The sequence below is a fragment of the Conger conger genome, chromosome 9 (genome assembly GCF_963514075.1).
Source record: "Conger conger chromosome 9, fConCon1.1, whole genome shotgun sequence".
NCBI lineage: Eukaryota > Metazoa > Chordata > Actinopteri > Anguilliformes > Congridae > Conger > Conger conger.
The window spans coordinates 37,478,370-37,550,458 of NC_083768.1; the positions used below are offsets into that span (position 1 = coordinate 37,478,370).

Genomic DNA, 72,089 nt, shown 5'->3' on the forward strand with positions numbered 1-72,089 from the left:
TCTACCCAATAAAGTGATCACTGAGTGTACATATTTTAGGGTGTAAGATTGTGCCTACTCATTTTGCAAATCCACCTTGCTCTTTTTTCTGTTGACAACCTTCATTTTTATTTTTCCTTATAATCTTTGGCAAACGAAAAAGCAACTCTCTCCCGATCAGCTCAATTTGAGCAACCATAAATTGTGCAGAAATTGACCATAATAAATCTGTGTTTTCACTGTATTCATACGCTTTGTATTTGACCAGAGATTTAGAAAACAATATTTTTGATGGAAAAGTACATTGAGTTGTATCAACAGGTTGCCCTCCAACATACCTCCTCCACACACAGTCTCTCTCTATCTATCATACTTCCTAAATATGTGTGTGTGTGTGTGTGTATGTGTGCGTGTATGCACTGTATGTGTCTGTGTGTGTGCGTCAGAGAGAGAGAGAGAGAGAGAGATGGGGAGTGGGGAGATCATCATGGATAATTAGAATGGTTAGTAGAATCCTGAAAATCTGGTATAACTGTGAGTGACTCTGGTAAGGGCCTGTGCATGAATTAAACAAATAAATAGCTAATATTATACAGCTGAATTGTGGATTTACCATTCATTTTTGTCTATCATAATGGAAGTAACTGCTGCCTTTTGCATGCATGCCATATACCCAGTAGATTTCTGGATTTAATTGTATGTAAGTGCATACAAGCTCGATTTGATCTTCACTGCTACTTCTGAAGAAATGCACATACTTGTATACTTCTCGGCATAAAAGCATACACATGATTCAGTATTTATATACACTGTATAATACAGTGGTTTAGGGCTTTATTTGTCATTTTGGTAGGCCTACCACTTTGTAGGCTACAGTATCTGTGTATCTTTCCTTTTTGTTTTGTTTAAACATCGGCCTACATTAAAACCCTTTCCCTAAATATAATTTTGTCAGACTTAGCCAATGTTATTGAGTTTGTTCGAATACAAATATCTACCTATAATTTCACCCAACAGTCTTATTTTCAACCCAGTTATACCCACCCAAAATACATACTGTATATGCCACAAGAATCAGTGCGTAATTTTACTTGACAAGGTTCCATGAAGTTTGAGTCGTTCTTCCTCATCCTATGTAAATACTAGACTGGTTAGTGAGACTTGGCTCTGGTAGTTAACTTGAGTTTTTTTCAATTCCTTTTTCCTGTACGCTACTCATTTCCTAATCTAAATCAGAAAAAATAACAGCTTGTTAAAATGATTGCAAAAAGGACATAAACAATATGGCAACCCCAGAGGATCCTTGCGTTGTTTGAGGCATCCCGCTTAGAACTACGCAAATGAAAATCCAGTCAATTTAGCCTAATTATTATTATTTTTAACACAAACAAGATACAATGTTACTTATCAACATTCATTGAACAATATGTTTGAGGAATTAAAGTTAGTGTCTGTGTTCAGGCTGCTCATATGGGTGGCTGCATTCCACTTCTGATATAGCCTACCATCATTTCACAATATCCTAGCTCATGGTAGCCAAAGTTAAGTATATCTTTTATGGTTATGTTGATGTTGTGGCATTGTCTCTAAAATGGTCTATACCACAGAACTACACTACCTCCTAATAAAATTCCCTGTGACAAATATTTGGGATTAACAGACATTCAGCTCTATAATTCAAGCTCTCCTAACGATGAAAAAGGACACTGCTGCCCCCTACTGTCAGAAACTTGCAAGTATTTCAGACAGCTATGGATTAAAGTGCTCACATTTGCCACCTGGTGGTGGTTGTGCAAACAAGTAGTTACTCGGGAAAAATGAATAAAAATGCAAATTTGCCACCACCTGGCAGATCTCTTCAGGCGGCAGTGCCAAATGAAACACAAAACCACTGTGTCTTTTTGGATATTCTTTCAGAAGATCTTGCAAGAGTGCACTGATTCAAAAGCATAAAATGTGAAAGAAATGTCTGCAATTATGACAAAAAAAGGAAAGGTCTGTATCTCAGCCTTTTTCATTTCATTGTGACATTTTTAGAGCGTTGTTGGCCCTGAAGCAACGCTCTCAAACCTTTCCTTTCGTTTAGTGTGCGAGAGCAGCGAGGAGCCAGAAGCAGCTTCTCTGCCTCTTTGAAGCGATTCCATTGAGCATGTCAAAAGTACGAGACAGAGAAGATGCTAAGATGCCATGTGAAGAAACACCCCTTTTAGGACGACCCCATGCCGCGATGGTGCACTATTATATCGTTCCCAGGGAGAGTAAAGAAATAAAACAAAAAACTACCATTTGCATCAGAAAACATGAGTAGGAACACTTGTGACACCTGACAGTCGCTGAGGCTGGCTTTAATATCCCAGGCATCAGATAGATGTGCGCAAAGTAGTTCGAGTTTGGACGTCACCAAGATGATGCTTATGACAGATTTTAATTATTCCCAACAGAGGCCTGGGTAGAGACGCGAGCCGGCGAGACAGCTGGTAAAGTGAATAAGCAAGGACAAGGACAATTTGTATTCCTTCATTCGTCGTTCTCTTTAGAACCAATTTGTATTTCAACTGATTTTTTTTTCTCCCGAGTTTGGAACGCCCGTTCATATTCGTTGGCCTCATCGCTCTTGTCGCTTCGACGTCCTCTGCCAATTTGGGAGAGCGCAGGCAATCTCCCGTGGAGTGCAGTCGGCCAGCTGCTGACGCTTTCATTCGGCGGCCCGCACGCCTGGCAAACCTTCCAGCTGCAGCGCTCCTTCTGCCAGCCCTAACATTAGGAGCTTTAATCCATATGTCCACTCTCAACGACCCAGCAGAGAGCGCACCGCCGACACCGCGCAGGACACGCCATTCTCTGGACTGAAACGCTTTATCGCGTCTCTGACAGCAGGGTTGTGGGGTTTAGCGACATTGCGGAGAATGCTTACATTAGGTGATCTTGGCAGAGAGCCTCACCTTGTGTTCTGCTCTTACTGCTCTGCGGATAACTCATTACACGTGTTAGATGATACCACAGGGCAGAAATCCCTGCTGCCATCTTGACCCACAAGAGATATCGTATCTCGATGGGACTAAATAAAGATAAATAAATAAAATAAATAAAATACAACATTTAAGGCTGCCTCATGAAGTTTTTTTTCCTTCAAGAGCAATAATAAAGAGTCAATACAAAATATATTAAAAAAACATCATGATATCAGAGTGTGTCCTTGGCACCACTTCAATTAGCTATTTAATTTTATTCATTTATTTTTGGGAGTTTTCAGGATTTTAAGTGACTAATGTTCTATCTTGGCATTTAGCAGATTGTCTTATCCAGAGTGACTTACAAATATTTTTTATTAACAATCCATTTATGCAGATGTGTATTTTTTACTAACACAGGTTAAAGTAAGGACCTTGCTCAAGGATAAAAATAATGGCAGCACTCATACTGGGAATTAAACCAACAACCTTTGATCTACATGCACATTTTAACCATTAAACAACACTGCCACCCCAGATGGATCAAAACGGAGCCCAAGAAAACAGACTGAAAATGCAAATCAGACCTCTGATTGATGTGGCAGTAGGCAGCCTCCTGGCTGTGAATTTCTCCTGCTGAAGAAATAAAATCTTTCTCCAAACCACTGATGAAGTCATATACTCATTTTGATAGGTATATGCAGTATAAACTCAATATACAGTAGGCTGTGTTCCATATACTGCATTCTAGTATTCTATTCAAATATAGCATTCTACACTGAAATCGATATTTATTTTGAATTGACTTACAATTATGGTGGCATGGTGGCACTGTGGGAAGCACTGTTGCCCCACAGCCAGAAGGTCCTGGGTCCTGTGCCACCCCTTTTTGTGCTGAGTTTGCATGTTCTCCCCACGTCTGCATGGATTTTCTCCCACAGTCCAAAGACATGTAGGTTAGGGTAATTGGAGAGTCTAAATTGCCCCTAGGTATGAGTGTGTGAGTGAGTGGTGTGTATGCCCTGCAATGAATCGATTCCCTCTCACCCAATGCATGCTGGGACAGGCTCTGAGAACCCCCCCACCCCTCTCACCCCCCTCCCCTAACAGGTTAGATGATGGATGGATGACTTACAATTACATGTCTTCCCAGACAGTTTTCTGAATGTATTAATATGTTTATTTGTCTTATGAATTACTTCGCAATAAAGATGGTCATACTGGTAGAACTGGAAATTTCAGCTGGAAACAGAAAAAGTGGTCTTGTCCATGAATGGCATAATACACGAAGAACAGGGCACAACTGCGAGACAAACGGCTGAAGTAGCCAGCAATTGTCACATTGTCAAGTCAGTCACAATTCTGCAAAATCTCTCCAATTACATCTCTGGCGTGGTTATCACAGTTGTCCCAGAGCCTTCTGAGATGTTCTATATAATTTGACCATCTGGGTTCTGAGACTAGCTTTCGCTTAGCCAGCAATAATACACATACTAATAATATACAAAGGTAGAGAGAATATTTCTTCGATCACTGTTTATTATACGCCGCCAAAGCTTCAACGTAGAGTGTCATGAAATAGAAGTAGGTGAGCAAAAAAGCTAATTTACAGAGTAGAATATATATTAAAATTATTTTGAGGGCAGCATCAATGTTATGAATAATATCTCATCCACCCCTCTCAACACAGTGGCACAAAGGTCCAGCGTTCAGTCTTCAGAGGTGGGAGAGCCTGGCGGTAAACGGTTATCAGAACTGCTCAGGAACTTTTCTCTGCCCTCGTTCCCTGCTTCTGTTCAATTTCAAAGAAAATAACATTTGTTGTTGATGTGCACTGTGTACAATTTAAAAAAGATAAGCCCCTGGAAGGAAGGAAAAACATGTTTACTCAAACGTAATTTATTCTCGCGGATAGACTGGGCTGATGGAATCTGAAATGACAGTATGCTAGGATAATGAACCGCACACTCTTATTATGAGCACAGTGTTGAGCGGATGTCAGAAGGCCACATACCTTGTGTGGGAAGTGGACATTCCACTTGTGACATCCTGTCAACGTACTATCACCAGCATTCAGTAGGGAGATATTATTTTAAGGGGCCAAGCATGGAATTTACAAAACATGCTCTTGTTGCCTTTTTTCCTTTTAATTCCATGAGTTTGGGGGGGGGGGAATCTATACAGTTTAGTCACTCTTACCAGAACACAATAGAAGCAATGCTTGTAAATGCTTTTTTTTTCTATCTGTGTGTGTGTGTGTTCACGTGTGTGTGAATGTGTGTGTTTACGCGTGTGTGAGTGTGTGTGTTTACGCATGTGTGAGTGTGTGTGTACGCGTGTATGTACGTGCATGTGTGTGTGCGTGCGTGGTGTGTGTGTACGCATGTGTGAGTGTGTGTGCGCGTGTACTTGTGTGCGTGTGTGGGTGCGTGCGGACACCTGCCAGACTGGATATTGGACATATTTCCCCAGTTGAATATCATCTCCTTTGTGAATATATAACTGTGCTCAGGCTCTGGGCCATCCCACAGAAGACAGGGTGTGCATGATGTGCGTGACTTCACGCCGCATCGGAAACGGGAAGCGTGTCTGTCGGCTGCGCAGTGCGGGGCCCAGGTGGAAGTGTTGAATATTTTTCTGTTTGAACTCCTCACTTTGATGTGTTACACCAGAAGGATCAAAGGGGAGATCAATACCATTGTCCCAGGGTTAGGAGACTGACTGGAACCAACTCACAAACACATCCAAGCACACGTGGGTATGAAGCTGAGATTCATCGTTGGCATCATTATTATCAAAATCCCAACCTCCCTACCATAATTATAATAATCATCATCATCATCATCATCATCATTATCATCACAACCTTGCAACAATTATTATTATGATTAGTATTATGATTACTATTATTATTATTATTATTATTATTATTATATTTAATGTAACAATTTATCATTTATTATTTATTGAATAATGAAGACATGACAAAATGTATTATCATGACAGGCTGTTATGATGAAATGGTGGTTTGAAATGTATCTGTTGGGTCGTGGCTGAAAATGTGACTGTTCCCATACATCTCCACTGAGAGGGCTGACCCACACAGACCAAGCAGCCTGCTTTATGATTAAACCCCAGCATGCCCTGGAACCTCAGACATACAGTACAGGCATCAGATATGCAGAGTGCAAGGTCAACCAAACCGGGTATGAAACAACAAACATCACACACACCCCCCCTTTTCAAGATCTTTATTAAAACTGATACTGGAAATACAAGCATTACACATAATAATATTCCAAATACCCGAAAACAAATTTTACACATGGGAACGTATTGGCGCTATTGCTAAAGGATAATGAAACTCATTAGTGTCTGATTTAAAGGGAGGTGTGGGGGTGGAACAAGACAGCTTGCATAAGCCGAATATAGCAGGTTACAACAGTGAAAAGGTTTGGTGTAAAGTAGGCATGGAGTACTTATGTAAATGAAGGAGTCAAGTTCTTAATATCGATGTGTTGTCATGTCACTGAGAAAGATGTCAGTAGTCATTAATCAGATTCTTAGACATAATTATTCAGCAACATATGGTATGAGCAAAAAAATATGGTATGATCTAAAAATAAAGACACAAATTGAATAATTTGATAAGACCTCCCTCCAGACAGTACAATTTCTTAAGCAAATTAAATTAAGTTGTTGGATGTAGTTTTGTGTACCTATGTATGCATATGAGTTTCTGATATCTGAATTAAAATTTGTGTTTGATCTATACTGAAGCCTGTATATCGTTTAACTCTTGCTTGTGCTGACAAAGCAAATCAGATTAGCCTTAACTGTGCAAAAGAAAATAAAAGGTCTTGACAAAGTGAAATTTGCTGTTAAGTTCATTTTATTGACAGAGGCATTAATGCATTCAATATACTTCAAATTGCTAAATGGCCAAAGCTGCTTTGCAGTTAATGTCTGCGAATTGATTAAATATCCTTAGTCATCACTTTCAAAATGCCTGTATGTCATTGTTATTGGATTTCACTGTGGCAAATCCATAAGAAGCAGCTATGATGGAGAAATGACATGAGAAGTAAACAAACTGCGTATGATCAAAATATGCACCCTCCACCCCACCATTGCTGAAACATAGTGGAGTTAGTGTATGGAGATCGTGTATTTAGCATGTATGAATTCCCCGGGAACTGGCTCCATTGATCACGTGACTGCTGTTGGTAGCAGGAGGTTAGATTATGTAGAGCACATAAACAGCATATTTTTCAAGACTAAAAAGTGAAAAGTTCTTGACTGGCCAAGTCAATCTCCTAACCTGAATTCAACTAAATATGCATTACATATGTTTAAATATTTGCAACACAATGGGCTCCAGAATAATTGGCACCCTTGATAAATATGCACAGAAATAATGCAAATGAAGAGACTTGAGTCCTCTTCTTTGCAAGTTTGCAATCATTCCATATGTTTTATAGTCCTTTGTTATTGCCCTTACAGTTAAGTGGTATGTTTAACTGTTTATGTTTTTTTTTGGTACCCATTACTAGACAGTAATTTACCATATGTCTCTGTTCAATTGACAGTTTTATGGCTTTTCCCATGCTGATGGATGATGCAGGGATTTTGCATGCTTGTTACCTCATTTTTATACTTTTATACTTTTACAGGAGGTGATGGAATGGCACAACATAGTTCCTTTACACTGAGATTAAATTTAACTGTTTGAATTTCACTTTCATTTTAAGGGATTATTTTCTGTGAACTGTACATGCAGGCATGAATGAACTAAGAGAAATGATTAATTGAGCTTGCACCAAAAAGGGAAAAAAGCTATAAAAGGCAGTACAGTAATTAAGTATTTTGAAAAGAAAGCAGTACTATATATAGTGGCTGTTGCCATCCTTGTATAAATTGCATGCAATTGCAATCAACTCTCCATCAGGTTGAATGAGACTTCAGTTTGCCTTGATGATTCAAGTGTACGTGTGTGTGTGCGTGCGTGCGTGTGTGTGTAATTCAAACCCATTCCATTACCCATTCCAGAATTTACAGTAATGATTACACTGGTCTCCATACTCATTGGCATTTCTAGTCCATAGAGCAGATTTTGTAAATTATTGAAGTGGCGATACTGACTATGAAGTTCTCAAGTCATTTTCACAGCACAGGCCTCTAATTAAAACTGTCTTTATGTCAAATATGTCTTTATTATGAATGAGTCCACAATCCATAAAGGAGTTAATCATATATTTGGGCCAAGGCCTGATAAGGATGTTGATATTTCGGGGAGGGCGGGGGGGTGAATGAGTGAATAATTCATGACTCCGGTTCTAAAGGCTGGAAATTCATTTCAGCTCATTTCAGAGATCCCTTCTTTAGTTCTTTGTGTTCATGTTTACCTGATTATTTCTGCTTCAGCATCAGCTGCTCTGTAATATGCTAAGGCTAAGTTTCACTAACAGGAACCAACTTACCCAAGCATAAATTCAAGTGGGGAAAATTATGATATTTTGTGTTACTTTAACTTTATTCAACCCCCAGTGGACATATAAACAGTGTTAAGGCAGTTCTAAAGGTCAAAGGTCGTGTTGTATTCACTTCCACCTGATAAGTCAGCGTTTTTTCCTTCTCAATCTTCTATTCCTCGGAATCTGCACCCTGCTTTCTGGGGAATTAGAATTGCATATCTTATTTTCCAATAACATGGGTGTTAAAAAAAACACCTAGATTGCGATAAGATGCATGGAAAAGCTTTCCTAAACCCATCTCTAGTGAAGAGGATGACTGAGATATGCCAGGGAGCTTCCTCTGTTCTCGCAAACACTTAACAGCAGCCACAGGAAGCTGTGTGTGTGTGTGTGTGTGTGTGAGTGTGTGCATGCGTGGGGGTAGGTGGGTGTGAGCGTGCGCAGGGGAGGGCTAGATATCTCCAGAGAAAATAATTCACAAGTCATGGTCGTGTCTCCTTGGGTTTTTATCATCGCTGTAAGAAGATTAAATTTGGCCATCAAACATCACAGGGCCCATCGCTCACCGAAGCTTTTTCCCAGTTCTGCACACGGCGCTTCCGTTGGCAGTATTGACATGGAAATCTCCCTCTCGATGCGAAAGAGGCAGCCCCCCCCACCTGCCCGATCCTTCCCTCTCAGTCAGGGACTGCTGAAGAACAGCCAATCAAGAGCACAGTACTCACCGCCTCACACTCCTCGCTTTTAGGAGAAAGGAGCGAGGTGAAGGGAGATGGTGTGTGAGTGACAGACAGACAGACAGAGAGAGAGAGAGAGATTCATCACCAGGAGAGCATCACAGAGACAGGGCGAGGGAGAGCAACGCAGAGACCAGGAGAGTTTGAGTGAGAAAGAGAGGTAGCGGTGAGTGAGTGAGAGAGAAAGAGAGAGGTAGAGAGTGGAGAGTAGAGGGAGAGAGAGAGGCGCAGCACTAGAGCGATCAGGAGAGAGGGTGCGCTCTGTAGTCAGTCTGGAAGGCGAAGTGACAGAGGCGTCAAGCGGAGCCCGGCAGTGCACAGGAAGGAGGGGGGACAACGGCCATGCCATCACAGGGACGTCCGCGAGTCTGAGGAGGTAGGAGTTTCAGCGGGAACCATCCCCGCGCGCGTTCCCATCATACCCTTATCGTCACTGCGCTCTGGCTGTCACGAAGCGTACGCGCTAACAACCGCCGGCCGAAAGTCTGCGTTTATCACCTCATTTATTGGAATTCATAACGCCTTGTGAGAGGACTCATTTGGAGCAGGTTATTATTATAATTTGGCTGTTTTATGTGTATCATTATCACTGTGTGATGGACAGGCAGGTTTTTTTAAAATTTCTGAAAAGTGCTGTTTTCTCTTCTGATGCATTCTCATGGTAGCCAAGGTCAGAATTCTGTGATATGTTTTACTGTTGATCTTGTTTTATATTGTCTTTGATTAGTGTCAACTCGATTTTGTGTTGAAAGGCTCTGTCTGAATTAACTATATAAGTTACATATTCATTCTCCCAAGCCGTTCCAAAACTTTGCATATGTTAGTCATTCAAAAATCCCTCAAACTCTTGCTGCCGTCTAGAATTGTCAAGGATTGTCTTGGAGCAATGAGGTTATCCACTCTTGCCCTCGTGACACTGAAAATCTCTATTTTTGGATAGAAGCGATTGTTTTACCACCCATAGTTCATAACATAATTTTCATATTGGCACACTGCTGTAAAGGATATACATAATTTCATTTTCTGGGTCAAGGAGCACATCGATATATGCAAAATGAGAGGTTGGACAAGTCTGTCTGTGTCTCTCCAAAGTTGAATGCACAGCACACAAGAGTCTGTGTCTCGCCTTCAAAGTTTTAGTGTGCGGCAGGCAGTGGTGAGTCAGTGATTAGGATGCTAACGTCTTGCACGAGTCACACTGAGCCTCACATCCTCTTGTGCTTGATCACCTGCCTAGCAACCCCTAGCACTGAAGTCACCAGGTAGGCTAATAGCGAGCTAAATTGTATTTTCCTTGTGCGCGGGTTCTCAAACACAAATAAAGTGCACTTTGATGTGCGCTGTGTGGGGCACGGGAGCTGAACAACCGAAGGCTTTGATTTGTCGCTCGCCTGTTTCTCTGACCGCGGCTATGGAATGCAAAGTGTTGCGTGACTTGATAACTGTTGTGGAGAGATGACCCTAGCAACAGTCCCGTGGGGGTCCCCCTTGGTCCCATAGGGGTTGAGAGTCCCAGACTAAGCATGTCCTACGCTTTATACTCGGTATTGCTAACATTTAAGCTTCAACCCAGCTGCACATAAACCGGGTTTCTCGCACATTGTCATCTTATTTGGTATCCGCTTCTAAAAATAAAAGCCTTTTTTTTTCCTTTGCACTTTTTCAGTGTTACTCATCAGCGGACCCCCGTTGCGGCTCTTTTGAATCTGTGATTTATGGGGTTCCTGCTCGGAGGAGTGATTGTGCGGTGCCATTACACTCTATGCTCTTTCTAATGAAAGCATCGCGCACCCTCGGCAACACCGTCATGTGTATAATTGCCTCTCAGTGCGGGGATAAATCACAGCCCTCCATTAGTGGCAACTGCCACATATTGACACATTACAAAGGGGATAACGAGGGAAGCAATTTGCTTTTTGTGATGAGATGGAGTCGGTGACCATGTATTTATCTGTTCTGAAAGAAGCACTGTTCACAAATGAAAAATTGAAACATGATTATTTGGTTGCCATATACACTCAGTGAGCACTTTATTAGGTATTTATTACTTATTTTTTAGACGTGTTATGTCTTCTGCTGATGTAGCCTGTAGACGTGTTGTGTGCTCAGAGATGCTCTTTTGCATACTGCAACTGTTGTAATGTGTGGGTATTTGCGTTACTGTCATCTTCCTGTCAGTTTTGATCAGTCTGGCCCTTCATTAATGACACATTTTTTCCTGCAGAACTGCTGCTCACTGGATGTTTTTTTTTTTTTTTGCACCATTCCCCTCACATTCTTGAGACTGTTGTGTGTGAAAATGCCTGGAGATCAGCAGTTTCTTAGATACTCAAACCACCCTGTCTGGCACCAACAATCATTTCCAAGTCAAAGTCACTTCTCTTCCCCATTCTGACATTTGGTCTGAACAAAAGCTTGACCATGTCTGCGTGATTTTATACATTTAGTTGCTGCATGCATGCTCAGTATAAAATTCAGTGAGAGGTCAAATTGTAATTACACTGATAATTATGAACAGCAGTCCCATGATTAATCTTGTATCTTGGCAGACTTCTTCTCCTGTGTCAGATGGAGCAGGACTCCATTCTTCATTGTTTCACCCACTCTCTACCTCCTACTCCATCTCTCTGTCTCTGGAACTCTCTCTACATCAAAGGTTCATCATCATACACTAATGATATAAAATTCTAATTAAATCAATGAGTCACTGATCACAAAACAACCCTCAAAAACAGACTGCTTGGTGCAGACATTTAGCTGTCAGCATATCTGATCTATATCAAAGTCTCGCAACAAGGAGTGATTACATGAATATTTCATAATAAAGGCCACCTGTAAATATGGCATTTGTATGTGTGTGTGTGTGCGCGCACGCATGTGTGTATGTATGTGAGTGTGCATCGTGGTAAGAATGGTGTTGAAGTTCTTGAGCTCCCCCACATGGTGACTTTTATGTTATCTGTTTTTGTCCCTTTTTTCTGCTGTATATTTCTGGCTTGTATGATACTAGAGCAGCTACATACAGCTATATGATATGTGTATGTACATATGCAGGGACAAGCATTTCTGCCAACACTTTAGTGGCTGTAAATTAGAATTATATTTTTACAATTGTCGACTAACTTGGAATTATTCAACTTCAGGCTATGGGGTGAAAATGTAAAAAATGGTTTACCGTTTTTTTGAGCATGTGTCATTTCCTCTGTAATATATGCAGAATGGCTTGTCTTGACATGCTGGGATTTGTGGATGAGGTAATTGTGAATAAGCTAAGAAATCATAATCATTTTTGCATGGACATCAATTGCCTTTACAGATACAGCACAGAGAGATAGCACCATTGTGTATTTGCATTTTTCTTTTACAAAAATACTGAGCATATTAAAAGTGATCAGAGACAAATAAACACTCCCTGTTGACCAGATTGGGGTTTTGTATTGGATATTGGATTGGTTTTTTTCATTGGATTGAACTTTCTGATTTTAACTGCGCTGTGCTTGTTGGTGTTTGAGAGCCAAAACAGCAATTCCTTCAAACAGAGCTGCGCCAAACAGCATAAATGGTGTCAAGGTCAAGGGACAGATTTTCTCAATATTTATGGACAGAATACAGGATATATCAGCCACTATAACATGTATTGCTGGACAACATGCCATCATAACTCCTTCTGTGGATTATACAAGCAAGCAGGACTTTTTTATTAATGTACAGTGCAGTATTCAGTCATGTCACATAGACACAATAGTGGCAATATCGGCACATAGAAAATGGACAGACTGATGGTATGGTCAGGGCAATGGTCTCTGGTCTTGCCACCATGCTGTGGGGTTAGTACATTTGAAAGGAGTCAAAATGACCAATTGGCCCAAAGTCATTTTATTTCCTGTTTTGACCTGGGCTTTAGAAAATACAGGAAAAAGTAAAGACTAAACAACCAAAAAGGCCAAAGTTCATACCCTGTGGTCTTCATAGCTGCTGTGAAAGTTATGGAATGAAAGAGTTCTGTCACTCACTCAAAGGTGGGATTGCCAAGAGGACTAGAAATAGCTGAGCTGATTACAAATCAAGCCCAGCCGTACTGTATGTGACTGTCGGCGAGGCCAACGAGTCTAAAATGACAAGAGATTCAACTGCCCTAGAATGGAAGTCAAGATACAAGTCTTCAGCAGTCCCCCTGATTTGTACACAGTATTTTAACAACAGTGTAGGTGGTTCTACCTCTCAGGTTCAAAGGAGGCATGGATATGTTTAGCTTTAATATAACAATGCACATAAAGGTTTATATTATGGTAAATGGCCTAATGCATGCTTGCCTGGTCAACATAAACAAACTAAAACCCAGTATCTTAGCAACTATTTTCTGTTTTTATGGAGTCTAACTGTCCTCTCAGTGTAAATAAAATGTTCTTCTATAGTTTTACTTAATATAGATATACAGCAAACACTCACAGTTCATTCTTGTCAGCAAAATTATATTTAATGTATGTTTTTGCATGTAGTGCAGATAGTGTTATTCCAATCTCTCATTAACATAGGGTCCTTCAGGATGAGGTCTCCAGGAAGATTAAAGTCTTCTTCGGCTTATGACTGGCCATTGCCTATTGGTCTTCCAGGGATTGGTTTGAAAAAAGGACGGTCTTATAGCAGTTTTCATGAACTCATCTATACAGCTACTATTAGTTATTATCATGCATTTGTTTGAACACAATGAACACTATATTCAAAGGCAAAAGTAATCAGGCCATTTTATTCATATAAATAAAAATATATTTCCTGACACAAGAGACACAAAGCAGCTCCTAAATATGAGTCATGCTGGTGAAAAGGGCATGAGATATACCATAAAGTTCATTATAAAACTGAAGGTGATATAAGCGGAATAATTGAAAACCTAAATGCATAATTATTTTATACAGCTGTGGAAGGTATAAAAAATCCACACAGACATACCAAATGAAGGTGTGATTATTTTGAACTTGGCTTTGCAAGCCTGGCAGAAAAACAAGGAGCTGCACCATAATGCTTCTGAGAGGTGAGAGGAAAAATTGTCCAGATAAAGACTACCCTTCAGCAAGACCAGGCAGCAAAATTAGATGTATTTAGGCTTCTCGACAGCTGTAGAGCTTAGGTTTGTAAGTGCACTTGGAGACTAGTGCTGCACACTAAATGAGTCTTGGAGGTGCAAGGAAACTGGAGAGAACTAAGGGACAATGTCACTGTCCCAGATGATTGGTGTCAAGTTCGCATGTATCTTTGTCTATCTATCTTGTAAATATGTTGAGTGTTTTAACAATGAGAGATACGTAATACGTAAAGTCCCACCATCATTGAATTACTGAAATACTGAATAACTGAATTAACTGAAATACTGACCATAAATTAAGCAGTTAAAACAGTACTTGTGTCTCCATCTCCTTCTTTTCAGTCTTTTTGTCAGTTACTGCAAAATAACTTCTGGGAGATATTGAAATAAAGAAAGTAATTATAGTCTTACCTGTTAGCGTAACCATTCTGTCACTCACAGGAAAGGAAAATTACACATTGTTTGCCTTTATGTGTATTGTTCTTTAAACTGCCTTATTATTTATGAATCAAGCTGTGGTTTACTAGGTATGTCGTGCACTGAATGATCTCATTTGAAAAATGAACCTTCGAAATAAGGTTCTATTATTGAGTGCAAGCTTAGTTAAATGTGTTTTGGCAGACTAAACTAGAAATGGCATGAAGAATTGTACGACATATATATAGTCATATATTCTAGACTGATCATTTTTCCTTCACCCAAGAGTGGGCCCGTGCCACTGAGTCATGCCTGGTCCCCAACAGCCCACGGCTTCCGACTTCCTGTTATTACACACGTCTTATTACAGTCACGGTATGGCAATTCCCATTGTGTTTATCAGCTAAAATATGAAAACAGGTAAAGCAATAAAGCCCAGCGCTATTTAATCTTGTTGAGTAGACTGCATACATTATGCAAAGGGCACAGTCTGTGTATGGAAGCGCTTATGTACACACGCCCGCACATACCTCCTCTCTTTGTGCTGCTTAAGGGTTCCAATCAGCCACATGCAATGCTCTGTGCTCTTCAGCTTCTCTGAAGAGGACCAGTTACCGTTTAACATGCGTTTAATCCACACTCTGTCTACCTGGGGCACGTCAGAGCCATGCAAGACAAATTCCTCTTAAAGGGGAAAACAAAAATTCAAGGGAAAATTAAAGGCCTAGACTCAAAGCCTAGAGTTAAGTTTTTGAAAAAGCATGTAGCATTTGTAGTGTAATAAATATGTTGTCTACTTAAATCTAAAGATCTAAAAATCTAAACGAAAAAATAAAATAAAGTGATTGCAACCATGGACAAACACAATTCAGCAGTAATAATAATTACTTCATAGCGATAGAATATATTTACAGTGAACATTTTTAAACAGTATGACAAAAACTATATAAAATGTTGGCAGCTTGTAAGCATTACCATAGCAGTGCTGGGGTGCTTCATTACACATGTACTGCCTCTGAACTACAGCCAAACCTAGAACCAGCGTGTGACTGCATATAGTCAGGCAATATTATTATTTTTTATCAAATGTGCGGGAAAAAAACTGTTGAAATAATTTGCGGTGGGATCGTTCCGAGTTCAGACAATCAACTGCAAAAAGTGACCCACTGATTTCAGGAAATCATAGGCCCACTTCATCTTTATCTTCAAATCACAAATGCATGTGAATGTTCATTATCTTTTATTTTTCAGTTTATTCCCAAAAAGCAGGCAAGATAATTGCAGTTCTAAAACTATCTGAACTAATGTTCTCAGTTGTCTCACATTTTATCTTAAGTCAAAGCTAAGGTCAAATGAATGTAGTACAATTCCTTGCCACAACACTACAGAGGGAGGAAGGCGTAGTGATTGGTGATTACACAGAATGACAGTTCCACCCTTTATCAGGACTTTCTGAAACCTGTTGCCCTTCAACACTGGTGGTCACATGTTTGTCTCATTAGCTCCATTGTTTGATCTGCAATTGTGCATGTGTCACTTTCATTTCTGTGAGTGGATTCACAGCAGTCCTTGGAATTGTAACAGAAATATTAATTTATTTTGCCCCTCTCATCCAAAATTTTGTACAGTTCTGTGCACATTGATTCATACTGGGCAAAAGTTGGCTCTTGGCTTTTAGACAAACTTCACAGGAGTGAAGGCTCTACAGAGGAATGAGGATTTATTAGGATTAACTCCTATAAGCCTATAAATTATGCATGCACCCTTTTTTTAATTATTAGGCCCGGTTACCATGGAGGGCAAGCTTCACTGATGCCTTGTTATACCATCCGTGCCAATCTCCATTTCTGGCAATAGGGATATTTGCACTTAACTATTTGTTATGTACAAAATTTGTTTTTTTTGGAAAAAACTAATTCAAAAAAGGAAAAACGAAATTAAACATTTTCAACTCAGGTGAAAGTCAGTAAGCCATTTGCCAAGGCTTATCAAATAGAACTGTCTGCACTATAACAAGTTCTGTATAACAATGTATGAATATTTTCTGTGATCTATGGATTCATGCGCTCATGAATTTAGCATATTTAGTCGTTACACCTTGTAAATGAATCCCACAAATAATTTTATAGTGTTAGGATGTATCAAGCACATATGGAGTAGATGTATTGCATGAAAGCTTAGGCACAACAGAAGTACAGTTAATTAATTTTAATGTATTGCTTTTGAAAGAAAATGTACTTTGGCTTATAAATCAGTGAACTCTGTTAGACAGCAGTGTGATGCCATAATGCATTCTCGTGGAAATGCTCTGTTCCCTTATTTCTGTAACATATTGAATCTTTCATCTTCATTAGATTTTGATTAGATTCTTGGCAAGGTTTTTCCAGCTACATGCTGAATGGAAACAAACTGAAACTGAACTATATTAGCCTATTAAAACTACAAGACAGGTGCTTAAATTAATGCTTTGGGAACAATGCAGTCTTGGGTACCAGGTTTTTGTAAGGTCTGAAAGTAAATAACATGCATAAATCATATTTCTTTACAAATATTAAAGCCAGTCTGATTATTTTTCTGTGTTTGTTCCAGCAAAGTCAAATGATTGATGAATCGAGCCTATATGGATCACAGATTATATCTTATAAATGATTTGGATATTGAAGCCAAATTCATTACAAACAAACTCTATATTAAATATAACTTCATGAAGCTTATACTGTATAGTATACGTATAGGACACCATAATAAACATGGCAGGACTACTTCATAAACATACAGTTTTTAATCAAGTATCATATAGGCAAACACAGCAGATGTTAAATGAAAAGCTATGAAAATAGACTTGCTCAACATCTGTCTCCTGATTTCAAGTTAACCATCATCAACACTGAGCACTGTATTTGGCAGACCTGTACCCCAGCTTGATAATGCAAATATTTCATCAGCCATTCATGTCGCAGCAACTAAATGCAATAAAGCATGCAGACATGGACAAATGTGAAAAATGTGACTTTGACCGTGGAATGATTGTTGGTGCCAGACAGAGTTGCTTGAATATCTCAGAAACTGCTGATCTCCTGGGTTTGTCATGACACAACACGTCAAACCTCTTAATTTGTAGGCCACAGCAGCAGAAAACCAATACGTCTAAAAAACGTATACCTAATAAATACCTAATAAAGTGCTGACGGAGAGTATACTTCACATTTCATGTGCAGATCTGTTGATCCTCCCTTAAAATGAGGTGTAATCTGCTTTCTTGTTGGTAATGTCCCACTTTAATCTTTTCAGAGACCAAAATCTGCAGATCACAGAAAGGACTACAATGGTGGCATCATATCAATGGGACACACTGCCAACTCACCGCTCCATCTTGCTGTAGGTCATTTATAAAGGCTAGCTTGTGGATTACTTGGGATCCTACAACAATGACAAATCGATTCCTCCTCCTCTTCCTGCTGCTCACGTTCCCCCAACTGATCTCCATGGCACTACTAGGGAGCAGGAGTAGTGGAAACCTCTTTAACAAGGAGGGGCAGCTTCTGCACAGGTCAAAGCGGGGCTGGATGTGGAACCATTTCTTTCTGCTGGAGGAGTACACTGGAACAGACAATCAGTACGTGGGCAAGGTAAGGTGGGCGGTCTGTCAACACTATCTGCTGTGCTGAGACACCCATCAGCATGGGAAACTGGATCCACCTCAGAGATAAAGAGATAAAGTTTGGCTGCCTCTCTAGCACTTTTACCCTCTGAGTTTAAGTAACTTCCTTTTTTTTCAGAGCTCATGGCTCATTGCTGTTGTTATAATATGAATAAATAAATTGAAAAATAAAAGAAGTTCATGAATTCAGCTTTTATCTGTAAGAAAGTTATGGACACATGTTTGTATTCAGCAAACTATTTATATTTTTTGGGAGAGAGGGAGAGACGGGAATGAGAGAGAGAAAGAGAGAGATGGAGAGTAATTATTCAGTGTCAGTCTAACTCGTCCTATCTTGACTCTACAGCAGTAAGCACAGCCTGCCAGAGTCCTGATGAGAATAACCCCTGCTGTTCTTTTCTCACAGTGTGCATGTGTGCGTGCGTGCGTGTGTGTGTGTGTGTGTGTGTGTGTCAATGTTTGCATGGGTGTGTGCTTGTGAAATGGGGATTTAAATCCATTAACCAGTCCTTAGTCAAAGGCTACATTTCCATTGTGTTAGACAAATGTCCCACCTGTCTATAACAAATACATTTTAATGATATTTAATCATCATAATACTTGTTTAAAAATTATCACATTTCCACACATCTGCAGAGTGGAATTGTGTGAAATGTCCATGAAAACATGACCATTAAACTGGATGAATTCCATGTATTTTAATTATTTATATGGCAAAAAAGATCCCAAAAATCATACTGTAATCATATATTTTATATAATTATATTGGTGGCCTCCACATAAAATGCATCAACCTCTCAGCAATGTCCCCCAAATAAACACTCATCTGCATTACTGGGAGAAATAACTATGATTAAATTACAGGTTACCCTCAAATATCAAAAGCATTTTCAATTCTGAACCCTGTGCATTTCCTAGAAGCATTGCTTGACATTTAGACACCCTGTTTATATATGTATACATTCAGTCCCTTCCAAAAGTAGTTTTAGCTATGCACCGAAGATAACTGAGTTTGACGTCAAATGACATGATCCGAATTTCAGCTTTTATTTTATTTCACCTGATATTTTTATCTAGATTTGTCAATCCAGCTTGTTAATGCAGATATTTAATCAGCCAATCATGTGCCAGAAACTAAATCAGCCATCACCAAATTAGGACAAATCCAAATCTGGCCCTGGTTGTCTTTTCTCATGGGTAATTAGCTGAACAATCAGTTCTACTGATTGGCCAGATTGTCTTCACACCTGACCAGCAGTACTTGTACCTTGAGGGCTGTGATTTGATGATCCCTGAACTAAATTCATAAAAGCATGCGGGGGTTAAAAGGTTGAGATAATTTTCTGAATAGGAAAGAAATGTCATCTAAGTGACTCTGGCCGTGAAATGATTGTTGGTGCCAGACAGGGTGGTGCCAGACACATTTTCATACACAACAATCTCTTGAGAATGATGCAAAAAACTAAAAAACATCCAGTGAGCAGCAGTTCTGTGGGCAAAAACGTGTTGCTGATGAGAGATGTCAGAGGAGAGGAGCCAGACTGGTCAAAGCTGACAGGAACGCAAATAATCACACATTACAACAGTGGTATGGAAATGTTAATGTGCAGTTCGACCGAGGGAGTGCAGCTTTGCTTGCAGGTCAAATATTTACTGAATTAAATTTTTAATTGCGTACAGTAACTCAAATGGGGGAAAACCCTGTGGAGGATTGGGGAACCTCTCATAAGGCAAACAACAGGATGAACTGGGGGCCTGGGAACAGGGATGAGGGTGGGGCAGGGGGCTTTGCGGGTCTGCTCTGCGGATTCCTCCTCTCTGTGTTTTCTCAGAGGGAGAGGTGATTCTCTGCTAGTTCAATTGCCGCCCCCAGGGAGGTTGGCTGGTGGTACTGGAGCCAGTCGGAGGTTCTTTTCGGGAGCCCCATCACAAACTGTTCCATTTCCTTGTGGTTACCGGCTCTCTGGCTGAAGCCAGCACCAGCAGGAGTCCAGAAGCTGCTGGGCGTAGGCGAAGGGCCGACCGACTGCCGCAAACAAAAGTTCCCTCAGTCTCTATCAGTGGCCCTCTGGCTTCAGTCCAACCCAAACCCGGATGGTTGCCCGGAGGGTGGCGTAGTCAGCCAGGGCCCTGCCCAGTGTTACAGGCCGCCAGTTGCGCCTCCCCTGACAACAACAGTAGGAGGCACAACTCCCACACCTGCCGATTGCAGATCCTGGCCGTCCACTCAAACAGTTCAAGGAATGCCTCTGGGTCATCTTCTGGCCCCATCTTGTGTAGCCTGATGTGGGCCTGGTGTGGGGCTAGGGTGGGACCCTTTGTTCTTTCCCTCAATGCCGCGCTAAAACAGGAAATGCCGCAATAGCCTGCGTAGCCTGATGTTGATGGTCCTGCAGCTGCGGAGGGCTTGAAGGTGGGACTGCGTCTGAGCCAGCTGTTTCATCATCTGCACTAGCGGAGAAGGTTCCATCCTCAGAATCTCTTCTGCCCCGGTTTCGGCATCAAATTGTCGCATGCCGTGACGCACCCCTGGGTGGACAGTAGAAATCGACAGGCAGGTGTGAACGTCGGTTTTCACCAGTGTTTTATTCAGTCTCCAGGGAAAGGGGCAAAGGAGAGAGAGAGTGCGAACACGAACTAGAGAAATAAACAAAAGGTCTTCATCCATCACCCTCCCAGGATCGGGATCAAAAAGACAAATGACAACAAATGAAACCAAACTGTAGCTTTAGCTCTGCAGCTTCTGCTCTGTGGTTTGTCAGCTCTGTGGCTTTCAGCCCCGGCTCTCTCTCTCTCATCTGTAGTTCCCCGGTCTCCGTGTGTTCCGGGAAAGAACACACATTTAACAGCCTGGACTAATTCATCATGTAGTGTGGTTCTTGTCTGCATTTTGAGGTGTAATTAGTCACAATTCTAGGAGTGCTCTCTTGCAAAGCTCCAAGGTATGATCATGTATGTACACTTATCAAGATCTGGGGATATGCATTATCATGGGCAGACAGTTTTGGCCTGATGTTCAGCTCTTTAATTGATCCGTTAACTCCATCTCTAGGTCTCTAAGTGGCATGGTTCAGCAGTTCTCCTGCCATCTGGGTGTGGGTGGCATAGCGATAATGTCAAAGATGCAAGCGGTGACTGCAAATTAGAGAGAAGGACAGAGTGGCATGGACAAAAGAAAAGAGCCTTCAATGTCTGCAAGAAGAACTCAACAGCCAATTCATGTTCTGATACATGCGGTTCTCAGTATGAGCGTGACACGGAGTCCACACATTTGATCTGAAGATCCAAAAATTTAGTTTGAATTATTAAAGTCCTCTGCATGGTGCATAATTTTGGCTAATGGCCACTGATGTGCATGGGCACCTCATTATGAGAAATGCAATTACAGGCATCTCAAAAACCCATGGGAGGGCACAGCTGGTAATAACAGGACATGTCAGGCCAGCTGTATTTCTAAGTATAGCAAGGTAATATAGGACAGATATGCAACCAGGGGCATATTTTATTGCCATGGAAGACAATGATTACTACCTCACTCAAAATACCATTCACATGTTTAGTATTTATACATTTTTAAAATGTAATATATTTTTCAGGGACAGCGCACATTAATCAACATTTTCAGTTTCCACATCAATGTAAATGTGCCAGAGTTAGCTAATGAGCTCATTTTCATCTGTAGTCCCTAACCTGCAAGTCTTTGGACTTTGGAATGACTGAATGGATATAATGGATCCAACCTTGGCTCAATTCCCAAACAGAAACTATACCCCTAATCCAAACCCCAAATATAAAATTGCATACTGTAGTTACACAAATGTGTCCTCCGCTTGTGCTTGCTGTCCAACTAGGGTAATGAACAATGCAATTTTTTTGTTTGTTCATTAATAAGTAATGTTATGGATGTATCAGTCAAATGATACACCGGTCCTAAGCCCTAGTGGGGGGGGGGGGGAGGGAAGTGTGCAGACAGCAAATGGAACCTTCAGAACCTGTTCCTGAGGTAGAGAGTTAATGTTCCAATTAGCTCCTATTGTCCATCTACAGATTTGGCGGGTTTCAGTGTAAGAGTTGGAGTTCATTTCTGATATAGTTCTACATTCTGTTAGCTTGGTAACTAGGTCACCAGGGATCATCCAGGTGCTTTTTTTTGTGAGACAAGAATTTATGTTTCTCTTTAGCAATGGTTTCAGCTTGCTAATCTGCCATTAATAATTTTTTTGTCTCTTTCTTATTATTTAGTCATGGTGTTGTCCTCTTTTTGTTTTAGCCATTGACAATTGAAAGAGTTCTTCGGTAATACAATTCAGTGGTCTTCTATAATGCTGTTTGCTATTGCTGTGTTCACCATGCATCCATGTTTATCAATGTACCAAGCAGTTGATTTTGACACACTCAATGTTTTGGCTATGTCTTTGATCTATTTATTAAGACTTTCCATCCCATGATACTGGTATTGCTACTTATTTTCATCATCATATTCAGAGACTACAGTAACAGAGCCAAATGGAAATTCCACACATATAATCACTTCTAGACCTTTTTCTAAGAAGCAAACCACCACCTGTGGTGCAGATTGCTGATTTATTTGAGATTTCTTGTGGGTATCAGGGAGCAGGTGACAGATTCCAGGAGACTCCCATGCCTTCCGAATGAGGCGGGATACCTGCTTATTACTCTTCTGTTGCTGTAGCCCATACTATTCAGGGTGTGACGTTTTGTGTGTTCAGAGGTGTTCTTCTGCATACCACTGTTGTAATGTGTGGTTATTTTAGTTACTGTCTCCTTCCTTTTACCAGACGGGTCATTCTCCTCTGACCTCTCTCATTAACAAAGCATATATTTTTACAGAACTGCCGCTCCCTGGATGTTTTTTTTTTCCTCTCTGTAAACTCTTGAGACTCTGAGCAGATTCTGAGACACTGAAACAACCCAGTCTTGCACCACATCATTCCACAGTCAAAGTCACTTACTGTAGATCACATATAAAACATACCCAAAACATCAATGACTCACCTTCATCTCTGACAGTAGGTATGAGGTCCTTGTATGCATTCCTCTTTTGCCATCAAACATGGAGATGGTGTGTATGGCCAAAAAGTTAATTTTTTGTCTCATCTGACCATAGCACAAGCTTCCAGTTATAATCTCAATGACATGTGGCATCCATCATATACTTAGTTTTGTTTCTTTTGTTTGCTCAGTAAGGGCACTTTCTCGATGCAACTTTTTTTTCAGCTTATCATTGCATGTTAAGTACAGATTGAGAGCTACAAAATGATTGAGTAAATATCATATGAGTGTCTGAACTTAATACATCCACAAATAAGGAACTGTTGTATGAAATTGTTATATTAGTGTAATCCGTAACCCAGTGATTGCTAGGAATTTTAATGTGTTTGATTTGAGTGTTTTAAACCATAATTTCATGAAAATATGAAAGAATGCATATCTCAAGGTTTAAATTAAGGTTTAAATTGTAATTTAGCTTTAAACCCTGATGACTGAGTACTGAGTTGAATCTTGAGTAAGTTCAGGGATATAAAACATAATCTAGATCAGGCTGTGGTTTTGGTATTAGGACTCCAAACACTCAAAACCTATTGCCAATATGGTTATAGTTATCATAAAAGTTTAACTATATACTTAAAGTTGTCATAAAAGTTATCATTGCTGACCAGTGAACAGAGGCATCTGCGATAGAAGGGGGGAAAAGCATGAACAACCACATCTCTTCATTCAACAAGAATGGTTTATAGCACTTAATTTTTTTTAAATTTAATAAAATAAAATAAAAATAATAATAATAATAATTAAAAAAAATAGGCCCTGGTCCTTATCTTTGTTGTACGGGTAGCAATCAAAATTGTACTTCCCTCTAGGGTCTTTCAGCGCACTTATCCCTGGTTATGAGTATGCACTTTGTTGTACGTCGCTCTGGATAAGAGCGTCTGGCAAATGCCAATAATGTAATGTAATGTAATGTAAAGCAGTATTACATTAAACTGCGACTTGTCATCACAGAGACCAATAAAGTATGATACTCATATTTCAAACCATATCAATGACAAACTTGTTTGAAGACATAGAAGTTTCTTTGGGACTCCAAAATGTATGGTGAGTCAATGTTTGCCATGTTACGCTCACAGCCAGAAACCCAAACGCAGACCACAGTATTTGTTGTTGCATTCCTTGTTTATTTCAGTCCACGGGTCAAAGCCAATAAACACAGTGCCAAATTGAGATGCAAAAGGGGAGTAACCAAAAACTGTCCAAAGGTCAAAATCCAAGAGAACAGAAGGGCAAAGGTACAAAAGGGCAAAGCAAGAGAGTTGTCGAAAAAACAAGTCGAAGATCAAAAACCAAAAATCGACAGCAAACAAAGCAAAGGCAAACTCAAAATCAGCCAAAGGGGTGTCTCAGGAATCGCTAATAAACAGGCTTACACACAATCAGCACTGAAATGATGATCAACATTCTGACAATGGAAACTACTGAGACTGGGGTTTAAATACACTGAGGGATGAGACAAACTAAGTGGGGCATGGGAGTGAGGATGATCTAACAAAAAGGCATCAGGTGAGATAGATGGAAGGGCAATTATACAATAACAAGGGATGCACGAAGACACTAAATGGATTCACAAAGACATACATGTAATAAAAACGGCTGCGGATTAGAGAGTAGACAATTGCACAGAGTTAAGGAACGTAGAGATATTGGAGAGCAGGTGAGAACACTGAATTAAGGCAGGCAAACAGATCAGGGAGGCGGAGTTATGGAGCAGTATAGAAATAGAGATAAAGTTAGTTTGCTAGTGTACGTGATTAAATTATAATTACCCAAAACAAGTGTTAGTTAGTTAGACAGACAATTAGTGTGTTAATATAATTAGTACTGTACAAAATCGATGGTAGTTGTTATTACTAGATTAGTGATATCTACAAACGTGAATGGAGAAAAAACAGGAAGTAAGAAAAACCAAGACTGAGAAGGAATCGTGGAAAACCATAAAATTCCAAAAACACCCAAATACTGAATCACGCAGACAGGGAAGTGACTCTGGCTCAGAACTGCATAAAGACATAGACATCACAGGGGAAGACGAGTGCAATGAAATATGAATGTAAACAGAAAACCAGACAAGAATATGAAAAATAATAAATTCACAAGAATACAAGATAAACTAACAGACAAAACTCAGGAACATTACGGCTTATTTATCAGAGCTTTATCAGATCAAGTAGTATTTCACGGAATTTTACGTATTTGCACAACAATATGAATTTTGAAATTCAGGTGATTGGTAGATCTGATATTCAAGAATCCTGGTATTAACTCCATTTTGACCGGATAGAGATTTTGTAACGTTTTCCATCCCCTGTGAAATGGTGAGAAGCTTGTGCCGGGTCACATTTGTTTGTAGCCATTACCAGACCTGTGAAGGTCACGCACCATCTGTCTCTTTTGAATTTACATTTCTTGGCTTTTCCCATGGTGATGGATGCTAAAAGGATTTTGCATGCGTGTTGCCTCATTTGTACACCCCATAGAAATAGACATTAATGGAATGACACAAAACAGTTCCTTAAACTTAATTAAGTGAAAAGAAAGAAAAAAATCAATGGTGCCAATAATTCTGGACATGACTGTGTGTATATAGAGACTGCAACATCTTATCCAGAGATGAACATTATCATGGAAAAAATATCCATGAATTCCTAATTCCATTCCACTGCACCGCATGCCTCTCTCTTATTTAATTCATCTCTATCCATTATTGGCATCGTTTCCTTGAGAGCCTGTATCCACGGTGACAGTTAATTAATTTTGCACATGGTACAGCCCTTCAGCATACTTATGAACATTGTAGAACATATACTGGGCTGTATTGCTGGTCTGGTGTGCTATTTGTTTCTTGTCTAATTTTAAATATATCAAAAGGTAAAAGAGACAGATGATTCATGCCATGGCATCCTCTCCTATTGTCTGTGATTAAGGAACGCAATGCAGGGATGAATCAGGGGAAGAGGAGTAAAACCTTAAGATAATTACAGGCCTAATTACAAACCCGAGAATTTGCATAGCCAAATATAATGGATAAAGGGCATGCACTTATTGTGGTTCAACCTGACATTTGTTTGTCAAAATTTGCTATTAACATAATTGGGCTTGTTGGATACATTTACCAAAAAGTTGTACCTTCATAAAAGCATGAAGCCCTGTACAAGGAAAGGACAGGTCACCAGTCCATCGCAGGGCACACACACCATTCACTCACACACTCATACCTACGGGCAATTTAGACTCTCCAATCAGCCTAACCTGCATGTCTTTGGACTGTGGGAGGAAACCGGTATACCCGGAGGAAACACACGCAGACACGGGGAGAACATGCAAACTCCGCACAGAGAGGCCCCGGCCAACGGGGATTCGAACCCAGGACCTCCTTGCTGTGAGGTGGCAGTGCTACCCACTGCACCATCCATGCCGCCAGGTTTTATCAATCAATGCAAAATAATTTAGTAGTTTGCTTTCATGAGATTCAGTTCACATTTGTCCTTAACTCCTGATTATTAAATGCAAGGAGGTGAGCTTTTGTGTCGTTTTGAGCATTCAACTAAATGAATGGTATCTAACCTTGTGTTTGCAAAAATAATTAAAGGATATCTTGTACGCTCTTTTCTGTCCTCCACAGCTCCACTCCGACATGGACAAAGGAGACGGGAGTGTGAAGTACGTCCTCACCGGAGAGGGAGCGGGGACCCTGTTTGTGATCGATGAAAAGTCGGGCGACCTTCACGCCACCAAGGGGCTGGACAGGGAGGAGAAGGCCAACTACACCCTCCGAGCCCAAGCGGTCAACAGGTACACGGGACGTCCGCTGGAGCCGGAGACCGAATTTGTCGTCAAAATCCACGACATCAACGACAACGAGCCAAAGTTCACTAAGGAAGTTTACACAGCCAGCGTCCCCGAAATGTCTGACGTTGGTATGCTTTCCCAAAACCATTATTTTTTGCTATCTCAGTGGCATGTCTTATTTTTCATGCAAATGCATCCTAAGCTAACTAATTAGCAACCCAGAATGTACCTTTAATTGATATTGAATATTAAAAAATAATTAAAAAATGGTGATAAAAATGTTCAGTGACTGTGATGAAAATGACACTTATGAATACACTATATAGGACGTATATACATGTATATATGTATATACATTCACAAAGCACTTTATTAGGATCATTTTTACTTTATTACACCTACTTATTCATACAATTATCTCATCAGCCAATTGTGTGACAGCAGTGCAATGCATACAATCATGTAGATATGGGTCAGGAGCTTCAGTTAACCATTAGAATGGGGAAAAAATGTGATCTAAGTGATTTTGAGCATGGAATGATTGTTGGTGGCAGACAGGGTGGTTTGAGTATCTCAGAAACTGCTGATCTCCTGGGATTTTCACACAAACTAGTCACTAGAGTTTGCAAAGAATGATGCAAAAAAAACCCCCAAAAAATCCAGTGAGCAGCAGTTCTGCAGACAGAAATGCCTTGTTAATGAAAGGTCAGAGGAGAATGGCCAGACTGGTCAAAACTGACCGGAAGGTGACAGTAACGCAAATAAACACACATTACAAAAGATGTTATGCAGAAGAGCATTTCTGAACACACAACACATCATAACTCTTAGTGGATAGGCTACAGCAGGAGAAGTCTTAAAAAATAAGTCAAATAAATACCTAGTAAAGTGCTCACTGAGTGTATATACACACACACCTGTGGGAAGCCGTGCTGTTCCTTGTAACTGCTGTCCAAGCATCGCCCATCATTTTAGCAGGATGGAAATGTCAGCTGCTTGGCTAACATCATTTATCTAAGTATTTTTCCACCAGATTTTATTTTTAGGTTTGTGTGTGTGTGTGTGTGTGTGTGTGTGTGTGTTCGTGCGTTTGTGTATGATTAATGCATTTTGGAATATAAGGCAGCTGACCATAAAGCCCTGACGTGCCAATGTCAAAAGCAGTCTGTTCCTGTCAACTTTGTTTCTAAGTGAAATGTATTATAGTCTCTGCAAAGGGGCCTGTGGTGAAGGAGGCAGTATGTGAAAATCATCAACGAGAATAACCTTGAACCTGAAAACAGTTCTTGTGCCACATCAAAACTAAGACTTAATCTAACCTGTTTTTAGACTGGTGATCATTGCAGACCTGGGTCAAATACAAATACGTATTTGTAATTGAAAATGTATTTAAATACATATTTGTGTAAGTATAAGTAATAAGTATTTCCAAATACATTTACACATTAAATCCTTTGTTTAATATTGTTTTAATTGTTTAATTTCAAATCTATTGAGCTGGTGTAAGGCACCAAAAGAACAGAAATTGTACTCCTGTCTAAATATTTACAGACTACACTGCATCTACAGTTCCATCTTTTAGATGTTTTAAGATGAGACACTTATACAATATAATTCAGCTGTGAATTTTCACTGCCATAAACAACTGGAAATCACAACAATTGGACTGGGGCTGTCTGTTCTCATCAAAATAGAGTCGTCTAATTAGACAAAATGTTCAACTTTCAGAGCTGATAAGTTCTCACATATCCAGTGCTTTTCAAGTCTTTCCACAAGCTGGTGCAATTGTTGCACCATGGGCATTATATTGTATAAGTATTTTCAAATAATTCCATGAAATCAAATTTGTATTTGAAAATTCAGTAATTTCATTTTCTATTTTCAATACTCAGTATTTGGAAATGCTGTTTTTCAAAGAATTTCTGAACAAGTATTGAAAAGTAATTAAAATACTTAAAATATCTATTTGACCAGGTCTGGGCCATTGGCAGGTAGTTGAGATATGAATAATTTCTGAAATCATTGCATGTATGGTGAAGCAGTGCTGGTGTGTGCCATAAGACCCAGAGATGAAATGGCAGATTGATGACCCGATGCAGAGACCACCCATAACGGAACGAAGAACCTGCTCCAAGTGGAGCTTGAGTGATTCTGTACCCAAGTCATGAAAATAGACTATCGACCACAGACTCTAGTACTATTTCATTTTGAGCATGCCTTGAGGAAGCCAATCAATCAGAACCTATTAAAGGCCCGGAGGACCTCACAGTAAAAATAACAAAATAAATGATGAAAACAGAGGATCCATGGTATGTGATTATTATTCAGCAGATGAGGCTGCGTGGTGCACAAATCCCAGAGAAGAGCCAGGATTTGTTCTACAGTGTGCAGATCAAAGCATTAATACAAACAGAAAGACTGAAAGAAAGCAAGAAAGAGAGAGAGACAGAAAGAAATGGACAGTAGATGAAGGTCAAAAGAGAATATTCTGGAGACTTCCAAAATATAAGTCAGGGCTGATTGCATCATCAAAGCCACAGCCAGACAGCCACACAGTAAGACACACAGCATGCCGCAGATCAAAGTGGTGATCTCAGTGAGTATTACATCTAATCGCACAGCACATGCAGACACCTGAAGCTCTACATGAGTCTCTGTAATGGGTCATCAATAGAGGGTGTCACATAGAGGGAGAAAGACTGAGGAACAGGGACTGGATTCAATCTGACACATTTAGACAATTGGAGGGAATTTACAATTCAGTCAAACCCTCCGGATACATTTGGTGTTTTGGCCTGTATTCAATAAAAATGTATCCATTGACGGAGAATTTACTTTGACTTTGAAGTAAGCATAGGCATTACACTTTCTCTTTTTCATTTCTATCCTGAAAACAGATTATTATTTAATGAGATGCCAATACAATTGTGTTTTCATACACAACATTATGAACTGCATGCACACAGTGTACAGTACATGCATTCCCATGCAATCATACCACCTGTGTAACTGGGCTCCATACTTACTGAAGTTAAGACAGTGACTTGTATTTTCAGTCAGAGTTTCAATTGCAGCCAAACCTCAAATGCTTAATTCTGACTTCTTGAATTATGAATCAGAGAAGCCTCAATATATCCAAGGTGGTATACTGCAAGCTTTTAAATAATGAGTAGTGAATAAGGTCTTATGAATATTAAAAGCAGAGTGCTAAGAGTCTAGGATATGTTAACGATTCCCTGTCAGTGGTCGATTTAATGAGTATGTGTTAGAATCCAGTAGACTTGATACTGGAGTATGTTCTAAGCAGACACCTAATTAAACCAAGTAAGAATTCTGCTAATTAAAATGATACAATTCATGAAAGCACAGTTCAGATTCCCTTCTTTGTAAAGATGATGTCGCCTGGCACCATAAGGAATGGCTAATCTGTGTGGGCAGTCTCTGTGGATTATCAAACAGTGTGGTCCAGCAGGTTTGTAGGACTGGGCTGGCCCAACTGTTTCATCACAGTCAGGTCTGGTTCCTTTTTGTACCCTGGGGCTTCAATATGTAAATTAGAAACAAAATTGCAATTTCAAAGACAGCCTTAACACCTTCCTGTCAGCTCTGACCAGCCTGGCCCTTCTCTGACCTCTCTCATTAACAACGCATTTCTGTCTGCAGAACTGCTGCTCACTAGATGCTTTTTTTTTTTTTTTTTTTTCACATCCATATAATGCCCCTTTTGTGCAAGGAACCAACAACATTGTCAGGTACAATTATCTGGGTTAGATAGTGCTTTTCTCTGTTTACACATTTGTCTCTTATATGGAAAAATATCCGAGTCAAATCTGCTCGCACCTGACATGACCATTGTGGCTATATTAGGCAGGATGTTATGTTTAATTTAAGGCTGCATTTCCTTGTCACAGAGCCATACATTTTTTACATAAATGCTTTATTCTTTAGTTTATTACTTCTGCCACTACAAATACATGCATGATATGATCTAGTCACGGATATATATGCAGATCTTCAGTTCATTTTACCTCTGGTTTTACATTTCCCAGACAAGGGATTCAGACTTTCCCATCCACGCATCTAATTTTTTGGTAATATGTGTTTTAGTTAAAACATCTCTGTGTGAGCAAAGTGTATAAACCTGTTGCATGCTGAACCACCAATGTTCTGCAGCCTAAGGGTAATTTCAATTGCATATGCAAATTACCAGGGAGATTACCGCCAGTGTGAAATCTATTTTAATTTGTCCCGATCTGTGCTGTGCATATCAATGTAGCAGATGAGGTTGTTATATGATACGAGAACTGATTATTCTTATTATTTTCTTATCATATAATTTTACATGGGCATGCATCCCTCTGTCTCGCTCTCCCTGAACTCATTTCTCATTTGCAGTGATGACCGGAGAAACAAAGCAGGTAGGGAATACAAGCTAGTGTGTAGTCAGTCGTCTCTAATAGGCATGCTTCATTGACCAAACTAAGACGGACAGGTGGGCACCTTTTGGAGAAACACCTCTATTTGTTTGATGAATGACACTGGCCTTTCATGACCACTGTGAGTCAGTACTTCAGTAGAAACTCGCATTCTATGATGCCATCTTGCAGTGGACCTCACAGGACCCCCATTGGAGGGATATTTTTGTTATTTCCTTTGTTTTCTTCTCGGTCCGGAGGGAAGACTGCCCCTTACTGGCCCTCCAATATCATTGCCAGGAGGAACCTTCCCATCCAAGTAATAACTAAACCCAGTCCAGCTAAACTGAGTGGCACAGCTGCTGGTGTGTAATTGTGCATTTACATACCAGACTCAATAGTGTTGAACTTTCAATGAGTGGGATCGAGAGCTCCATTTTTCAAAACAACAAAAGACAGAAAACAAATGAAAAGTCTATTGTGGGAATTTGACTGCTGTTTACTGCTTACAGAAAGAAAATGGTCAATCTCTGGCTCAGATTCAATCAACAGCTGTCCCAGTTTGTTTTCTTCCTCTTCACATGCATATATTATTTCCTTCACATGAACACACTCACAGCCACGAGTTGCGTCCATCTCACTGCTACTGTCACATATCCCGAGAAGGGTCTCAGAATGTCCAATCTCATCATCCCATGGCTGTATTAATACGTTGCACCCTGTACCAGGTTGAATACTACAGACAATGCCACACAGGTTTGGAGATGGTCAGGCAACAGGGCAGACATATCCCAGACAGGGTGGTGGAGCAGAAATACAAATCTTGTTCTGACAGTAGTGGGTTTTCCCCATTATCTGATAGGCCACATGGAACTGTATATGGCAAACCTTTCAACATTAAATCCAAAAAGCAACAAATGTAAAAAAAAAAGGTGAAGGTTAAAACATTACATTACATTATTGGCATTTGGCAGACGCTCTTATCCAGAGCGACGTACAGTTGATTAGATTAAGCAGGAGACAATCCTCCCCTGGAGCAATGCAGGGTTAAGGGCCTTGCTCAAGGGCCCAACGGCTGTGCGGATCTTATTGTGGCTACACCGGGATTAGAACCACCGACCTTGTGTGTCCCAGTCATTTACCTTAACCACTATGCTACAGGCCGCCCAGACCGCCGAAGTGCTTCATTCAACTCTATTGCATACTGTGTAGTTTAGTGACCAGACTGGCACTAGGATTTTGGCAGCCCAAAACAGGAATGAAGCAGGGGGAACCGATTGCGGAGGAAGGGGGGCAGGGGATTGGGTAAAAGCAATCAGGGGGGGGTGTGGCAATTGTGGACCGGGAAACAAGCGCAAGAACAATAGCATTGAAAAAGCTATTCACACTCTGAATACTGCACAATTAAAATGTCTTTTTTTTAAGTATTCAAAACCTGAATTATTTGGCACATGGATGGTTGTGTCCTTAAATGACTGCCTATCTCATTTATTTGTTTATTTTAGAACCCATTGCTGTGGATGGCATGTGACTGTTTTCATTGTGATTGTTTTTTTTCAGGAACTTCTGTAATGGAAGTCACTGCCATAGATGCAGATGATGCCACATACGGAAACAGTGCCAAGCTGGTGTTCAGTATATTACAGGGACAACCATACTTCTCTGTGGACCCAGAGTCAGGTAAAAACCACTGAATAGACTGAAGTCTATTGAACTGATTTAATGATAACATTTGTGATATCAGAATATCACCGACATTGATGATCAAATGAGGAGTATTTTTTTAAACAAAAAAAACAAAATACAAATGACATATCTAGTGTGTGTATGTCCCTGCATTTGTCCTGGCTACATTTGTTCTCAACTGTGATGCACAATTAAAGTAATTTTATTGTGGTGACTGCTGAATTCACTAAAATGTTTCTAATAATAATAACAAAAATAATAATAATCATAATAATAATAATGATAATCATAATAATAATAATGATAATCATAATAATAATAATATTGTATTTGTAAGTCAAAGAGTAAATGTTGCTTGAAGCCATGTCTGCATGCAGATTGAATTAAACCACCACAGGGAAGTAGAGCAAACAATATTACTGTCTCTCATGCTAAAGGCTGTGAGCAAATGTCATACGGATGCTACTTTAGCCGGGCTCATGTCGGTTTCCCTGGGCCCAGGTGAGATCAGGACGGCTCTGCCGAACATGAACAGGGAGATGCGTGAGCACTACCAGGTGGTGATCCAGGCCAAAGACATGGCGGGTCAAATGGGCGGACTCACAGGGACCACTACGGTTAACATCACCCTGACGGACGTCAACAACAGCCCACCACGCTTCCCTCACAGTCAGAATATTCTTCTTCATAATCCTGATAATCAATAATGCGTTGACAATGTGCTAAATATTTAGGCTCAGAATTCAAGGGTAAAAGTGCATTAAGGACTTTGTATCCAATCTCAAACGAGATAATGACCATGTCATCTAAGTAAACAATATTTACCTTGAACGAACTTCCACATTACTTGCACAAAACTCATACATTGTATACAATTCAAAGTATACTTGTTCATATGATTGCCTGTAATTGGCATATTGTTTCATTATACTTATACATTAAAGTATAATGACATATATCATTTATACATGCTTACACATTAAAGCAAAAAAAACAGGCAAAAAAAAATTAAGGGCAACCTAGTGAACTGTGCAGCTTTCATGCATGTCAGTGCATCGGTTCAGGAGAAGATGTTTTCTGTGTTAATTCTTAAGCATTTACATCACATAAGGCAACCACAATAATGCCCTTCTCCTGCTCGGCCCCCTTCCAAAGGCTCGTACCACCTGTCAGTCTCAGAGTCAGCAGGGATCGGATCAACGGTGGGTCGGATCAAAGCTGCCGACGGCGACATCGGAGTGAACGCAGAGACGCATTACAGCATCGTCGACGGCGACGGGCGGGACTCGTTCGGCATCGCGACTGACAGGCTGACGCAGGAGGGCGTTATTACCGTAAAAAAGGTACATATTCTATCATATCAAAACTGTTTCATTCTTTTCCCTCAGGCCCCAAGACTGAGGCTGAACGGGGAGAAAAGGAAATTAACAGAGAGGTTAATTTTTTATATCAAACACGTAGCGTCCTATTAACTTCCTAAAGGTGTCTGTTTCATTCCTCTGTCACTCCACACGCTCCCTCTTTCTCCGAGCAGAGGTTCCGCGCACCGTTTTAAAAACCTGGCTGCGCGCAAGCCTTTCACTGACAGTGCTCCCTGCTCATAATTGCACATTAAGTCAATCTTGAAAATCTTTGGAACAGAAGGGAAGAGACAGACAGAGTGCACATTACCAGGCTTGGATTAAAGATCAAGCCCAAAACGACTTCTCAGAGCAATCCTGAAGCTGTAATAGCACAGCAATTGTACACTTTGAAAGCAGCCCTGTAATAGAAAACGGAGAAGATCATCGGCCCGGAGATGTGGGAATGAATCAGAATGAGGGAAAATTGCTTGGATGCTCAAACATTCGGAGGCTGATGCACTTCTTCGATAGCGACTGTTTTGAAGAACCGTGAATTAAACAGTGCAGTTCATAAGTATTTGGACAGTAGTGCAATTTATGTTTTTTTTGGCTAGGTACTCCAGTACATTGGATTTGAAATGAAAGAGTGAAAATTAGGTTTGAGTGCAGGCTATCATCTTTAATTTGAGGGTATTCAAATCCATATCAGGTCATCAGTGTAGGAACTACATCCCTTTTTATACATAGTACCTTGATTTTTGAGGATCAAAAGTAATTAGACAGTTGGCTTCTCACTATCTATGATCAATGGCACAATGAATTCAACAAAGTACCAGGAAATCTTGGCTGAAAATCTTGTTGCCTCTGCTAGGATCAAAATCCTGAGCCAATGGCTTCCTTGACATTCATCGGCACAACATGTTGACAAATGCCCTGAAAGATATGGTCCCCTGAAATGGAGGGGGGGGGGGCTCTTTATAAAAAGTCAACAATCTGCACTTTAACCACATTTTCATTGTTTCATTTCGAATACAATAGTGCAAGCCTTCAATTTTTGCTTTCTTCTGGTTATCAGCGACTGGACTACGAAAACAAAAAGACCTACACGCTAAAAGTGGAGGCGTCAAACACGCACCTGGACCACCGGTTCGATCACCTGGGTCCGTTTAAAGACACAGCGCTGGTTAAGGTCTCAGTGCAGGATGTGGACGAGCCCCCCGTGTTCAGCAGTTCCGTGTACGTCTTTGAGGTTCAGGAGGACACCCCCATGGGCAGCCTGATTGGTGTGGTCAGCGCTTGGGACCCCGATGTCAATAGTCACCGGGTCAGGTCAGTCACAATGCCCAATCAGGCAACACCAATGTCCCTGATCAGCCAATGAGGTGTCTCAAATGTGCCAGGACAGGCAATGACACAGCCCTATTATCTATGATTAGTCAATCAAATTAGTCAGCTGGGTGCAGTGACCCTGATTAACCAATCATGGCGGCTTATGTTTCCACATGTGGCAGACAGCTAAGATGTTCTCAAACAGGATTTGACAGGAACACAATCAAAATAAATGAATGTTGTTTGAAAGCTGTGACCTGTACTCACTCAATATTTGTTCTTAACTTTGATACAAACTTTACACATTTTCTTCACAAGCAGTTTATTTATTTATTTATTTATTTATTTTAATTTAGTCAAAGTGAAGGTCAAATGTTGGTTATATCCTGCAATGTGTTTTTTGCATATTATAACCTTGCATGTAACTTGCAAAATGTCTCCTCAATAACATTAGTATTCATATGTATTTATGGTAGACTAAACAATAACTGAACTGAAGTTATAATTTTTACTACAATCAATATTTACGTGATTAATTTTTTTAGTTTTCAGGACTGTGACAATGATATAATTGTCTTGTCCTCAGGTACTCTATAGACAGGCACACAGACCTTGATAGGCTTTTCAACATCAGTTCCTTCAATGGATCAATCTCGAGTCTACAGTTTCTGGACAGGGAAACCTCAAAATGGCATAACATTTCAGTGGTTGCAACTGAAATAGGTATGTTTACCACTCTCTTTACTATTAATCATCTCACTTTGCTTGACATGTTGCTGACTGTACAACGAAGACATAGCAAAGAGCATGGTTTTCAAGAAATACAATTAAATTAAATTAAATTGAGTAAATATTGCATTTGTAATATTTTACAGGAATATTTTTGGTTCTACAAAAATATACATGTTCTTAATATATTTAATTTAATAATGAATGCGCCACACAGTATATTACTATTTTAATTTCAAATATTTGTGTGCTATTTAGTATTTGTGTGCCAGCACAATTTAGCTTTGGGTTTAAACTGGGCATACATCCATCCTTTCCTACTGACAATTAAGAAGAAGAGACAAAACTCCACCTATCTTGAGGATGGTGGTTGACTTGGACATTATTTACATTTCTGCACTCACACATACTTCCTCTCTTCAGGTAACCCTCAGCAAATCAGTCGTGTCCCAGTTTTCATCAAGCTTCTAGACATCAATGACAACGCGCCTGAATTTGCCATGTTTTACGAGACCTTTGTTTGTGAGAATGTCAAAGCTGGACAGGTAGCTATTTCTGTGACTGAATCAATCTCATCTGTATTATGAAAAAAATTTTTTTTTGTAATATATGCTTTGTTCCCTACTGTATGCATTATCCAACCAAGACTTAATTTGTCTTGTAAAAAAAGTAATTTAAAGGATCACTTTTTTGCTATACTGTGAACACATCTGTGTTTTATAATATAGATTCAGAAGCATATTTAGTAGGGTAAAAGTTTTTTAAATGATCTGATATATGGTTTTGTCCCCAGCTAATTCAGACTATAAGTGCGGTTGACACAGATGAGCCACTTATTGGACACAAATTTGTTTTCAGTTTGAGTTCCTCAAATCCAAACTTTACAGTCATCGACAATGAAGGTAACATATCTCTTTGACTATATCTGACAGCACTCTGTCATCTAGTGATATGATTTGCGTGTGTTTGTGTGTGCGTGTAAAAATAACATGCTATACTGTACATAGCAATGCTATGATAAGGGACTTTGCACATTGAATTTGTGTATTTATTCTTTTTAACCATTTAATCTATGCCTGTGAGCAACAGCAATGAGATAGTTTTCCTTGACTGTGCCTCTTTTTTGAGAATGTTTGCTGACTGTATGACTATTGGAATTACTCCTAGATAACACAGCTAGAATTCTGACCGGAAGAAGTGGATTTAGTCGGCGTGAAAGGAGTGCCTACCTCCTGCCCGTAGTTATATCTGATAATGACTATCCTATCCAGAGTAGTACAAGCACGCTGACCATCCAAGTGTGCGCCTGCGACCGTAGGGGCAACGTGAGGTCCTGTGGCCTCGAGGCTTTCCTGCTCTCCACCCGGCTCAGCACCGCCGCCCTGGTGGCCATCCTGCTGTGCGTCATAATCCTCCTCAGTGAGTACCCCTCCCAATCCTCCCAATCAAAGGGAACGGCCATTGGTTACTGGAATTCCAGTGTTCCCGTCAAGCCGAGCAACGTGACCCAAGCGCCAGCAGAAGAGGTGTGTTTAGAATCTGCCAAACGGGATGTCAATAATGCATTACGGTCCAAATCCTTTGTATCCTGAATGGTCGATTGGTTTAGTATGGCCTAATGGGACCCACCTGGCTGTTCAGCTGAGCCAGCATTCAAAAATAGCATAGACAATCCTAGCACTCTTAAACTGAATGAGGCGATGAGCAAAAGAAAACATAATACTCTATATCATTTCAAAGAAAAGTTATTCTCCTGCTGTGAGGTAAATCAGACATAGTCATCACAAATCAATATTTTGAAATCTTTACTTTCAGCGTTTATATTGGTGCAATGTCGTTGCATTTGTATTCAGTATATGTGCAATAAAGGCAATAAATGCTCATATGAGAATATGACCAGTGCAGTATAGATATAGTATCAAAGATGTTGGATTTGGTATATGTACAATGTAAGCTGATAAAATGTTGAAGGCTTTTGGTTGAGGTCCCCACTGTATTGTGTGTTCATTAGAGCGATTCGGCATGTACAGAAAGTTCCGGCCACGCTGGACTTTCTCATCATTTCACACACTGCCAACCAGAGGTCTCCTGCTGAATATAAATCCACTCTGGCGCCATGGGCCACCGGCGCCTGTGCCGTAACAAATTGAGTATCGACATCTCTGCGCTCTGCCTAAAAGCCTCCCAGCATCTCCAGTAACATTTTGCCATTTCAGTTCGTTTTTTTTCCCCAACTTCTCCAGCAGGGCTTCGTTTTTACTCCGCGTGTGTTCCGGCTGGGATTGATCGAATGCAGACCGTCGGAAATGGGTGGGAAGATATGAACCCAGCCTTAGCAGGCGAAGCAGAGCGGCTCAGTTGTCATTTAACAGTCGAGTGCCTGCACCCGCCCCCCAATGCAGTGTCAATTTCAACACATACAACAAGGCAATCTTCTGGAACAGTGATGAAGTCCTGAAGTCCACTGTAGGGGGAACCGAAAGCCATAAAGAAGCACTCTTAGCAGATCGCCCCAGCGCTCCCTGGGAGGACAGAGTGGAGGAAGGGCATTCCGCTACATTCTCGCCCCTTGTGACTGTTTGGAATGAGGCGGAGGAGAATGATTTCCATATGAAAAGGAAATAGAACAAAATTCAACGCAAAACGCTATATATTTATTCTTGGTGTTTTGAGGCCCATTTTTGTGACTAATAAATGGTGCTAAAATGCTACATTTAATGAATGTACAATGAATTATAGAATTATTTCAAATAATATGTCAGATTCAAATAAAATCTATTATACATTCAGTGACCACTTTATTAGGTAGACAAATTAAAATATTTAATCAGCCAATTATGTGGCAGCAAAAACATCCATATCGGATGATCCTTGTAGGAATTACATCACTTTTCATACATAGTCACCCAATTTTAGGGGACCAAAAGTAATAGGACAGTTGGCTTCTCGGGTGTTTCTGATTAGTCAGGTATAATATTGCCTTGCAGGCTAATGCTTGATGTGTTGAGGCTGTGTATACTACGATAACCAACATGGCACTAGGTTATGAAAGTAGTTGATCATTATAAACCATTAATCAACCTATAATCCTTGTGCATGATTTGACAGTCTATTCCCCTTTTCAGTCATTTGAGGCCTTTTTTTTATTGTACTGCCTTGTGTCTGCTGAAATTAATGTGCATATTAACATATATGCTGGATGGGGTTACATTGGCACAGAAGTATAAGTATAAAAAGTATAAAAATATGAATATGTTATGTATCAAAAACTGTTTTTTTATATATTTTATTGAAACAATAAGCCAAAGGGCATGGCTCTTACACTGAATATGAGATGGAGACAAATCTGAGGGTGCAATCCAGGCTGCTGTAGGGTGATCCAAAAATACTAGCAGAGTATAAGATGTTCCCACATTGAATTACAGATGAATATATATACATGAAATCAATGTTTTATGTTGTTTGTTGTTCAGCTTTCTCTATATACAGCAATAGCAATACTTTTATGTGTTTTGTGCAATACAATATTAATACATGTACATCACAGTTATCACAGTTTAGCTCTCTGAAGCAAATCTGATGTGCTGTGACTGTGCTGTGACTTTTCGCTCTGTGATATTGGGCCAGATTGGCTACAGACCATCATCTGCCAAACCAGAAGTTTAGTAGTAACTCATCAGTACTTTTTCCATTTTTTTAATAGTGTAATATCATGCTTAACTACTTAATTTACTAATTCAAACAGCACAAAAGCAACAATAAAATATTTTCAACAGAAGGAAACATGACACTATATATAGTAATATATAGCATATACAAGTATATACTAACCTTCTCGACAAAATGTAAGAAGATACATGCTATTGTAATACAGTTCAAATTTAATTGAATATTTGCTGAGGTCTCTTGAATGATGATACTGCTTTCAGGTAGCCAATGTCCCAATCTCACTATCCATGGCTTCAAATAAGTTCTTCCGAAAAAACTATTGATTGCTTGGGAGCCGTTAACTTAGTGTGTCAGCTTAGCTAAATGAGTGGGATTCATTGCAAACCTCAAGACAAATTAAACAGGATTCTGATTTGCTGTATGAAATGCATGCTTGCCCTCTATTGTGCATATACAGTATACAATTACATTAAATCACATTCCTTAAATAATTAAAAAATGGTAATAAAGCTGACCAGCTAGCCTGTCCAATAAGGATAGCAAATATATTAATGTCACATTTAACAGAATGAATAATAGCAATAAATCAAGCCAGTATTTTACAAACACACTATTTAAGCAAACGCATACTGAAATCATTCCTGAGCTGTTTGTTCAAGAGACATGACAAACTTATTGATGCCACATTTAACAGATGTCGAGGACCCGGCCCTAGGCCCCCCTGATGAGAGATTGACGGGGGATGGGTTTGGAAGGAATGTATTGTTAACCCCTCGCACACGCCATCGAGGTGGTAGTAAGAACGCCCGTAAGAAGAAAAATATGTGGTACAAGATAAATGTACAACCGTATATGGATACTGAGGAGTCTGAAGTCAGAGGACTTAGATTCAGGGTTTTAGAGAGCAAGGCTAAAGGCCTGACTGAGGCCATGCGTAGAATGTGTTCTAGCATGACCATGGAAGATGCTGAACAAGCTGAACGGGAAATTGGTGACCCAGGGAGTTTGGCATTCAAGGAGACGGTAGATGTGATAACATACTTGGTTGACACGTGCGGGCTTGCTCCTACAGGGGAGGAGCACAAGGCCTGGTTAAAGCAACAGGATGAGAAAAATAATGAAGATAATTGGGAGATCAAAGAATATGAGGAGATGGAAAAATGTAGGAGAGATAAGGAAAATGGAAGGGATGTCAATACCGAAAGAATATTAAGAGGCTTCAAGGGCCTTCCTGATTATAGCACAGAAGGAAAACTGTGTTTAAAAAGTATATGGTGCAATAGTAGAGTAGAGTAGAGCATAACGGTACTCTACTAAACCTATAACCTTTACTTTGCTACATTTTTGTTGATCGTTAACAGCTGGTGGAAATGTTATGAAAAATTGCATTATTTTATATTGTGCTGTACGGTGTTGGTTTGTTTTTTTTCAGTGATTAGACTCTATCGGGATCAAGCTGCAAATGCATTAGTCAGACTAGTTTAGCACAGGCTGTAAAGACATTGGGCTTAGGTGGGCCCGATCCTCATGTCTAGCCCAAACTCCTAATATCGGTATATGTGAATGTATGTATTGTAATGATCATGGTTTAGCTCACTATGCGGTAACCCTGTACTTACATGTATGTTCAGTGTAATATAAATGCATGTAAACATTTGTATTGCAGTGATCGTTGTTCTGTTCGCCGCCCTGCCGAGACAGAAGAAGAAGGGGCCTCTAATCATCTCCAAAGAGGACGTGAGGGACAACGTGGTGAGCTACAACGACGAAGGCGGCGGGGAGGAGGACACGCAGGCCTTCGACATCGGCACGCTGCGGAACCCCGAGGTCATGGACGTCAACAAGCAGCGGCGTGACATCATCCCGGACATGCTGTTTCCCTGCCGCCGGGCCTCGGCCGCTCACGTCAGCTCGGACATCAGGGACTTCATCAACTGCCGGCTGACGGAGAACGACTCGGACCCCGCGGCGCCCCCTTACGACTCGCTGGCCACCTACGCCTACGAGGGGAGCGGCTCCCTGGCAGAGTCTCTGAGCTCGCTCGGCTCGGCTGAGACGGATGGTGACCAGGAGTTCGATTACCTCGGTAGCTGGGGACCTCACTTCAAAAAGCTGGCCGACATGTATATAGCAAAGAACGTGGCCAGAGAGGCTTAAGTCCCAGCCTCTGCGTCACACGCCCGCCAACATAATGTGAAGACGTGAACAAGGGAGAGGTTTACCTTTCCTGCTGTAACTCTGGATTCCATCAAAACTTGAATATCATTCGACCACGCTAGTCATGGTTTTTAACTCTGGTTTTCTATCTTTTTCTTTTTGTTGTACCTCTTTATCTATTTTGTAAATGGTGAATATATTCAATATTTTTTTGTTAAGGTTTTTGTGTATTATGCCGTGGCCAACATTTGTAATTAGGAGAAAGGTGGTGGTATTCTTGTATACAATCAGTGTTTACAGAGGAAAATGATTATGCTACAGACTGAAGCATTAATAGGTAATTGTGTATAATGTGTTATAATGACAATATTTAATTATTAGAATTTATTGTTTTATGTTCAAGTAAAGGGTTGGTGAGATTTGCTCGTCAAACTGTGGCTTGATTTTCATTAGATGTTGACATGTAATACAGACTCTTTTAGACTCATTGAAAAACCTTGACATTGTATGAATGCTGAGTCATGTTTTATATTTATATTTTTATATATTTTAATAAAAAATGTCTAAATATCCGCATATTTTCCTAAATTCTTCCATATTAAATGATCATAACATTGATAGTTTCCACTCAACATCTATTATGAACAAAAGTCCTTGTTCCACGGATTTGCAATTCCTGCTTGAGGTCCGAGATGTGTTCTCTAGAACAATCTCTCTTCTTTTCTGTCCATGAGGAGTCCCAGAGTTCCTTCTTCAGAAGTGTATTTGTCTGAGTGTTTTTCTGGCTGGGCTGTGCATAACACAGTGGCTTCTAGCAAAGAGCATTATTAAAACGCTACTTTTATTATCTCTGTCTGCTGCTGATCTAACCGTACAACCATCTCTCAAGCCGAAGGGAAATTGCATGTATGATATATCAGCTCATCACAGCCATTTTATTGTCAGCTTAGAGGAGGCTTTCTTCAAAACGTATGATGGTTTTTATAGACGGCACCTCCTTGAACGAATAGGTATTTAGTTAAGCCATGGCATGTTGTTACTCATTAAACACACTTATCAGGATATCTCCTTGTGGCTTAGAAAGAGCTGTACAATTGTCCAAAAATATTCCTAAATCACTGTCTATGTCAGCAAGATTAGGTTGCAAAGATGTTATGTCTGTAAAAAAAAAAAAAAAAAAAAAACAAAGTCAGAAAGTATCTAAAGAATTGAATTTTATACACACAATTTGCAATGAAAAGCCACATTTTGCATTATGGATTCCTCATGGGTTATGAGGGTAGCTTAGTTCAAATAATGTTTAATGCCATGGCATAATGTTGCTGGTGAGATGAGAAACCACAACTCAATAGCACTGCATGTAAATTCACAATGACACTGCATTAGAATATACACGCAGTGAGCACTTTATTAGGCATTTATTAGACTAATTTTTTTAATGTAGTAAGTCTTCTGCTGTTGTAGCCTATCCACTGAGAGGTTTGACGTGTTGTGTGTTTAGAGATGCCCTTCTGCGTACCATTGTTTTTAAGAATGGGCATTTGCATTACTGTCAGCTTCCTATCAGCTTTGACCTCATTTACAAGGTGTTTCTACCCATTCTAGGCAAACTCTGGAGACTGTTGTGTGTGAAAATCACAGGAGATCACCAGTTTCTGAGATATTCAAATCAGCCTGTCTGCCACCAACAATGATTCCATGGTTAAACATTTAGTTGCTGCCACATGATTGATTTATTCTACCAAAAAAATATATATATTTCAGTAACAAGCCAGTGTACAGGTGTATCTAATAAAGTGCTCAGTGAGTGTATACAGACATTTTTTTAATTAGCTTTATATTTGAAGTGATTCCAGCTCATTTGAAAACACTACCTGAAATGGCTGTGTGCACACAAAGAAATATAGTAAGTGATGAATGAAACTGGCAGAAGAACACTGAAGTCATCCACCTGAAAACATCCATCTGAGAATATGGCAGGACACTTCCTACTTTTCAACCTGAAAAGTATTTCCTGATGAGGCCACAGCAGCTCACTTTGTCTGTTGGTGAAACATCCATTGCTCTTTAAAAAAAAAACCCAAAAACTTTTATCTTACAGTAACTGATAGGAAAGATAACTTGCTGGCTGCAAGAACTATTCCCTGAACCCAAAAATTCTGAAACAGCAAATGTGAGGCAGATAAGTAACCCTGTTTAAGATGTGTCGATGTACAGATGAATACAGGATACACATCAGAGCAGTGACCTTATCTGCCCTGACGTTAGTGTTACCCCAAGACAGACACTGTAGAACAAATTATAAATGGTGCCAATGGACATTTTGGGAACTTTAAAACTAGATGGGGAAGTCAGGGATTTTTGTGAAACCTTATGTTTTCAGTAATTATGGCTTAACATTTTTAATATGTTAATATAACATTTTCTATATTTTTTAATTTGATTCTGAATACGACATCCACAATCATGGAAGTGTGCGGTGTGAGTGTTTTGACCCTTAAAATCTCCATTGAACTTTTCTCAAATACAAGCTTGTCAGAACTTAAATGTTTTTTATTGATCTGAAGGCCATCTACTGTGTACTGTGTGCTTTCCCCAGCTGTGGAGGTTATGTTGTTCTGCTCGTTATGCTAAGTACTTTCCACTGAAGCTACAGGCAGAAATAATAACAACCAATACCAGGTTTATATATAATATACATGCAAAATCAACTATTTTGGGCAATTATAAACAATCATAAAGGTGGCAGGCTAAGTAGTCTGATTCCCATCTGGAAATACACAATGCTGTTTATTCCAATTTCAAAGTACCATATGTGGCTTCCGTGATGAATTATTTCTATATTGAAATACAGGCCCTGTGTCTTTGTCGTCATGAACATATGTTATTTGTAAATGGCTCAATTAAACACGGACAGCAAAAGAGCGATTGCTTCTCCATGGATGAGTGAGAAACCACACAATATAATGGACATATTTCTGAACAGCAGTAGCCATTTTCACATCTACGAAGCATCATTTAGCCCGCTGGACTCATGCAGCATGGAAGCTTTTCAAAGAGTCACGTCTGAGGTACATCCGTCTGCTGTGGTAAGCAGTCAGAACAACACACACAGCATTATGCAAGCGAGAGGGAATAAGTGGCTCTTGCCATCATCTCTTTTTCTTGAATATGCTATGAAAGAAGCATAAGCCTGGTAGTTTTGTGGATTCTAGTGGTACTGACTGGGTATATCAAACTGCTTGACATTATTCAATGTACTACTACTACTACTACTACTACTACTACTACTACTACTATTATTACTAGTTATTCATGATTCTATTAGCAAATTAAAGGTATTTGCACCCTGTAAAATGTGATGTAGGAAGGAAATACACCTGCATCAACACCCCCCCCCCCATTAGAATTGATTCACTCTCAGAAAACAAGGGTTCTTTGGTTTTTCCCCATAGAGGACCCTTTTCCGGTTCTGTTTGGAATCATCTATCATAGGTCTGAAGTGTGAAAGCTCCCAGGCAAAGAAACATTTTGCCTGACAGAGAACCCTATTCTTCTATGGAATAAATATTTTTTCCTGAGAGTATACTTCAAAATGTTCTCAGAAACAAAGAGAAAGTAGTAAGTAATAGGGACTTGGAAGGCTGATGCAAATACTATGCAAGTGATTTGGTAATGAAATGACATTCTGAAAAATGCCACATTCATGGCGTGTACCCAAGAAAAGCACAAATGTGTTTGTGAAATGAATGCACAGATCTACTCCTGAGCTAATCACCTAATTATGCCAATTAAGAGGGAACAATCAGTTGGAGGAAAAACTGTGTCCACAGGAAGTGACACAATTTTTGAAGTTTCAGAAGCTCAAAATGTGTCAAATTAAGCATTTACTTGTTATTAATTAAAACAGGGCAAACCAGCACCCCAGCAGTCTATCACTTTTGTGAAAGTATCACTAGCTCCAGGAATTGTAAAGCACTGTTGTTGGTTTTTTTATTATTAATGGATGCCCTAACACTGAATATTCAGAAACAAAGGAGCCTATATTTGAATCTAGTAAACATAGACTCTGTCAAAATTTCATTGAATTACAAATAAATGCATTCACTTTTTAATTTAATTAACCTAAACTGATTGCTGAAACTATGTGTGTGTGTGTGTGTGTGTGTGTGTGTGTGTGTGTGTGTGTGTGTGTGTGTGTGTGTGTGTGTGCATGTGTGCGGTGCATGCAAGTGTGTGCATGTCTTTTGCTTTTCAGGGGGTTCTGCACAATGCACTTCTTTCCATCAACTTCAATGAGCAGAACAACACTGTTCCATCTTTACATGTAAAACATGCCTAATTGCATGTCTGCTTATTATCTAATTTACAACATTCATGCCTTCTTCCACTTGGATTAATTACCAGTAAGCAGGACTGACACACCAGTGAATGACAATGCTGACATCCTTATACAATCAGCTCCCTGATGGTTACTTAATTAGTTTATGGTTCTGTCGGCCAACACATTATATGTAAACATAATTAGGAGCATTCTTTACATTTAAATTCCCATGTCAAAACATATACAGTACTGTGCAGAAGTCTTAGGCACCCTAGACTTTATTATATATATGTTTATTTTTTTGTGTGTATTAGTATAAAATAACACATTTGAGATTTCCAAATATTCGTTTTCCAAAAGATTAAATTTTACAGATACATTTTTGTGTTTAATTAAAAAAAATAACATATTACTGTCAGCAATTTACTACTTTTTACTTAAAAACTTGATCAAGGCTGTCTGAGATCAGAAGCAAGTTCTCTAACATGCTGATTGGCTTAGCCAATGCTGCCCTGCAGTTTAAAATCTCAGAGTGATGCAGTTTTAACGCCGAAGGGTGGTCACAAAAAATATTGATTTGATTCAGTTTTTAACTATTCTACCAATACCTATCCTGCTATTCTGCCAGGGATAAGTGAAGCTGTCAAGGTGATGTGAAACTTCTTAAAGTACCTTTTTGTGGTGAAAAGTTGGTGAAACACAGTCCAGGCATTTGGTTTGAAGGTGTACGTTTTCTTGCTGACTAGGACATAGCCAAGTTATATTAGGGTAAAATGCCTCAGACGTTTTTTGTCTTCGGTCAAAATGTCTTCTAACACAGATTTGCACTCCTTTAAATGTCTAAATTCCTGCTTTTGACTGCTGAGTAAATGGCCAAACTGCAATGTGGACGGAGAGGCAGGGGAGGTGGTGATTTGAAGAGAATGACAGGGACTGGAAGGAAGCTGTGATTAACACTTCTCTGCATTCACAGGCAGAGCCTAAAGGGGATTAACCAGCAGTGCAGCAAAGGTGCTCTATTGAATTGAGATCTGTGGACTGAGGACTGTGCAGGTCACTGGAGTATACTGAAGTCACTATCATGTTCATGGAACCAGCTTTTGATAATATGTGCTTTCTGACATGGTGGATTATCCTGCTGGAAGTATCCATTTTGTGGTCCACTGAGTCTAATCTTTCCCCAATAATACTGTATGCATTTTGAAATGTGTTACATGCATAGTTTTCAGATAGACACAAGCCTTATACGAAATATGTCACTCTCTCAAGCAGTGTGATTATCCATACAAGAGATGAAAATATAAGCTGATGATTTGACTCAAAAGGTGAAACTCAAAAACTGTACTTTAAAAACAAAAGAAAGAAAGAAAACAGATTGTATGACACTGTATCTATTTAAACACTTAAAGCAGAATGTATGTGTTGTCTGCAGAAATATTCCCATTATCAGTGCACAATAAGTCTCTAAGGCAGGCGGGAGTCTCACAGTTCTGATATGTCACTTTTATTTTGAGTTATATGGAATAAATTCACTGCAGCAGGTCTTGTGAGTGGGTATCAGGCAGGTATACTGTAATTTATCTCTTTGGGAGAGGTTTCCATGTGTTGTGTTAATGGCAGTTAATCAGTTGATTTATTGTTGGATTGATTTATTCAGTGTGTTTACAATGGTGACATTTGATTTTTAGATATCAGTTGGCAGCCCACAAATGCATACACACATGCATTACCCAGAAGGTAATGCTTGACTATGACATTCCATAAAATGCAATCACTCCCTCACTCCTTTTTTTTTTTGCCTTACAAAATGAATGCAGAATTACAAAAACAATTACAAATTAAAGTCTACTAGCATGCAATAAACAAATAAGCAATCTTTCAGTTCCCCCAGGGTAACATAATCACAACCTTGGGGATACCTCAACAGGAAAATGCATAACCAAAACGGCTACATCTCTTTTCTCCAAACACTGATTGCTAGAGTAAATGCTGAGTGGGATCATTAATTAAGTGTCTTCCTCAGTCCGGAGATGCATTTGTGGCAATTCCTCGTGATTACGGAAACAGCGGATGCCAATCAGGCCTTCCAGTCCATGCTGATCGCACGTAATTCCGCTGGAGAGGTCACGGAGTGGGTTGTTTAAAAATCAAGAGGTGCTGTTCACGGAGCTAGTGATGCATACACAGTGTGTGCTGGTGTGATTTATTTCTGCGTTTTTTTTTTTTCCTGAATTAAGACTGAATTCCCCCGGCGAATTGAGTTCTCAGAGGCAGAGAGGAGGCATTCCTGTCTGGGAATTTTTTGAGCAAATCACTGCTGTTTGCACAAGGAAACACTCATTTAAATGGATCCGGTTAAGGATGCCTGGGTGGTCTTGACTTGTAACACTTGAGCACATATCTCCACTCGCATAGAAATATGTGCACGCATTGAGTACATATTAATGCACACGTACACATGGACGTGTGCAGACATATGTCCGCCACATTAATAAGCAAGCTAATATTCAGCCATGGCACAATGAGACATGTCGTTATAACCAAATCTTAATTTCTTCAATGTTTTTTTCAATGTTCTTGGACTTTCTATCACCAGTAGTGACACCATCCTTTGAATATTCAGATTAGAACATTCTAATCACAAATTTCTGACCAGCTGCCAAGACAACAGTCTGTGTAGCTACATCAAACTACATGACAGATTGAGGGTCACCCCCTCTGCACTGAGAACAGTGACAAGATTCCAGAGGGAAGAGACCACTGGCCACACAGATTGCACAATCAAATCTCCAGTTTGATTTCATACAGCTACATTATTTAAATGAGCTGTAGAACAGAGTCATAATTGATCCTATAAATCTCAAAATAATGTCTTACTGCTACACACAAATGTGCAGTTTGAAAAGTGCTGAACTGAGTAGACAGAATATTCCTTTTTATTACTTTTATTTTATGCAGCCAGATGGGTGTGGAAGCATCGCCTAGACACAGGAGAAAAGCAGTTTCATATATTTGCAGTTGCTGCCACCTGCAGGTTAATGCTCTACACAGCAACCCAGAGCCTTTCAAGAGGAAATAAAGCCTTTAAATTAGAGCATCATCATAAAGATTTGGAGATTGTCAGATGCTCGAATCTGGCACAGATTAACTGGGCAGGGGGCAGGAAGAGGATATCATCCAATTCTCCGCACATGTATTCAATCTAAATCAGCTAGACTCCATGGATACAGGGACACACACACACACACACACACACACACACACACATACAGTTTACCCTTCCCTGGGATCATACATTACATGACGTACTCAGCAAGATTTTCACACTTTACCTAAAAGCTACATTCAACAACGCTGCCTCTGCCAGCAAGTTTGAAAAACTTCTGCCCTTAGAGGTTATTGTATCTGAAGTGATTATGATTACAGTCCCTTATCTTTGAAATGGGGCACGAGGGGGCAGGTCCCATGAGCCTTTCCCTCAGGTTGCAGTGTGATGGGATCAAAGGCCACATAAGAAGACTCTTCTGAGCCCTGCTCTCTACCCCTGGCACTGGACACATCTGGAGCTGGTTCACAAGGCAGCACCAGGGAGACCGTTGCTCTGAAGCAGTCGCAGACCATTGGCAGTTCTCTACAGCTGCCTGCCTGCCTGCCCGATAGCCTGCCTTGCATTGGCTCCTGGCTTCATGTCACAATGACCTTGTCCTTTGTCAAGTATTTGGCAATATGTCTGCTCACTGAAGTGTTTTGGGACCAACGTAATCCAATATAATAAATGCCATATGTTGTTATGCAGGACTTATTTCGCTTACGAGAATGGGAGAAGTTATTGTGACATATTGAACAGATCTACGCATATGCTCAGTTGGGGTACAGGTACCCTCTAGCACAGACCAACTGTCAAGTAAGAAATTAGCACCTCTGGATTTAAGCTAGCTATAGGCAAACATTACATGAAATGGATTATTAATGTTAATCCATAAAATAACTTATTGTATAGGCTACAGCAATGGTAATAGCCAATTGTAGTCTACTGTAGCTTGCCAATATGGAAAGCTTAGTAACATAAGGTGATGCTACACAAGACAACTTTTGCACCAAGTCAGATATTTTAGCCTATTTTACATCAAAGCCGGAAAATGTGAACCATAATTCAGAGCTATATTTCTCTGTATAAAGTCCTCTGTTGCAGTTCAATGTACCTTGTGCAACATAAAATTACATGTAAACCGCAAACAGAGAAAGGCTTGCGGTAAAGGCGGCCTGTAGCGTAGTGGTTAAGGTACCTGACTGGGACCTGCAAGGTCAGTAGTTCGATACCTGGTGTAGCTGCAATAAAATCCGCACAGCCATTGGGCCCTTGAGCAAGGTCCTTAATCCTGCATTGCTCCAGGGGAGGATTGTCTCCTCCTTAGTATTATCAAATATGTGTTGCTCTGGATAAGAGTGTCTGCCAAACGCCATTAATGTAATAAAGTAATTGTCATTGATTTTGCTTTTTTATCACAATATACCTTTAAAATGGTATACACTTACATCCATATAGGTAAATAAACAAACTGACCTTTGAATAGTTATCTCTAGCAGACAGAACGAGATGTGGGCTTCGGTACTGAAACCCGGTACCACTATTGACAGTTTAGTTCCCATGAAACTTCTGGGGAGACACACTGCTGGATCACCTAGTCTCACATAATTACATGTTTCACAAGCATAGTGACTGACAATATTAAAATATTTGGGGTGGCATGTGCCTCTCTCCCCTCAAACCTACGTGCAAAAGTCTGAATGGCAACACTGAGTTTGGTGCCACTTCATTAGTCGAGCTAATGATGACACTCCCTCCGATGACTATGGGTGAGGGAGTCGTGTATTACTCGTATCCATTTCCGTATCCGTTAAACCAATTAAATGAACCGTTACTTGGACTCGGAAGTAGGCGTGACGTAACCCAGAAGTGGTGTCGTTTAAAAATTCCCCCATACTACGTTGCGATTTGCAGTACATTGAAACAAAAACTTTCACCTGAAGCACAACTACTACAGTTTTGCACTCTGTTATGCCGGTAAATCTCTATGAAATCTTTATCTGGTTAATATTAACATTAATTAAAAACCGAAACCATTTATATAAAACAATGTGTGTACGTGCGTGAACAATTTCACAAGGAACACTTTTGGCTGAGCTGCCTGCCCGTTCGTATCAGAGCCACTCTCTGCGTTGCTGTCACACTCACCTCTTTAAACACACACCCACGTTTTCCTAAAGCACTATACTCTTAAGCAACACATGCGTCACAATATGCGTCACAATACGCCGGGCTCTAGCTAGCCTACATGTAGAGTAGTCTTTACAAGTGTGTAGCTAACGTCAGTTGTTGTGAACTTGGCAGACTATTGTAATATCAACATAACATAAATGTAGCAAGTAGATGTAGACTTACCTCAGGAAATACCGTACTGTGCAAGTGTGAGTTTTAGGCATGTATGAAAAAATGCTGTAAGGTAAGAATGCTTTCAAAAACAGAAATGTTAATAGTTTATTTTTACCAATGAACAAAATGCAAAGTGAGTGAACAGAAGAAAAATCTAAATCAAATTAATATTTGGTGTGACCCCCCTTTGCCTTCAAACCAGCATCAATTCTTCTAGGTACACTTGCACAAAGTCCGGGATTTTGTAGGCATATAGTCAGGTGTGTGATTAACCAATTATACCAAACAGGAGCTAATGATCATCAATTTAATATTTAGGTTGAAACACAATCATTAACAGCCAAACTCTGCTTCCAAGGTGAGGTTACTGAAGAGAGTTTAATGTTAGAAGTCATACACCATGGCAAGACTGAGTACAGCAACAAGACACAAGGTAGTTATACTGCATCAGCAATGTCTCTCCCAAGTGAGAAATTTCAAGGCAGAAAGGGGTTTCCAGATGTGCTCTCCAAGCAACGTTGAGGACCGTAGATGCAGTGGTTGGCCAAGGAAACTTAGTGCAGCAGATGAAAGACACATCATGCTTGCTTCCCTTTGCAATGTCCAGCAGTGCCATCAGCTCAGAATAGGCAGAAACCAGTGGGACCCAGATACACCCATCTACTGTGCGGAGAAGTCTGGTCAGAAGTGGTCTTCATGGAAGAATTACGGCCAAAAAGCCATACCTCTGATGTGGAAACAAGGCCAAGCGACACAACTATGCACAAAAACACAGGAACTGGGGTGCAGAAAAATGGCAGCAGGTTTTCTAGACTGATGAGTCAATTTGAAATATTTGGCTGTAGCAGAAGGCAGTTTGTTCACCAAAGGGCTGGACAGCGGTACAAGAATGAGTGTCTGCAGGCAACAGTGAAGCATGGTGGAGGTTCCTTGCAAGCTTGGGGCTGCATTTCTGCAAATGTAGTTGGGGATTTGGTCAGAATTAATGGTCTCCTCAATGCTGAGAAGTACAGGCAGATACTTATCCATCATGCAATACCATCAGGGAGGCATCTGATTGGCTCCAAATGTATTCTGCAGCAGGACAACGACCCCAAACATACAGCCAATGTCTTTAAGAACTATCTTCAGCGTAAAGAAGAACAACGAGTCCTGGAAGTGATGGTATGGCCCCCACAGAGCCCTGATCTCAACATCATTGAGTCTGTCTGGGATTACATGAAGAGACAGAAGCATTTGAGGCTGCCTAAATACACAGAGGAACTGTGGCTAGTTCTCAAAGATGTTTGGAGCAACCTATCTGCCAAGTTCCTTCAAAAACTGTGTGCAAGCATACCTAGAAGAACTGATGCTGTTTTGAAGGCAAAGGGTGGTCAGCATTTTTTCACAACTTTTGCACAGTACTGTAGGCAAAATTACACCAGTTAGGCCAATTCATAATGCAGTACCGATATCGGCAGTAGCTATCACTCCCTCACGTAGCCTAATCAGCATAACGGTAACTAAGGCTAACATTCGGGATACAGGCAGATTTACTAATTTCATGCTGGAATTAATGTAGCCACTAGCCATATAATAGATATTCTTGTCAAATGATCTTGTCTCCTCAAAAATAAGTTATGTAGTCTAACTAACAGCTTAAAGGTACAATAGGTAATTTCGGACTCCAAAACAGTCAAGAGAGGAATCGCAACAAACCACCTCAAACACGTTTTATAACTAGATATTCTTCGCTGGGATAATAACCAATAGGATACAGCGTTTCAGTGATCACTTGTCGGGAGTGCAATTTTGGCAGCTATACGTTCCTTTTATCTCTTTACGCGTTTAATCATGCGTGTTCAGCTAAACTTTTATTTGTCTCAAACTGTAAGTTACAGTCACAAATCCTATAAGTAGTAGTTTATGTTTTAACCAGTTAACTTATCAACATGTCAGTTCCTGAATTATAATTAGGTTGCTTGCTAGCTAGCTAGCTTGCTAGTTTTAAGACCATTCTTGGGGAGTTGTTGTAGCTTCATGTAGCTTAGCTTAGGATAGAGGCATTTTCCACAACTTGCGAGCATTGTTCATTTTTTCGAAGTGTTTTTCTGACCAAAGGTGCCAAACATCCTGATCAGCAGGTGAAACTATTTAGGTGGAATTATTAATTTTAGAAAAACCCATGTAACAGTGTAAAAGACCTACAACTGTGTTTTGACACTTGGATTTGGAAACGTAACCAGCGATCATTTCAGTTATTTCTTGAGATACATTGCTGTATTCCTTCAGCTAGATGACAGGCAGTTATTTCTTGTACTCCTTACCTGTCGGCTACTGCATGCTGATACAAACTTGTAAAAACGATAGGACGGTGAAAACATAGCCTATTCATAGTTGCAGTTTGTTTTATTGTACCATGATTAAATGATTAATTTCTTCATTTGAGGAAATAGGTCTTGTTGTGTCTCATCTTTGTGTTTTCACTCATGCGGTAAAGCTGTCCTTGGAAAGAAATGTTTATGTGTTCAGAATGGTCAGAGTTCTAGATATTCTTTTATTTAAGACTCATTCTTCACTCTGTGGAGGAAATCCCTTCGGATTAAAGAGAGGGTTCACCGTTTCAGTTGCAAGCTTTCTGTTTCTCTTATCATTTCTGTTGCTTGGCTTGCCTATAAAGATAAGCTGAGTTGAAATGTATTTATCCCTTTGTGTATATAACAGTATCCTCCATATCTGCACTCAAAAGCCTCTTGTCATCTAGGGTAATTTTAATTAATCGATCTTCGTCCAAGAATCAAATCCATGCTACCAAGACTGAATCTTATGAAATATTTCAAGGGGAGATGATGCCGCCATACGTGAACTGCTCTATCAAAATGTTATATTGACCCCAAAACATATTTAGAGTTTTAGGAAATATTCAAAAGAGGAGAATGTAAGTTTTCTGACGATACCAAAGTTATCTCTCTACTTCAGATATCAAGCAAGTCCAATTGCATTTTGAGTGCCCCCAAACCATGTTTTTGAGAAAAACTGAGTTTCATCACAAGATGGTAGTTAGATGAGGCTGGGAAACTATCGATACTGAGCTAACAAAACTCTGCGGCTACCTTATCATCGTATGAATAAAACTATATTTTTACTCTGAACATTTACTCTTGGCATTAAGACATACAGACCATGAAAGCCAATACATTAAAGTGGTCGCTAGTGGTCGTGAATGGTGAATGGTGAATGGTAGTTTTATTTATTTGGCGAATGCAAATTTCTCAAGCCATGTAGTAGCCTCTTGATCTAAATTGTGGAGGGAGATTAGACCTCCTTTCAGTCTTTGGAGAGGGCAGGCTTCAATAATATGCTCCATAGTTTGCTCCTCTCTGCAGGCACACAGTGGGCTCAGGCTGCTTCCCCATCTGTGAAGGCTGGCCAAGCAGGGACCCTGACCAATCCTGAATCTGTTTAAGGTGGCCCACTGTCTCCTAGGGAGGTTGGTGCCAGGGACTGGTTGGGTCGGGTCTGACACTAGATGTTTGTTTGGGATGTCTAGAATGCCTAGATCGGAGACGTGCGGGTGGTGGGTTGTAGATGTCGGCATGGATTGGTAAGTGGGGGGAATCTTTGACCTTTTGGAGCATCCTATAGGTGAGATCAGTTTGTCTGATATTGGGGGAAGTATGTTAGATAAGACAGGGAGCCAGGTAACCGGTGTTGACCGGATAGTCCCAGTAATGATTTGCATAGTGTTGTTTAGTTGGGTGTCTACTTGGTGTGTGTGGGGTGACCTGGGTCAGACAGGGGCGCAGTATTCTGCTGCAGAATATGACAAGGCCAGAGCTGAGGTGCGTAGTGTGGGAGCTGCTTCACCCCATTTTGCACCTGCAAGTTTGCAGAGGAGGTTGTTTCTAGATTTCACTTTTGCTGCTGTTCCTTTAAGGTGTTCTTTGAATGACAGTGTCCTGTCCAGGGTCACTCCCAGGTATGTTGGGTTGGGGGAGAGTCTGAGCTGGTGTCCACCCATCTGCGTTTCGAAGATGGAAGACACTGGAAACTGTTTTTGCTGAACTTGGTTGCAGGCACCAGACCTTGCAGTACTGGTCCAGTTTTGCAAGGTGGTGGCAATGGTGGTGACTGCATGGTGACTTATGACCGGTGACAAGCTGGCTAACCTCCAAACAACAAACAACATTTCACTTTGATAACCTGTGTTTAAAAGCTTAAAAATATATGCTTACTCTGAATTTGGCATTAAGACATGCAGACTATAAAAGCCAAGATATTGTTCTACAAAATTAAGATGAAAGCCTAAAACAGCCAAAAATGAACATTTTTAAGTAACCATGGATTTATGTGAAATTGGCTATCGTGACTTCCGACTGATTATGATAGATAGTCACATATGAAGTTTAAGTAAATTTATTTGTGGAAGCATTTGTATTACGTACTACTGGCTAATTTACTTATTTTCTTGTTTTTCATTGTTGTATTAACCATATATAGTTTATTAAGCCTCCAAGGCTAAGATTGTTGCTACCTATCTTCAAAAACATTTATTTTTATATTGGCATTGCTTTGTCTTTCCTCTGTAATTATAGAGGTTGGAGGTGATTACTGGTGTGTGTCTGTGTGCCTGCCTGCATGCATATGGTTCCCCCGTGCAGATATATGGCCACCAGCCGCCACCAGAGGTAGCTGTATATCTTTTTCTGAAATGGAGAATGCACACATTAGGAAAAACTATCCAAAACATGGAGAAACATGCAGATGCTAAATATGAAATGAGACTCTAATAGGGCTAAAGATCTTTGATTCTCAGAAGAATCAATTTATTTAAAATTATTTAAGGGTGCAATTAGTGTGAGGGCAGAGTTCTTATTGCTCAGAACAAGACAGCTCTATTATGAGCAGTCTGCCAGAGCACGTAGGCTGTGATGTTTGTGCCTATGTTTTACTGTGAAAATCAACAACAAAAAACACACATTTACACATTTAACAAAGCTAAATTATGTTTGTGACCCCAATTATTAGTTTTATAGACACCAGGTATCAATAAATGGCTTATAATTATGGAACATTATATAATTAATCATGTAATCTCAATTCCTTTCCATTGACAGCTGATGGGCAGTAATATTTGAAGCAAATTAGAGCATGGTAACTTTATGAACAAGGTTATGAACTTTTTGGTAACAAATCCTGGCAGAGCCATATTACCTGTTTTCCAGTGAAATAAGCAATTAGCCATTTATAGATTAAGCTTATAGGCAAGAGTGCTCGTGAAAATTAATTGTAAAATTAATGTAACCTTCAGAGTTTTCTTCCATTTTATTACACTAAACATAATGTTTGTTCTTCAACTAAATGTGGTTGTTCCCTCAGAACCGTAGGAACCTCAGAACCGTAGGTCCACCGCAGCAGATGAAGAGGACCAGACTGAAACACGCCACAAGGCAAAGAAAGAGGGTACTGTTGTTGTAAAGAAAAAATCAGTATGAACTTGTCACCTTACACCTTGTTTAACACTAGAAAGGCCAACACCATCTTTTAAATGCAAATTACACCGTAAATGCAGTATGTCCCGCTTGCCGTCTTTCCGTCTTTTAAAATAACTATTTTTGAAAAAAATTATTTAATAGCAGTTTGTGCAATTTCCTTCACAGAAATCCAATGGCAGCTAATAGTGAAGTAGGTAGCCTACTGGTACCCAGGTGTGAATGTGTTCCTGTCCTCCAAGCATGCTATGACTGACCATGTTGATGCAAATTGCTAAATCAAGAGCTATCTAAAGTAATTTTGCACATACAGTATCATCATACAAAACTAATTCCTTGCTATTGTTTGATGAAGACTGTAGGTTGGAATGAATAGTTGTGGGCATTTTTGTTATAGAAATGATACTTTTAGCCTATAACTCCACAGAGAACACCACCAACATATTTTGGTATTTCACTGAAACTAAAACACTCTAAATCAGGGGTGCACAGCAAGGGCCGATCCACTTCAGGATTTTGTGCCAACTTCTGCCCTTAATTATTTAATTAGCTAAATAATGGCTTGACCAGACATTTGTATATGCATCAGCTACAGCTGCAGACTGTAAGTGTATCCAAAAGATTTTACCCTGCTCAAGTACAGGAGTGAATCAGCATCATTTCTAGAACTGTCCGAAAAATTATTTAAGGTAATTGGTTGGAACAAAAGCCAGCTCGCAGACCGGAGTTGTGCACCCCTGCTATAGACTAAATCAGTGGTTCCCAAACTTGGTCCCAGAGTACCTCTGTGTATGCTGGTTTTTGTTCCAACCACAATTGCCATATACAATTTTAAGAAGCTGTTAATCTTTCTTAATTAGCTGTGTTTCATCTTTAGATTGATTATATACCTCAGACCACATTATGCCAGAAACAGCTTTGCAATTACATGAATAATACAATTATCATGTTTATATTGTATTTAGCTTGCTGCACCATCTTGTAAATAATTACATAAGAAGAGGTAAACAATTAAAAGACTGAGGATAATTAACAGGTTCCTAATTAGGTAGTTAAACATATCAACACAATGCAGGTTTGCCTTGAAACCATTTGCTTTGCCTTTGAATTTTTCATGATCTTCCAAATGGTTAGTTTTGGTGGCCAGGTGTCCACACTTTCACCAATTAGGAGCCTACTGATTCACCTTAGTCTTTACTTTTATAATTTAATAATATTTCACAACATTTTATGCAGTTATTCTACAAAATGTATGCATTGTAACACAATACGTACATGGGAATTATCTGATAAATGCTTTTAAATGCTTAAGCAATGTAAACATGAAAAGCAACTAATTAAGAAAAAGAAACAGCTTGTTAAAATGCCTGTATTTCAGTTGTGGTTGGAACGGAAACCAGCATACACAGGGGTACTCCAGGACTGAGTTTGGGAACCACTGGACTAAATGATCATAATACATAAAGACAACTGTGTGAAATGAAAGAGTTTTGTGGGTGGTCCCTGCTGATGAATCAGAGGAGAGAGACTGTGTAATAATGCTAGCAAGGGAAAGGAAGGGAAGGGAATGTATTATGACTGAAGACAATTACTTTCTCTTCATAGTCTATTTCTTAAGCAATTTTGCCATATTGTTTTTTTTTTGTTTTGCAAATTTGACAGCTTTTTTTGGTGTGCCTGTAATATATTATGCCTCGATACATTTTCCTCTTTGCTTATAAAACAAAACAAATTGAATTTAGAAATAAACATGTTGAAATTGATTCACGTGTCCTTTAGTTCAAGAAAATAGCAACATTTAGCAACATTTGGTTTCATAATCTTTGTTAAATTAGGTTGCTGTGCCTGAAGAAATCAGAGGCCTTGTTGGGCAAGTGGCAGGGCATCAGGCTTGGTGGTTGCAGACCCCTGGCCTCTCATTGTTAACACCGTGTGCCCTGTTTCCATATCTCCTCTTTCTTGCTGTCACCCCAGTTTTCTGACTGTTATCCCATTACATTCCATTACATTATTGGCATTTGGCAGACGCTCTTATCCAGAGCGACGTACAGTTGATTAGACTAAGCAGGAGACAATCCTCCCCTGGAGCAATGCAGGGTTATGGGCCTTGCTCAAGGGCCCAATGGCTGTGCGGATCTACACATTATCCCATCATCTGTGTGGCAAATATGAATTACTCTATGAATAAAGTAAAGATATATTATTATTATTGTTATTATTATTAATTATTGCTGCAGCACAATATACCCTTACACTCATGATCAAACATTTGGAAAGAGGTCCAATTGAAATCAGTTTCCTGCACTGAAATCGGTCATATCTTCAGGAAAACACCAGGTGGCAGTCAAACATAAATAATTTAAAAACAGGGAATCCCAACACTGCCTGTTTTGGGCAGCCACAACAAAATTATGTAACAATATTTCAAATTTTGTGTGCGTATGCCTGTGTATGTTTGTATAAGGCAGAGAGAATGCAGAGAATCCTTAATTCATATTGCAAATATCCTGAATCAGTTTTACATTTTATTGCATCAGTAATAAAAAGGCAAAATAACACCAGTAGCATTTCATAATTAATGCTTTAGTACATTTATTTGGAGATCATTATCTTAAAAATGCCATTTTTTACACACACATACACACAATAAGTGAATATAATAATAATAATAATAATAATTGTCCAATCTCTGTTTTAATCAAAAGTAAATGAATATTGCAAATATCCTAAATCAGTTTTAATTCAATTGCATTACAAATACAAAGCCAAACTAATACAAGAGCCACCAAAGTGCAATTAATAATTAATTCTCAGTGCATTTATTTGGTGATCATCATCTTAAAAGTGTTGCATGCACACAGACACACACACAATACATACGTAAAAGGATAATTGCCCAATCTATGTTTTAATAAGAGAGTTCTGATTTCATAACTGCACGTATGACATTGGCTCACATTGCAGCATATGTTTCTAACTGTATAATTTCCATCTGATTAATCAATGTGCTAAAAGTGTATGGAAATGTATTAGCTTTGCTTAGAGAGAAAATGTGACAATATCCCTGTTATCGTGCCATTAACATGCCAAGTCTTGATGTAAAGATTCAGTAATGAAGCAATATTAGTGTGGTGAGATGTGTGGGTGTATGGTCAGCTTGGTCACGATGTTGGAGGAACTGGTCTTTCTTAACAGGACAGAACAGTCATTAATTTCATGTGTGACAAATTGTGTGACCAAACTTATCTGATTTCATCTCATTCATTTTACTCTTCTTCATCATCATGTATTCTTCCTACACTTTTAATCGTCTTCAATGTCTTCCTTTTTCCTGGCAGAGAACTAGAACTAGAAATAAATACTAGAAAGAGAAGGAGGGAGTACTTCCATTAGTTCAAGTAACTACGTGCTGACATCATTTATGTAGAAACCCTTGCAATCATCTCTAATATAAGATTTTAAAAGCATGCTTTAAAGCAAAATATTTACGAATAACTGGATATGATGCAAATTGGAAGTACTAAAGAGCTGCACTACGGATGGAAAATTGTCAAACAAAAGGCACGTACAGTGCCTTGCATGAGTATTTCCACATTTTGCAGTGTTACAACCTGGAATTCAAATGGATTGTATTGGGCTTTTTTTGTGCAATATTTTTTGTTGTGACACTAACAATAATCAAGACAAAATCAGAGTGTTGGACAAGTATTCACCCTCCCCCCGAGTCAATACTTGGTAGAACCACCTTTTGCTGCAATAACAGCAGCAAGTCTTTTGTGGTATGTTGCTTCCAGCTTTGCACATCTAGCTTCTTAAAAATAGCTCAAGCTCAGTCAGATTGGATGGACACTGTCTGTGAACAGCAATTTTCTAGTCTCGCCACAGATTCTAAATTGGATTGAGGTCTGGGCTTTGACTGGGCCATTCTAAGACATTAACATTATTTGCCTTAAACCATTCCAGTGTAGCTCTGGCTGTATGCTTAGGGTCATTGTCCTACTGGAAGGTGAAACTGTCTCAAGTCTCTTGCAGACTAAGACAGGTTTCTTGAAGAATTGCCCTCTTCCATACAGGTTTGATTTGTGGAGTGCATGACTATTAGTCGTCCTGTGGACAGATTCTCCCAGTTGTGGATCTTTCCAGTTCCTCCAGTGTTGCCATTGGCCTCTTGGTTGCTTCTCTGATTAATGCTTTCCTAGTCCATCAGTTTAGGTGAACGGCCTTGTCTTGGTAGATTTGCTGTTGTGCCACATTATTTCCATTTTCTGATGATGGATTTAATGTGGCTCCGTCAGATATTCAAAGCTTGGGATATTTTTTTATAACCCTGCTTTGTACTTCTCAACAACTTTATCCCTGACCTGTTTGGTGAGCTCCTTGGTCTTCATGATGCTGTTTGCTTAGTAATGTTCTCTAACAAACTGAGGCTTTCATGGAACACGTGTATTTATATTGAGATTACATTGCAAACAGATGGACACTATTTAATTAATTATCTGACTTCTGCAGGCATTTGGTTGCACCTGATTTTAGTTAGGGGTTTCACATCAAAGGGGGTGAATACATATGCACTCAGATTTTTATTTGTAAATAATTTCGAGAACCATGTAATATTTCCCCTCCACTTCAAAATTATGGACTACTTTATGTTTTTGTCCATTACATACAACCCCAATAAGATCCATTTTAATTTGCGGTCGTAACATGGCAAAGTGTAAAAAAGTTAAATACTTATGCAAGACACTATATATGTGTGGAAAACCTAAAGACATAGCCATGTTTGTAATAATAAGAAAATGCGTAAAATATAAGGGTTTTATGTTGAACAGTCTGCAACACAATTACATTTTCTATCACTGTTCAGGTGAATGAGATCTGAAAGTGATCTGATTTCCCATCCTCCCCTGGCAGTAACAGTTAACCACAGCTAAGGCCCAGGCCTACTGGGACCGATAAACCCGAGCCATAACCATAAAGCATGACGATAATGATCTATTGTTTGATTGCACACTTCTAAGCAGCACCAGTTGAGACAGATATTTTTATGGGTCCCAGCTCCTCTTTGCTCTGAGTGCTAAGAAGCAATCCATTTTTCCACCATTGTCCATGTTGGTGTCCCGGCTCATGACAGGGCAAAGTTGAGAACTTAGACAGAGGCTCAGATTCTCAGGCTGTCCCAGTGGAATTATGGGAAAGAACTGTAGGACTGTGCACTAGTACAGAAAGAGAGTATCATCTTCTAGTATATGCTTCCATGATTAATAACCTAATAATGTCAATACTGCGTTATATGTACATTCATAATGTTTTTATTTGTGGTCTATATATTTACTCACCTGAAAACTACTGGCTACTGGCATCTTTCTCAAATTATTACATTTGGCAGACGCTTTTAATCCAAAGCGATTTACAAGTGCATAGGTTCTTCCACAAGTCAAAGCATCACATCCATAACTAGGAAAATACACATGGAATGCTGTTCTAAACATATAGTCGTCATCATAAGTGCAAATTCTTTTTTTTTTAGTTATTAGACGCGCAGACAGACACAGACAGAAAGACGGTTTTAAAGGATACTTCATTAAGTAGTCCTCCTTTCAGCCAACCCAAAACACAGCTGCAAGGAATCAACAAAAGAAACAAAAAATAATAAATACAAAAAAACGTTCCATTTCACATTCTATGACTCAAACCACCTAATTTGCAATTATCTACCAATCGATGAACACACAACACCAACAACCAATACCCCACATTAGAATATATACGTCTATGGTCCGAGTTAGAAAGCAAAAGCCATGTTGTTCTTCCACTCATGAACTCTACCTATTCTTACAAACTAGTTCTACTTCCTAGCTGAATTCACTTCACTGTGACCACGCTGTGCACATTGGGTTTCCAGTTTTGGCAAGATGGTGGCCTGCAACAACACTTCTGTTGCAGGCACCTCTCATCACAATCCAATGAATGCTGCATTACTGTATTATTTGTTGAGGCTATTGACAATTTTTTTTCTTTTCTTTTTTTTTGCTGGTGTTCCATCAAGAGTAGAGAGAGGAAGACCTCATAAAGCAGAGACATGGGTGATGCAAGCGATCGAAGAAAATGACAAGCTCAATATTTCACTGCATGTCCACCATGGTGGTACTTGTCTATAAAGACCAGTTCAGACAGAAAACTAAATTGACAGAAAACTCATCTACAGTGTCATATTCAACACATCGGTAAGCCTTTTCATCCAAAAGTCAGTGCTGATAGCCTGCAGTCAGGGCTGATAGCCTGCAGGTGAAATCTACTATGCCACTGTTGGGCACTGTTTCTGAATGCTTAAAAAGGTAACTGGCTGTGAAAAACAATGATAGCTTAAATTAACAGAGCGATCATAAGCTTGGTTTCATTCAATAAAATGATGGCTTAGCTGAGTGCATTATACCAGAAAAAAAGAGAACAGACGTCTGTTCCATAGGCACCTGGTGCAACTTTGCTGACAGTAATAGTGATCTATCAGTAATAGAGAAGTCAAGTGAAGAAAGCAAGGCTAGCATGCTGGATAGCACTCATATATTACCATTGATATCATTTGAGCAAATCATGCTTCAACAGCAATACCTCAGCTGAGAATCCCTCGCTACAAGTATTCCAGTCCCTGCTGTTATACTATGCTGTGGCAGGGTATTGCTGAACCATATTATTTATTTTATTCTTATTACAACAGCTGTCTAGCTCGCATCATACAGTTTGCGTCATACAGAGGCTTTCAGATTAAAAGGCTGCTATCTGTGTACAATCATAAACATAAATCACATTATTATTAATAATGACAACATGTACAACCAGTGTAATTGCTTGGGCTCAGATAATATATTTTTATAATGATGCATTAAGCATGCATGACTCATGAGAGACAGTTATTGTCTGTGGGCCAGTTTTAGGCATATTGATCATTAATGGATCAATGCGCAAATTCAGACAGATGCGTTCACATGCAAACAAACACACACGCACACACAAACATCTGGAACTTTAATACATACTGATTACAGTGATTACTAGATTCATTTTTAAATTTAGTTTCACAGATTTGACCATGCACATAAGATTGCACACACACGCAGCTGCCAGATTACACATTGATTACTGGCATTAATGCTCTATGCATAAATTAAATGCACACACACACACACACACACAGCTGGTTTTATAAATACTGATTACTGCTTTTAATGGATTGAGTTGCTTACTTTTCCCCACACATGCATACACTTAAATCATCCTCTGGTTACTGTTGGAGCACACTTGTGGTTTGCAGTTAGATTACTGACAGATATGACATCAAAACTATTCTCAAAATACCAGATAAGCTTGGCTGCTCCCTCTATTAATAAAATCAATCTATTTATTTAATTTTTATTTTTTATTATTACTGTTTCAAGTTGCCTCAGGTGGCGTGAGGTCATCTTCGTTGTTTAATATTGTCGGACTATTGATATCTCCACCTTCATAAGCACACAATTTCTGGCAACTTATGACAGACCTCTCAACAGCAGACATTAGACTGGGCCTTTGGAGCAACTGTTGTTTATATGTTACAGCCATGAAGTAAACAAATAAATAAATATGACATTCAGCTCCATATGAATTCCTGTCAAAACTATGAGTTAATGCAAATAAATTATATTATGCAGAAAGAGTGGGGGATTGAATAGGCTCAAAGGCAGGAAAATCGGGCGACTTATACCTGCGAACCCAGAGTAATTAAATTGGCTCAACTGGCTGTGATTAACAAATCTTTCGTATACAGTTCACTAGTTGTTTCGCTATTTATTCATTCATTCACTATATCTGAGCATTGGAGTCCTGCTTCATGTAAGCTAATGTCCAGGAGAGGGACCGCACAGATGCACTGCCTACACTGGGGGGTCTGCATTCCAACAGGTTTTTGCATAATCTCCACATCTTTTCCACAGAGATGAATTTCAACCAATTGAGCACGGCTTTTCTTCCAGTTAGTCTGTGATTGGATTTGACTTGCACTTGTAAATCACTTTGGATTAAAAGTGTCTGCTAAATGACTAAAATATAAATGTAAACGAGGATCTAAAATATTCAAGGAGTTTTCAGGGAGCAGCAGTTATAGCTAGAAGGTTTCTGTGGTTCAGGTACCTCCATTGCACTCCTGTGTGTAAAATGAAATGTTTCAGCAAAGGGCATTCATGTTAAACTGCATATTTTGTATTTGCAACCCTGTGTAGAAATCACAGCCCTACGCAGCCTGATACGGTCTGATCTCCGATGTGTCTCCAGTGTGTTACTATTCCAGAGTGTGTGACATGTCCACACCTCAACATGACCTCTCCTTTCACAGAAATTCAATTCAATTTCAATTCAATTCTCTCTATATATTCGTTCAGTCAGCACTTTATTGGGTATTTATTCGATTTTTTAGTTGTATTGGTCTTCTGTTGCTCTAGCCTATCCATTTAGGGGTTTGATGCCTTGTGTGTTCAGAGATGCTCTTCTGCATTCCACTGTTGTAATGCATGGTTATATGCATCACCTTCCTGTCAGCATTGACCAGTCTGGCCCTTCTCCTATGACCTCTCTCATTAACAACACATATTTGCAAGCAGAACTGCTCCTCACTGGATGTTTTTTGTTTTTCGCACCATTCTGCAAACCCTAGAGACAGGAGATTAGCAGTTTTTGAGATACTCAAACCACCCTGTCTGGCACTGACAATCATTCCACGGTCAAAGTCACTTCTATCAAATTTCTTCCTTATTCTGACATTTGGTTGGAACAATAGCTGAAGCTCTTTACCACGTCTGCATGCTTTTATGCATTTTGTTGCTGCCACATGCCACTGAGTGATTTTCCTGTGATATGTCAATTTTTTCATAGGACGCGAGCGCACTTCAGAAGTGTCTCAGTTGTTCGTATTAAGTGTGTGGTTGTAAAGCTTGTTTTGTGCTTTTGCTATTACATTCATTCATATTTTATTTTGATTTAGAGTGGAAAATTTATTTTAGTAACATTCCTATATTATAAAAATGCAACAGGATTCAGCTTTTTCTCATCCTTTTTCGAACAGAATAAACAACAAACATTAACGGTGACATGGCTCAGGCAATAAGAGCAGTTGTCTGGCAGTCGGAGGGTTGCCGGTTCGTTCCCCCGCCCGGGCTGTGTTGAAGTGTCCCTGAGCAAGACACCTAACCCCCAAATGCTCCTGATGAGCCCTGCATGGCAGCCAATGGCCGTTGGTGTGTGAGTGTGTGTATGAATGGGTGAATGAGAAGCATCAATAGTACTGTGTTTTGGATAAAGGTGCTATATACATGCCAACCATTTAACGGCGAGTTTGAGTTTATTATAAAAAAACATCATGGCATAGAAGATGTTAACTCCTAATTATGCTTTAATATATATTTTAATGTTCGCAAAGACAAGTTACAAAGTAGCTGTAGCACACACGGTCATATAATGGTAAACATCATCTGATCATGTATAGGCTACACAGCATTTTTTATTTTTATTATTTTTTTTATGAAGTGGGGGTATAAAAAGTGCTGTCATTTGTACATGGTGAAACCATGTACAACGCAAACGTTTTAAAACGCAAACGTTTTAAAGCTCACATTTTTTAACTTATTAAGCATGGTTATCATGAGAAGCAGCTTGTTATGGCTCAATCAGAATCATTTCCCTGTTTCCCAGGCCACTAATAAATCTCACAGGCTTCATATATGGTAAGAAGAATATATGGTAATGTATGGTATTGAAATCTGTGACCATTTTAAAATGTGAATACACACAGCACAGATCAATCATTGTTCCTTTCAGATGTACAGATTTGGACCACATTCTAAGCGCAGAATGTCAGTCAATGATACACTCATTGAAACCAACATATGTTCTGGCCCCTAATGGCTGAATAATTCAAAATTTTACACAGTCGTAGGACGTCTAGAGATCAATATGTACACTAATTTCCATGATTGATCTGCCATTGCTAAGCCTGTGAAATGACAACTGATTTCTGGTTGGCTAATTGCAGCCATGTTTCATGAGATATGATTTTTATATATTTTTCATCTTATAAAATATGAAATAGATGGAGATGCTAAAATGTCAACATGAGTTTTATAGCACCACCTATGGGCCATCTTTGGAGGGCTTCCACAGTACTGTGCAAACATTTTAGGCAGGTGTGGAAAAAAAAAAAGTGAGAATGCTTTCAAAATAGGAATGTTAATAGTTTATTTGTATCACCACAAAATGCAAAATGCCTTGTCCACATATTTAAATATGACTGAATATGATAGTTTACGCCAATCAGTGTAATTTTAATAGCAATTGTAGCATCCATCAGCCTTAATAGGTAGACCAAGAGTTTTCACCTGTCCAAACAGCAGTTATAGACCTTGAAGCGGAGAAAAGGCTTCGCTGCTCGAACCTCTAATAATGTAGTGGTGTTGGTTACTAAATTAGACTAATTTGACTAATCTGCCTCACAGGTGGGATGCTACAAGTTTCACTACAATCGCTGGGCAAATGCAAATTAATTAACACCTTAATTACAATAGAGATTAGACCACTAATACCTGTAATTCCAATTTAATGTTACCTATAACGTACTGTGCATATTAATACATAGGGAATCGCGATGAAACTATTGTAAGACACCATCAGCCATTATTACTTGCCAGACTGCCACCAAATGGAGGCAAACCCACACAAAATCATCCCCCAGACTCCAACACCACCTCCAGTTCCATTCCAGCATAATACCGCTGTCTCTTTAGTTTTAGTCACATGACAGAACCGTCCTCTGGCTTGTACAACCTTCCCCTGTGCCACGGAAGGCTGATGACAATAAACGCTGCTCATAATACTCACACAAAAATCTTGTGCAAATTTAGCAAACGGTGAACCTTTGAGGTTCATCTGAAATGGAGGATCCAGGCTTTTCACCTTCAGAAATATTCTTATCTACCGGTGAGCTGTTCAAGGCTCAGTGCAGTTTTAGTGTTCTTTTGTCTCTTGGCTTCTTTTAACCGGATACACCTGAGGGATCCTGATAACTGTGACTGACAGTTATGGGGGTTACACACCTTCCCACACTGGGATGGTGCAAATAGAAACTTTCAGTGCCTAAAAAAAAGGAAATAAAAGTCACCTTTGTATTTGAGCTTTTTATCTACAATTATTTTACATCGTTCCATATAGTTTCAGGCAGTGCCTACATAATCCTTCATAGATTTATGCGTTACTGCTTACATTTGCATTATGTATGGTTTTAAGGCAGATTTCTTTTTTATAAAAATGTATTATTTAATTCTAGCCCAGGGTAATGCTATTGTGCTATTAGGATGCTACTGTATGTATTTGTTGAAAGGGAGTGTATCATGAAAAGTTGGAATATGCTGTTGTAGCCCCATAAGCCCCATATCCAGGAATTAAATAACATTTGCACTGTGGTTGTCTGGCCTGGAAGAGAAGGCTGTGAGCAAAATTGAATAAGGCTGACAATACTGACCTCATACTACATAGTCCTACACAATCCCCCTCCTCAATAGGACCTTGTGTGGACTACATATCTCAACACCCCCCCACTCCTACTCCCCTGCACCAAAATCTTTACCACCTGTCTTATGCTTTTCCATCCATGTCCAAAGTCCATTACAGATCTGGGTATAGAACTGCCACCGCAAGCACTGCATATGTCAAACCCAGCGGTGCATGTCTAATTCAACAGATGTGGAGGTGGGCTGACTGTGGTAGGGAAGATGGCCACTGGAAACGTGGGGTGGTGTGGTTAGTGGTGAAAGGGGGGGGAGGGGGGGGTATGGGTGTTAATGATGCTCTCTCAAATAGTATTACATGTCACACCTCCCCACCCATTTCGGAGGAAAAACTGCTTCTTTCAAGGCGGTAATGTCTCTCATTTCCAAATAAACTAATAAAGCCACAGCTAAGTTTTACCCTGGGAAAAGTGTGTGCTGAGTAAGCTCACGGCCATTGCTCTCGCCGACAGGAGATTAGTGAATCCATCCTGGCTGATGCCAGCAGCGTGCCGACGTGGAAGCAATGATAATGGTACTGACATCCTATTTTCCACGAGTGCCATCGATCGGGACAGGACGAAAGGGCAGGTCATAAACAAACAGTCCAGGCCGTCGGTGGGACAGGGCAACAATTCAGCCGCACCCTAAGGAGTCATGGGGTGTGCGGCTCCAGGAACCCCAGAAACACATCACAATTAGTTCAATGGACTTCCAGTTTTATTGTTAATGTAATTGTTTAATGTAACTTTACTTTGTTCACTTGATTTGAATTAGTGCTTCAATGATGACACATTTCCGGTGGTTTACAATCAAGCTGGTGTTAACTAAGTGTGATGCTGTTACTCATATGGCTGAGCTGAATACATTTTTAATACTCTGGCATTATAAGCAAAATTAATGCAATGTAAATCTGTATTCTGTCTTACTGAAATATGACTTTTCCTTACATTTAAGTAACTGTAAGTATCCTCTTAATATTCTATCCAGTCATTTTGTCTCACAATTTGGGATGGCCAATCACATTTGATGGCCCAAACCATCACGCTGAATTGCTGTCACATTCTCTGTCAAGCACCCAGACCTGGGTCAAATACATAATTGTTTATGACGCAAAGACTTTTCTGTGCTCGATTGATCTTGTCTGGTGCAATTGAGCCAACAAAGGGGACCAAGGTGGGTTTTGCACTTTCTGACAGTATTCCATAGGTTCCAATACACCAGACAAGCTCAGGAAAGAGAAAGTATCCTGCAGACTGAAACCCTCTACCTCAATTGGCATTTCACAAATAAATTTTACAATACCCCATTTTACAACACATTTCACAAAGACATTATATTACCATACACTTAAAAGGTATTGTAAATATGCTTAATAATGCTGTACATTTAAATGTGCAGTGGCACTCCAAGTATTCAGTATTTTACAGCACAACCATATTGTCATTTCTTTCTTAATACATCCTGTGGGTTGTATTCAGACACATTCCACTGAGACCAAAACAGCTGGTGATAACTGGTGATAAAAATAAAATACATTAAAAATAAGTTAAATTACATTCTGTTACAGTTTGAGTACTTACCTGGCAGCAATACCTGGGAGGCTCCTTCTTCTTACATATATATTTACTTTAATAATCACACATTTACTTTTTATTATTCCATGACTGCCAAGTGACAGTGTAAAGAAAGAAACATTACCCATACTACATAAATGGCTGAAGATGCCTGTCATCAGGGAGGGGTGAAAGCAATTGGAATTTCTTCAAGTAGACCTGCAGCTAGCCTGCCAGAGCTGTTCACAGTTATTTAACTTTTAAATCAATTAAATGAACGCCAGGAGTCTGAATGTCTTCCCATTAACATTAACACAGAAAATAAACAAAATATATCTGCAAACAAATAAATAAGCAAAAAATACGCAAATTGGAACAACTTGCCCAAGGAGCAGGGTGCATATGAAATTATTTGAAAACACTTACGGCATTGTGTTCTCTGGGGAAAAGCCTAGTCCTTCTGAAAGCACCCCACTAATGAAGTTAGGATGTTTTATATTCCTTTAGATTGTGGCTTTGTTGTTCCACTATAATGGCTTGAGTTGGCATTACACCACTCATGTGAGTGCCTGTGTGCAACCAGCCAGCTTCTGCATGCATCCTTATGGTAGTTTGAGAACTTCTCTGACACACAGTGGCTTTGTGTACATTGCTGTACCCGTCTAATGAAATGTATGCTCTGTGCCTCATTGCTTCTTAGCACTGCCATTATTTTCTCTGTTTCCAAGGTGTGCCCTGTGATGGATTGATAACCTGTCCAGGGTGTATTCCTGGCTATCACCCAGCGTATGCTGGAACAGGCTCCTGTGCCTCCATCATGTTAGCTGGTGTTATTTCGTGCTATCCCATGACTTCTTGGGCATCAATGATCAATGTTCCACTCGGCTGGTTGGTTGTGTGACTGGTGTTTGTATCTATTTCTGACGCCTCTGTTCTAATCTGTGCTGTATGCACTGCTTTCCTCATGGCTCTGGTGTCCATGGTGACCAACATATGTAGCTGCAGTATGTCTCAAATGTCTTGGCTGCAATTTTGAGACGTGTTGCCAGCTGAGGGTATACTTTATGCTTTCCCTATATAGGACAAAAACTGCAGTGTTTGATTTATTATTCATTTATTCATCACGCATTTAGCACCTTTTGAATTATGCAAATTCTGGCTGAATGCCAGAAAGTGCATGGAATGTATAAGTCACATATATGGCAAAATAAAGTTTTTCCAGTTGCACAGAATATTATTGATGAA

General features: G+C 39.6%; 1 protein-coding gene across 3 annotated transcripts; it reads left to right on the forward strand.

The window, feature by feature from the left end:
* The first annotated feature begins 9,252 nt into the window (after positions 1–9,252).
* LOC133136596 (cadherin-10-like) lies at positions 9,253–43,007 on the forward strand. Of its 3 annotated transcripts, XM_061254230.1 has the most exons (12): positions 9,253–9,517; positions 17,933–18,270; positions 27,001–27,295; positions 33,143–33,262; positions 33,770–33,937; positions 34,424–34,611; positions 35,687–35,940; positions 36,527–36,663; positions 37,093–37,214; positions 37,463–37,571; positions 37,837–38,088; positions 42,005–43,007. In XM_061254230.1, exons 2-12 carry the CDS (start codon positions 18,070–18,072, stop codon positions 42,493–42,495), a joined length of 2,337 nt encoding a protein of 778 aa, XP_061110214.1. In that variant the 5' UTR covers positions 9,253–9,517; positions 17,933–18,069; the 3' UTR covers positions 42,496–43,007. The 3 variants fall into 3 exon arrangements, with proteins under 3 accessions (XP_061110214.1, XP_061110215.1, XP_061110216.1); XM_061254231.1 differs by lacking the exon at positions 42,005–43,007 and having other exon boundaries at positions 37,941–38,032; XM_061254232.1 differs by lacking the exons at positions 9,253–9,517; positions 17,933–18,270; positions 27,001–27,295; ... (3 more) ...; positions 35,687–35,940; positions 36,527–36,663 and having other exon boundaries at positions 37,194–37,214; positions 37,941–38,088.
* The last annotated feature ends 29,082 nt before the right edge of the window (positions 43,008–72,089 follow it).

Bases quoted from the DNA above. Each gene is read 5' to 3' on its own strand.
- LOC133136596 (XM_061254230.1), top strand. From the start codon at position 18,070: ATGACAAATCGATTCCTCCTCCTCTTCCTGCTGCTCACGTTCCCCCAA. The intron at 33,263-33,769 runs GTAAAAACCACT...CCCTGGGCCCAG, and splicing joins CTCTGTGGACCCAGAGTCAG to GTGAGATCAGGACGGCTCTG. The intron at 37,572-37,836 runs GTAACATATCTC...AATTACTCCTAG, and splicing joins TACAGTCATCGACAATGAAG to ATAACACAGCTAGAATTCTG.